Here is a 72,089-nt window from a genome sequence, read left to right as displayed (position 1 = left end):
GTAGACATCAAGAGCATTTTTCACCACCTACCACGGTAATTTATTAGCCCCATCATGAACCATGCAAGGATAAATATCTACATCATGCATGGCAGCATGTGTCATGATGATAGATCTATGATTGTAGGTCTACTATCAAATTTAACGAGTAACAACATGATCTGCTATGGCTATATTTAGGCTATATTTAAGATCAATCGAGATTTGAGATGCCAAAACATGGTAATGACCTGGTTTATTATTGATTATTGTGTTATCTCGAACTTCGCCGAGTGCAAAAGAAACGAAGCTGCATCGCATCAGTCGAGAGAAAGAAGAAGAAAGCTAACGTAGGACAGATGCATATGTGGTGGGTTTGGCACAGAAGACAACTAAATTCTAATGATGAAAGGAACTCGTAAGACGATTCCTAACTGTTTATTATACATTTAAGACCTGCCAAAGGCAAACATAAAACATAATAACAATAATGAGCATTAACTAAAAATAATTAATAAGCAGTAAATGGTTAGAACAAGTTGTAGACACAACATCAAAGTCTAAATACTAAATCTTAACAAAAAACGAAAAGAAAATCATATAGTGTAAACCAACCATCTCGTCTTATACAAACACAAGAGAGATATGGGACACCCGAAACATTACAAAAAATAAAAGACATTAACAATTAAATAGAACAACTGGTTCATAAAAGCCAGTATCTACACACTGGTTGTAGAATTAGATTAACAAGATGGACATTTAACTCTTTGACTGCTGTGTTTTTTTTTTTCATAAAAATGCTACTTTTTTAAAAAAAATAAGAAAATGTTCCAAACATGGCTAAAACAAAAATTTATTGTTTATAATAATAATAATAATAATAATCTTTATTATCCGTAAGGAAATTTGTCTTACAATTTGTGCATTACACCAAACAAAAAACATTATAACTATAAGAAACCAAAGTGTACATTCACACCAGACTCACTCATAATTTACATGTGACAAAGTTTATACCAGATTGTTCTTATTTAATGATTTGATTGCCAGGGGAACAAAAGAGTGTTTGTGTCTGTTTGTCTTTGCTATTGGTGTCTTGTATCTCTTTTGTGATGGTAAAATCACAAAGTCCTGACACAAAGGGTGATTCTTTATTTCGAGGATCTTGTTAGCTTTTTTATAGATGTTTGTCTCAAACAACTGCCCAAATGGGGTTTGTTTTTTGCCAATGATTTTACCAGCAGCATTTAGGATTCTATTAAGTTTATTTTTATTTTTAATGCTCAGATTGCCATACCAGGCAGTGATATTGAAACTTAAAATATTGCAGATGTGAGCGTGATAAAACAATGTACCAATAATGCTATAGTAACATATTTGGTATCAAAGTAAAGGTAAATGAATGGAGAATGTGAAAATGTAAACATCTTTCTATTTAAATATAAGATACAAATTATAATCTAAATAATATGACACTCAGAAAAAAAAATGGATGCCAACTTTAGAACTTTTGAGACCTAAATTTAGATTTTGTTCTTTGTATTACTGTTGAAACAGCATATTTAGACTATTTACAGCATTTTCAAAAAGAAATCTGATAAAACAGTCAATAAAAGATGATGAATCATTGATTATATTATTATTTTTACCTGTTTTTTTTAGTCTGAAAAAAAGTGAAAATTATTGCGCTTTTCATTACTACCAATAACAATAGATACCAGTACTAAATCTATCAACCAAATGCACTCAAATATTATGTACATTTGAATCAATGGGATATAGATCTAGATTTGTCTTCTTTTTATTTGCCTAGAACATCTTTTATTCTAATACTAGACCAGTGCAAGACATAGGCTAGCGAGAGATCAAAGCCTAAATCTCTAACTAGATGAAGGACAATAAAAATCCTAATTCATTTTACCTAAGATATAGACATCTAATAGATCATTATTACTGTTCCTTTGTGATAAATTATGGATTTAGAATAGTTTTATACTTTACTTTTATTTAGTAGTAAACCTTTTGGAGTGCAACTTGAACCAGTATTGTGATGGTGATGATTTTTACCAAAAAGCAATACTAAAAAAAATTGCTAGAAAATATACCAAGAAAAGGCCTAGCATGGTGGATGAATATTGGATTTAGATCTGCCATTTCTGTTGTTTTCATTTATCTTAGGCTTAGTTCTATAGGAATCTACAAAGGTGTAAAGATAAAAGCATAGATCTAGTCAACCTTGATCTACATTCAGGACCTAGCCCTATAGTCTAAGGCTAAGGCCTAAGCAAGGCAATACTAGATCTAAGTCTAAATGCTAATAATGTCCAAGTCTGCTTCATCCTATGCTAAATCTTGATCAAGATCTTCATTATTACAATTCATAGAAGTATAAATAAAACAATAAAGCTTCTTCAGTAGTAAACATTGTGGGTGTGTCTTGGACAAGCATAGCCATGATGTTGTAGATTTTTACAGATAAAGAATACTATAAAAAAAAAAAAAAGAAAATGGGGAAAAAATGCCCACAGTGGATGATTATTTGATGTAGATCTACCATTTCCTTTCTTTTTATTTACCATAAGCTTAGATTGGCTTAGATCTAGAGATATATCTAGATTGACTAGATCTAGAGTCCAAGTCTATAGATAAAAGTATCATAAAAGCTTAGATCTAGTCAATCTCGATCTACAGACTACACCTGACCTACTGACAATAATAGATTTAGATCTAGTATCTAGATCTAAATACTAATAATATAGATATAAAAATATAAATACGCTAAATTTAGACCTACCTGGATCTAATCTATATATTTAATATAATTATATATCTATATCAAATTCTTCATTATTACTATTTATTTGTGATAAATTTTAGAATAATTATAAAGTTTCTTCAGTAGTCAACATTGTGGGTGTGTCTTGGAATAGCGTAGTCATGGCGACGTTTTTTTACATTGTAAAAAAAGTAATAAATAAATGTCTAAAGCTTCTCATTTCTATGTAAACAAAGGATGAAGAACTCTTTTATAAAGTAAAAATAGTTCCACTGTTGTTAGTTAAAAATTTTAATTTAAAAATGCAACGAAACAAAGGTAGGGTAAGAACGTCTATTATGGGATAGACGTTCCGTGCGTTTAGGGCGGACAGACCGTCTATCTATGGGATAGACGCTCCGCACTCATTGAGTTAACATTCTATATGGGATCTAATTCGTATGGTATACTTAAGTCTAAAGGTACCCTAACCCTAACAAATGGAAACATTTACATGCTGGTTTTCTAAAAATAACGATAGTCCAACAACATGGACGAAATCCGGGGGTAGCGATATTCTATGTAGACTACTAAATAAAATTACAATATAACATAAAAAAGTAAAATGTAATTACCTGCAGCCATACATAAACACATGGTGTAGAACCAGACACAAGCAGGGAGTGGAGACGACGTAGGTCCAGTAACATACGGGAGATGCCGGTCGAATCAACAGTGACCATGTTGGTCTGCCTTGTCATGCGCGGACACAAGGTGCCATTTAGGGGGAAGGGTCACGTGGATATCGGGGTGGCCGGTGTTTCCTGATAAGATATCCACTCCACTACACATATATAGATCTATACATGCACGAACTGTGTCAAACTCTGCCACTCCAGAATATAAGGCTTAATCAGTCACACAAAATTCTGCCCCATCTCAAAACGAAATCAAAGCCAGTGACTCACCTGTCCTCCCGACTCATTGTCTTCCGAGACATGAGGAGCCATATTTAGATTCTAGATCTAGAATCTAATTATAACTTAAAATGCACGTGATTTGTTGGAGACACGGGGAAAAAGTTTGACCTAGATCTACTTTTAGTGAAAGCAAACGTGTACCTAGATCTAAATCTAGATCTAGATACCTTATATAGAGCGGCTCATTTTGCTGTTTCAATCAATTTATTTTGTGTGTGTAGGCCTATAAATTAGCGTGCTTCTAAAAAAAAATAAAAAAATAGATTACCCGACAAAATGATACATGATAATCTGATGATGATACTGATAGTACTTTAATTTAGTAACATAATAAATGATAGATGAATAGATCTAAGATTCTAAGAGATGTACCATTAGTTTAGTATTACTAGTATTAGTAATATGAGTATGGCAATGAATGTCAGTGTACACTGACTACGTTGATATGTTCCCATTCCATGTTATCATGATCAGAATACCCCTTCTTTTCTGTGTTTTTTTAAATTATAATAAACGTACCTCATTTTAACGAACAATCTAACACTTTTTTTTTAAAGCCCGTCAGCCTCTCTTAGATTGAAAGTGCATGACCCTCTCTCTCTCTGTTTTGCTCAATGGAACAATTTTTTTTTTTACCTGCGCATTGTAATTTCTCCCACTCATTAAACTTTTGACTTGATTTGGAAAGATCAGTTTCATATATAATGGGCCTCCGACACATACACGCTCTCATATTTTGGGCCTGTTAATTTTAGTAGCACTTATTTAGGCCTACTTATCTGCTGCTCACCCCCACCACCAACAAAATGTTGGTCCTTCGTACACATTCCCTTTCCCATTTCTTTATTTCACTTGATATTTTGTTTTCTAAATAAAATGTTTGTTTGTAAAATGTTTTACATGTTTCGGATGTTCCTTCAGAGTTGAAGATAGTTTACTTCCTAGTCCAAACCTCCCTCAGGACGACGGAGATTGGGAGCGGATTTGAACCCTCGACCATCGATAAATCCGAACGACAGTCCAGCGCGCAAACCGCACGACCAGGCAGCCATTCAAAAAGCAATATCAATTCGGTTTTATTCATTGTAATCGTTTATTTGACCCCATTTGAATGTAGCGAAATGACAATAGATCTAGATTATTACTCAGCACTGGCTGCCTAAACATCGTTTCCATCCTTACGTAGTGTAACGCAGGATGGTTGGGAATGGAGACAGGCTGGGCTTGAACCGTGACCTCCGTGCCGCTTGAACCCGGAACCAATAAAACCAACAAAAATCTATTCTTTATCCGATAACGTTTATTACTCACAGAGTCGCCTCTTCTGTCTAGAGCAGGCATGTCAAACTCGGCGTTCGGAGGCCGCATACCACTTTGCGTGCGGCCCGCTTAGCCACCTAAAAATTATCGAAATAATGTTAAACTGTTACGCTGGAAAATAAGAGATGACAAGCTACTTGAATTGAAAAATAGTATTTGTTAAACTGAACAACGAGAGTGAGTTGCAGTGAAAGCAATTTAAGCTACAATTTGTCAAATTTAATTGCAAGCCATAGTACAACATTTAGTGAATGTGATTGTATGAAGGAGTGTCGTTAAAGCCGAAGTAATTTGTCCAGAAAAGGTGAAAGCATTCACAGAAATAGCGTTAACTAGCAACACTGTGGCAGATAGAATAAATGACATGTCAGTCAGATTGGGTAAACAATTAAAGATTTTGAATTATTTTTATTGGCTCTCCATGAGTCAACTGATGTAACGGGTGTAGCACAGTTGGTTATATTCATAAGGCCTGTGACAGCGTAAGACGCAATCATCTTCTTTTTTGAAGTAACGTCTGTATTATATAAGATAAGACAGGAATTTTGAGATACATGAGGTGCTACTTTAGCTCTGTTCTATGCATAACACCACAACAAGCGCGGATGTTTTGAGAAATAACAGGGATTGATATGACAGTACAATTTACTTGCTAGCTAGTCTAACAACGAATGGGGCACCAAACATGAAATGAAATGGTTTCGATGCAAAGTTACTTGCAAAAAAAAAAAAAAGAGAGACTGGTGCTAAGTTTAAATGTCCTCATTTTTAGTGCATCATTCACCAAAAAACATTCAGCGCAAAGAAATTAAAGTTCCAACATGTCATAAGACCGGTTTCAGTCACTCTTAATTTTATTCATGCCCGTAGTTTAAATCATCGCCGATTTTCAATGTTTCTGGATGGCATGGGACACGAATTGGATTGTGTTCTCTACTACACAGAAGTCCACTGGCTCTCATGTCATAAAGTATTGAAGAGATTTTTTTTGCACTGCGTGAGGAAATTGTATAGTTTCTGAACATGAAAGGTGAACCTGTTGAACATTTTCAAACTGACTAATGGGTCACAACTGCGTGTAATCATGTGAAGTGCTTACTAGCAAAATTACGACTGTGGATAAACCAAATATGAAGAGGAAATCTTGTTCACTTCTCAACGTGTCAGGAACTAAACAGATTAAATACGGCTACAACATTTGGTAAATATGTCTTACACCTGGAATCGTTAGTAGATGCTTTCAATGACCGTTTTCGTGACTTCGTTCCGTACGAGCAAGAATTTTCGTTGTTTGTATCTCCATTTTCATTTGATTCTGAAATTGCTGCTGGTAATGTGCAACTAGAGCTGATAGAATAGCAGATTCTTTGTTGAAATCGAAGTATATAGAATTGGCTGTGCCAAACTTTTACACTTATTTACCCTGAACGGTATGTTGAATTGCGGAAATTTGCAGCCAGAATTCTTGCTGTTTGCAAGCACTTATCTCTGTGAGCAGTTCTTTGCCATAATGAAAGCTACAAAAGCACCTCACCGTTTGAGATTATCTCATCAATATTTGTCATCAGTGATGAAATTATCAGTAAAAAAAAAATAATTCAACATGACATTAATAAGCTTGTATCCTATAAAAGATGTCAAGCATCAGAACATAGATAATAATGCGTAATCATATTTTTAATTACCAAATAGTACTACACATTTAGCTGTCTAAGGGACAGGTATGCCATTAATTATTGTATTCCATTGTATTGTTTCTAATTTACATAAAACTAGTAGGCTGTTTTGCTGTTTTGTTTTTGGCTGTGGCCCCTCAGGTCATAGTAAGTTTTTATGCGGCCAATACACCTTAACGAGTTTGACATGCTTGGTCTAGAGTCTAGAGGATCTAATCTATTCAAGTGCTATTTGAGATGTTAACTTTAGTTAGAGTATTCGGTTAAATGTGTACATAAAAGAGCGGGGGTAGATATATAGCCTAATAGAGGAAGACCACAAAGAGGTTTAGTAGCGTTGCAAGGTAGCCTACGAGTGGGCCCAGGTATAAGAATATCTTGGTTGTCACCGCCTCCCCCAATAAGACGAATGTAGTGTGTGACAAAAAAATTGAATGTATTGGTGCATTTACCAAAAGACATTTTAATGCAGTAGCAGTGTAGCCCCTTTTTTAAGATAAGGTAAGATAATTTTATTGATCCAATCAAATGTAAATGTAAATTCAGTTTGACTACAATTGACAACCTCAGCGTAACTACTTTACAAAAACAAAATGGATGAAAAATTCGAACAACATTCACTCATGAAACACATACACATTCACAACCAGCGCTTTATGAGTTTGACTTCTATGTACTTTAAAATAAGTAGGGCTAATTATATCAATTACGTTTGTTTCAATTAGGATTCCAGCAAGTAATAGTGTCTTTAAAGTCATGTTTGTACAATTTCTTAACAGAATTAAACGACTTAAAAAATGTTTCAAATGAATAAAGAAATGTTTTATGACTTCTATGTCCCAGTATACACATTTACATTCCTAAAACACTTCTAGGTGTAAAACTGTTAAACATTGCTACAAACTAGTATCTGATTCGACGTTCATTATTTTAACAGTAATTAAATCTAACATTAATCTAATAACATTTTTCTGGCCTTCTTAGAAGAAATGTCAGTAGCTAGTGCTTTTGTCTGTTTCTCACCAAGTGAAGCCAACCTGCTCTTTGTCATACAAATTTGTAAATAACTTTTGTTCAATCGAAATGAAACTGGGCTTTTAAAGACGAAAACGTTTTGACATTTTTGATGCCCATGAAATCTGTCGCGTAATTCAGAAACAATGACATCAATAGTTTGTTTGGATACGTTGATGTTGAGAGTCTTCTCTCGAATCTTGAATTTTTTCTTCTTGTAATTAGTGGTAGGCTCATCAAATTGTCTTTTAACCTTCTGCAATTGTGTAGAGCAAAAAAAAAATTATTAACAGCCCATCTACTTCAGCAGCCTCTTTTTTTTTACACTCTGAAATTCATTTTTTAATAATTTACTTCAGTCAAGAGCCTCTTGAGTTGACTATCTGATGTACGTATTTCTCGCTGCTCGCTATCCAGCATTTTGACACAACATTGATTGCTCTTACAATATTGTACTAGACAATAGGCAGAACAATATTATAGAATGTTTCTTGTTGTCCTCAAAGTGCTGCAGCTCGTTAAGTAGCCTACAATTCTTTATTTATCAAACACAGCTGAAAGTCAGTTAAGATCTTTCAACTATTTGATGTGTAAGTGCTTTTTTAAATTTTATTTTAAATACAGGGGGAAAAAAAGAAAAAAATTGAGCTTAAAGAAAATTGAATAATAAGCAAAGAGGGGGCGCGACGGCTAAGTGGTTAAGCGTCACGTGTGTCCATTAACGTACGACGTGTCCAAATAATGTCAACATTGGCAAGAGTGCAATGGGTCAGAAATAAGGGGAAATAATTATAAAGAAATTTCTTAAGGCGCCACGACAAAAGGGGCGCCGACAACTGGTTCGATGACATCGAGGTAACTCCAGCTTCCCATGGCCTCAATGTTGCATGCCGGTGAAAATGTCTGTTTTGGTAGCATTTGTGCGAACAACGGGTAGTGAACCTCGCCTCTCTGTTGTAATAGGCCTACTTATCCATACGTGCCCTTTCTCTTCATTTGTTGGGGGGGGGGGAGGGAGGAGGAGGAAGCGGGACAACAATCCAAGGTCCCTGAAATTTCGAGTGTGTATCTGAATCTCATGGAGCTCACGGTTAGCAAAACTCGTTTATTAAAAATAAACTTGGTTGGGAAGACTGCGCATTCTTTTTAAGTAAATTACCATACAAAGAGAAACTTAAGGCCTTTATTTGTTACAGTGATTGATATTAATGTATGTATAGTGAATATATTCGGATGAATTAATAAAGAGACCAACAACAGCGTTCTAAGACCAGTAGATGACATGTCCAATCACATACGAATTAACATTGGTTTGGTGGAGGTGTCGCATGATCTCGAGTTGGCCCCGCTACGAAGTCCTTCATAAATCACAGACTTTATTATCTTGAACAGTGTAGCGATGCGTTGATTGGAATCAAAATGAAAAAAAAAAAAAAGTAGCAGAAAATAAGTAAGATAAATAGCAACCATTGCTGGAGATGTGTGCAAAAAAAATGTAGTAAAATTATATTTTGAAATATTGCCAATAAGAATAATCTTCGTTTAATTTGAACTTTTTAGAATGACATGTAGAGACAATGTTTTATTAGCCTCTTCCTCATAATTTATAAGAATCAGAACTTTCTAAAATGCATATAGATATGTAGAATTATTTATTTTAAAATATATTTACATTTATAGGTGGCCCTCCTGATTTCTTTAGGTGTCCGCGGACCGCTTAAAAGACTCCTCGGGCCGCTTGTGGCCGGGGATTGTAATTTGCCCACCCCTGAGCTAGTTTAATCAGACCAGATATTTGAATAATAATCAACTGGTCCCTCACTACTGTTTAATATGTCTATTACGAATTATTCTATGACAATTGTTGACGCAGCGTGGCAAAACAATAATGATTAATAACAGTCCTGTGGTAGAATTATATTTTGCGCATGAGTATTAGATTATTTTACAAACGAATCAATCGTTCTATCAGCATCTCTGCTTTACATCGCCATTCAAAGAAGTAGACTCCACAACACACAGATATCAGTCTTGTTATTAATCGCTCACATGTTATGAGTAATTATTACGTTTAACAGTAGCATTTCGTGTTTGTTACATTGTTTTTCGCACGCCCATCTAACCGTTAGATTATGGATAAATATTTGAAGCGTAAGCTGACATTTGAAGAAGAGCAAGAGTGTAATGGAAATAGTGACAGTCAGCTGAGTCACGATGACGTAAGAGAGGCCATACAGCCTAGGGCAAAATGACCTAAATATGCATCTGAATATTTTCACGTTGGATTTCTACCGTACAAAGGCAACAGCCGCAATGTGTCATGTGTCTCGGTGCGTTATCGAACGAAAGTTTGATATATCAGCAGCTTTAGAAATATACTGTTTGGCCATTCTAAGTATAATCAGGTCGCCTGCTGTGCAGTGCCCCGGAAGTGGTCGGGGTCTTCTAACACCGTAAGGTTTGTAAGAGTTGCTGAACTGACAAGACTTCAGGCTTAGCGTGTTCAATCCATGACCTCCGTGTCGAAGGCGCCGTTCAATCCGGCTTAACCTAGATCAGTGGTTCCCAAACTTTTTTGTCTCGTAGACCCCTTGCCATGTTTTCTGGTTTTCGGTAGACCCCCTGCTTAACTTATACTGCAATTTTGCAATTCACCAACAACATTTTTTATAAGCAATTTATAACAGTTGTAAGTCGAAGGGTAAATACGTAATTTAAAGCTAGTTAGTATATCTTTTATATTGATAAAATTCAAATTAAAATAAATCAAAATAACAATTGATATTTATTACTGGAACAACCAAGCATGTTGGAAACGTGTGTTGTTGTTTGTCGCAGGTTCATCATCCGTTGCCACGGGTATTATGTTTCATAAAGGAATTTGTTGTACTATGAAGTAGTCCTTCAAACATTAAATATTAATTAATTTATTTATTTATTGGTCCTTAAGTACCACAGTAAAAGTTTTCGTAAGGAGCAGTTTCTCGTGTATTTCATCTTTCAAGTCTGGCTCAAATATTGGGTTCGCGGAACTATTTTCGCAATCAGTAGAAGGGGCGAAGGTGAGAAACAGTCGCCTAAATCAGTAAGCGTTGGGCGGGAGGGTCTCATTAGCCTGGGCTTGCAACCCACCTAGCAGAACGAAAACTGAATTCAAACTTCTGGTGCCTTGCAGATATAGGCCTACCCAAACATGGGAAATGTTTCGTCAAGCCGGTGACCTTTTGGCAGTTTGCTGCACACAGCGCTACATCCTGCCAGTGCCTGCGAGGCCGCTAATCCCAAACTGTTTATCTCGTTTGCAAAGAATTACATTATAGGCTTTTAATGTTATAACTCACACCACTAATGTGCCCTTAAACTGTATTGTTGCTTAAATAAATTCATTTAATACTATCAAATTTAGGTTTGTGTTAAAACAAGTTTTTAAAACTACTTTAACAGTAGGTAAAATCAGTGTTTTATCTTTAATGTTTTCGCTATTAGGCTATAAGTAAACAAATCTTGTAAGACGCTCACAAACCGTCATCTTCTCTCCCTGTCTCATGTTGAAGAGATATGTTGTGGGTCTATTTTGAACTTTTTCTTTGAGAATCTTTTTTTTTTTTTTTTCAAACCTTTATTTTTTTTATCAGGGTGACATCATCTCAAATGATCCTCCAACGTAATTGGTTTCATATCGTCATAAAAAGCCACTTAGGCAACCTCTTGTTTGATAAAGAAGGAATGAATCCCAATTTAAAATACATTCGGGCGTGTCAATCTTCGTGGTTTTGATTCCGTAGACTGTGGTAATTACGTTTCCAATAAGTTAAACAATCAGTTGTCAACTATTTTAAGTTTCGGAAATTTTCGCTCCAGCCTTGTGTCCTTGACATCAAATGTGACAGTCAACTTTCATCGCCTTTGTGGGCAGTCTTCTTAACCACTCAAGTGGAACCCTGCTCTTAGCATGTGTGTGTTGACCCGACGTTTTAGATTTGCAAAGAAAGTGTGTCTCTAAGGTGCAAAACATTTAACGACAATATGAAACAAAACTTAAAAAAAAAGACAGGTGTCTAGGTTTTTCTTGGTTCAGGCCGCAAGGAAAAGATTTCTAGGTTCATAAATCGGAGATTTGGGGAATTTTTATAGCAACAAGAAAATACGAGCGGCGATATTATGTGCTACCGAGCTATTCACGATAAGAGCCATTTTCCGGCGAATGGGTTAAAGTGTTTGCTGGCAGTTGTGGGAGAAATGTGGCTTGAAGTAAGAATGCAGTTAAAACAATGACAAGGCGAGTTTGAAAAAAAAAGGGAGGGGGGGTATCGCTTTAAAATTGACGAATATAGCATAGCAACTCCGCTCTTGGTATTTGTTCGCGGTATATGTCAGGATTCCGTGTAAATATTTTGGCTCACAATGACCACCTGCTAACAGCTAAACAAGAGACCTTGGAGAGGGCGTAATTTTACTGAGGCCATATGTTCCATGAGGAAGACAAAAGGATAATGTTGAATTAGTTATGAATGAATGAATGAGGGGCAGAAAGATTCCACTGAACATTTAATACGACGACTGTTCGAAGTGAAGAATGATCTGTAAATAATGTGACAAGAGATTGCAACACACATTCATATCATTTATAGTACACGTGCGGGTCGTGCGTATCTCAGTAATACTATCCCTTAATTAACATGAACCCGTATTACGTCGCCTGTCGGCCAAGCCCCAACATTGCTAGCCGAGCGATATTTCCACTCTGGCTCTCTGAACCAGCACCTAGCAGTACTTACAAACGGAATGAATTATTTACACAGCGACGAGCCGAGGCGAGCAGTTAAACAACGAAGTTCAGCACCAAGCCCCAAAGACGGGAAAAAGAAGGACGTCATCAAACACACATCAACCAAGAGGGCTACCAAATTGCGTGCACACACACACACATACACAAGAATTCGTGCTCACAGAATACAGCTTTCGCATCAGCGACAAATTGTAGAACTTAGCCGACATGAGGAGCCATCACTGGCGAAGACCTGCACCAGTAAGTTCAGTCATAATAAAGATTTATATGGCTCCCAAGCTGAAAAAAGAAGATTGGGCATCAGAAATAGACCTTTTTATCTCTTGCACTTGAAATGAGATTGTAACATTTTAACTTTGAGTGTGTCCATGAAATCTGTCATTAATTAATAATTTACATGCATTTATCACATCAAATCATCATTAGATTTAATTCCATTTTAATTCTGTGTGGCTCTTACTTTAACAAGCTATGCACAAGTTATGTCGTCGTGTTGAAATTGTGTAACTTAAGGTCACTATGATCCCGCGATGGTATGTGTTGTTCACATCTGACAAAGAGAATTGCCTACTCGATATCGGACTTTTTGTTTTCACTTGCAATAACGTTTTGGTCTTAGCTTAGGTTACTACAATCGAGTTGTTCCATTGCAAGTCAAGTCTAGGTCAGTGATCAATGCTGGGGGTGAAAATAAAAGTGGGTTCCAGAGAGAGAGAGAGAAGAAAGGAAAGAGAATGATAGCGATCCGTTCCGGTTCAGTGTAACACAGTGATGCCCAAAATACGGCCCGCGGGCCAGATTCGGCCCGCGACCTGGTTCCATCCGGCCCGCCGAAAAGTCGACATAAAGTGCAGAAATGTATCTTTACCTACACTATGGCCCTCACTTTTTATCTGATTGGTTGCTATCATGTCAATTGTTCTTTTATGAAATGGGACTCTGTATGTAAAATCTACCAGAAAAGGTGAACTTCCCTTTTTTTTTTTTTTCGGAACATGATAATACGCTTACATATTTGTTTTATACAAAAAGTTTAGCTATTTAAACTAACACCATAAAGTCGGCATTATGAAACAAATATTCCGGCATTCTTGTTAAAAAAAAAAGGGATAAACTTCAAATGTGCTATAGATGAATGTAAGTACTAGATACACTGGTTTCTAATCAAATAGTTTCAGGTCAATTTCATTTCTTTTTTTACTTTTCTTTGTGGCCCGCGACGCGAGTGTCGGAAATAAAATGGCCCGCAGGTCGAATTAGGTTGGGCATCACTGGTGTAACAGATACTGGTATTGACTGCCAAAAATAGGTGGATGGTTGAAATGCGTCCAGTTTATTAGAAGTTTAAAAGGAGAGAATGTTCCGGCATAACTAGACAGTCACAGGTCGGTGTGTAATACTAGTTAAAAGATATTTACACTAATTAATTATTGCATAGGCTAACCAGCTATAAGCCTGCCCCCTGTAGAATGAAAGTTTTCAGTGATATGTTTTTGGAAAGTAATATTGTCTCCTAAATTACGTGGCATTGTTGTGTCCTAGTTGAGTTAGAGAGTATGTTAGCTTTGGTAGATTATATTGTGTATTGTTTTTAGCGACGGTTAAAGGAGTGACAGTGACGTAGTCAGACAGACGAATAACGCAGGAGAATAGGCGAACAAGGAAGAACGATGTGGCGATAGCTTAGAACATGGTTGATTAGAATTAGAGATATTTAAATAACGACGGATAAGTAGACAAGACAGGCATCCCAAGTGTTAATGAATGCATCATTTATAGTAGTTGAAAGTCTTGAGTACGTTCATCTTATTAATTGTAATGTTCTTTGGCTAATGTACAATAGTTGATGAAATAGTAGTGGATTTGCATAACACCCAAGATACTAGCCAGAACAGCATGTGTGGATTCGGAGGAGTCTCTATCTAAACTGGGAAAACACTATGTAGAATTGATTTACCTTGCGTTTAATGTTTTCAATTCAATACTTAAATGATCCAGCGATAAACAAAATAATAAATGACTTGTACGAATAGAATAGCGACTTACATTTAAGTATTATCCTTGAATAAATAAAACACAATGATGATAATAATCCACCATTGCTGGGCCTGTCTTAGATAAGTAGAGTCCCTAGGCGATGTGATTTGGTGGCCCCAAATAAAATAGAGGCTAGTCTCAAACTAAACTTTCCAAAGACAGAGAGATATTACTTTCTTTAGTCTAGTCTTGTAATCGTTCTCATCTCTTAAATGATTTCCACTACCGGTAGCCTACTTCCACCACACCTTGGCCTTTGATGATAAGTTATCAGCGGCATGGTCATAATTATTCTAATCGTTCTCCTCTCTCAAAAGATTTCCACTACTTCCATCACACTTTTGCCTTTGATCATTACGTCATGTATATCCCTTACAACCACAAGAAGCCCTGTAGCTAAGTACACATCCAGATGTACAACTCATCAAGAATGTGAAGTGGAAGAGGAAACACTATAAATGCATTTATAACATGTCAAAAAATATTTAAAAGCATTTAAAATAATCATATTTATATATTAGATGAAATGAGGGCTTAAAGCCAAAGCCTTAACTGCACATTTAAACAATGAATAACAAAAAAATATTTAATTAGGGATGAAATTATTGGTCACCATTTTTTGTACCGGTATGTTATTCATTATTTATTATTTCTTTATGTTGCAGATTCCTTAAATAAGCCAACATGTGAGATAAATGGTTGAAGCAATGAAAAGAGGGAAAGGATGGACCCCTGATGGGTATGACTTTGTGGACAGCACACATTTTATTGATGCAAACTTTGATGATATAATGAAAAATCTGAAACCCTCAGCTATTCCTACAATATTTCAGGTGATACTTAATGTAGAAAATGTTAATTTTAGACTTCTATGTGAGTTTGAATTGGTTTTACATTTAACTATTTTAAAAAAATGACTGCTCATGTATCCCAGTATAGTATTTGAAGCAAAGTAGAAATAACAGCAAGTATTTTCAGCATTGTCTAAATAAATGTTTGACTAGTATAATGAAATAACAACTGACATGAACTGATCTAGACTGACTTTAACTTACAACTGAGTTACTTTTACCTATCCCTTAGTTTGTAAGACTGTTGCAGCACCATGCAAGATTTGTCAATCATCTTTCTCCATTCCTCTCTGTCTTTTGCCTTAGTTAGAACCTCTTTCAATGGAAGTACCGTCCATTCTTTTATGTTGTCCTCCCATCGCTTTCTCTGTCTGCCTCTTCTTCTTTTTCCTGGTACTGTTCCCTGGTCTTTGCAAACCCCTAAGAGGCATTCAATATGGTAAATCAAAATGCACTGTTAGATTTAATATATTATTGTACTTATGTATATTTTATACATTTAGTGATATTGATATTCATATCTTGGACTTCAACTAAACAACAAAATGAATTCCAATTGTATATGTGATATTTTATTTTTTGTCATATTTTCATTATTAATTAAATCACTATCTGTATTTTTTCTGTCAATGCTATAGAATTAGAGATATACTTATGGTATCTGAATGAAAGCTTGCTTATCTAATTTTAATATATACTCCAGAATTTACTGTTATGCCTGAAAGGATTTTGTATTGCTAACAATTATTATTTTTCAGTGTCATAACGATGCAGCTTCCTGGCCAGTTAAAAAGAAGGAAAAATAAAGTCTTAAGGTGAAAGAAGAAATTGTACAATTCAAAGAGACTTCTGATATATTATAAAGAGAAAGTTCAATGTTTACGAGAGGAGTTATAGAAAAGCCAACCTCACCTAAAAAGGTTATAATGGTAAATGTATTACTCTATAGTTTAGTGATAAGAATATATAATAATTTGCATAACAATCATTGATAAATTATTCATGTCCATGTGGCACTCTTTTTATTTGTTTGGCAATAGTTATAGATAACATTTAGATCAACTGGTCTAAGATGGATTCCAATTTAACATTTAATATATGATTTTTAAAAATATATTTATGCTTTTCAGATTTTTCTTTACATCTGTTTGAAGAGCCTACAGGAAATGCAAATTATACAGATGAAAAAAATATCCTTCACAATAACATTGCACTTTTAGTGTCCTAATGTGTATGAGTTCCTTTCTACCACATTTAACCTGCCTTCAACCAGAACACTAAGAAGATGTATGTGTTGCTCATTAGTATTTTTCTTTTATAATTCTATGATATAATTGGGTGATCACCAGGGATGAACAAATGCATGCTGTGATGGATCACCAGGGATGAACAAATGCATGCTGTAATGAATCACCAGGGATAAGCAAATGCATGCTGTAATGGATCACCAGGGATGAGCAAATGCATGCTGTGATGGATCACCAGTGATGAACATATGCATGCTGTAATGGATCACCTGGGATGAACAAATGCATGCTGTAATGGATCACCTGGGATGAACAAATGCATGCTGTAATGGATCACCATTAATGGATGCTGACAGCTGCCATGGTATGATTATGAGCTCATTTTTTATAATAATATTTTTTTTATTATCCTGAAGGAAATTTGTTATAAAAAATAGTGCCTTACATATAAATTATTACAATGCCAAAAATGAAATATAAATTCGTGTTCCTCTATTTTCTAGTACATCTAAAAATGTCCGAGTAAAGTTGAGGACATCCTCATACTTGTCTAGAATCTCTTGAAACTTAAGGCTCTAGGAAATTGTAATAATTATAAGAAGAATTACAATATTAGAGCAAAGGTTTATTTTAGCTCATATAATTAAAAAAGTAAGTTCCCCTTTCAGACCATGATGTCTATAGTGCAAATGATGTAAAGGTCATCTATTTCTGTGGCCTATGGTTAGCTAAAGTCATGTGACCAGCACAATACTCGTCATTACTTTTCCCTAACTAATGTCAGGTACCCATTAGATCTGGGTTGGCTTAGAGGGACCTTAAAGATCCTGAAAGTAAAAATTTCAGTCTTCTAGGATTCGAACCTGGGACCTGTGTTCATAAGCCAAGTGCTTTACCACTCCCCACTGTGCCTCTCATATTATTAGTTAGGCTTTAAAAATTTCTTAATTGGAACTGAAAACTTGGTGATTCAAAGATATAACTATAGTTGTTTAATTAGTTAATTAAAGTGTTTCAATTTCACTTTGTTTATTATCTTCTGTAGATTATTCATTATTGAGTAGGTCTATTTAGGAAAAAAATCCACTAGATTTAACCAATTCAGTGAAGCATTTCATGACACTTTTAGCTATTAAACAAATCCACTTACTTGCACCTGGTTAGAAACAGAAGTAGGCCACCAATTTCCTTCCTATTGCATGAAGGGCTAAGGATTCTTGGCCAAGGCATAATATTTTAATCATGATGATATGAAGGATTTGAACACAGGTTATTATAATAACAACATTAGTGTAAGTCAAGTTTACTTTAGCCAACTTAATGAAATTATGCGAAAAGTATCTTAATCTAGTTATTATTCCATAGGATGTTGGCAAGTTTACCTTCATCTATTTCAGTCATGATTGCCTTTATATGTGGACAAATAAGCCTATACAGTATTTCCAAGAATGAGAACTTTGCAGGGTAAAGTCATTTGACTTACAAGGTGAAGGTTTTTTATATTTAATTTATGGATGTTTGTTTTGCAAAGCAAAATAACTTCAAGTTGTATAGACATACTCAAAAGAAAGAATTTTTTTTCTGCAAGTGACCTTAAAACTTAAAATAAATAAATTATGGCTTTTATTGGTAGTGTTTAAAGTTAAATACTTTGAAAGCTGATCACTAGTTAAGATGTTTAAGTTTACAAGATAATATATTATATTAGCTAGATGATATTAAATTTACTAGATTTTACAGGAATTAATTTATTCCCAAATGTACTTAAAAATATTTTATTTGCTGACCAAAGACTTTATTTTCAGCCTCTTAGAGACCACTGGGACATTGTTCTGGGCTGCCTTTGGTATGGGGAACTCTCAGGCACCAGCTATTAAAGAAGAAACAAATAGCAGTCAGGTTAATGGTGGCTCAGAGATAAGAGACAGTGTGCTGCTGAAAGTCATTGAGGTGGTTGGCTACGTTTTGTATGGAGTTTACATTCTTGATGCTGTCGTGGTCCTGATCAACTTGTTCATTGCTATGATGAATTTGAAGACATTTAGGTTTGTTTCATGTTATGTTAATCATTAAGTTAAAACTATTTATATATCCCATTTCATTCAAATACTCTTTACCTATCAATTCATCGGAGAGGACCTTTTTGTAGTTTGTTTTACATGTTAATTCAGGTTTGATGATTATTACATCCTAGTCCAAACCTCCTGCAGGAGGCAGGGTTTGAACATATCAGTAGGACAGTATAGAGTGTATGCTTCATTAATAGAAAATCATCCAATGTTGTGGGGTGAAAGTCTCTGATGATTAAATATAACATCTATCTATTTCCTTTAGAAGTGTTCAGTGCATTTATGAAAAAAAAAAAGATTCCTCTGAACCTTTGCACTGTTATCAGCAGTAGAAATCTTGGCTAGCTTGGACATGTTCATGGAATGCCACAAGGTTGACTTCCTCAAGACATTTTGTATGGTGATCTATTAGAAGTCAGGAGAGCCTTGGGTCACCCACTACTTCTAACTATCTCAACATTTCAGCACTACTTCTAACTATCTCAACATGCCAATTTTGGATGAAGGAATGATTCCTTGCCAAGGCTGATTTGTTACAAAGCAATATATAAAAATCCAAACCTATCAAAGTGGTAATCAAAACTATGGCTTATGAAGCAAATAATAATAATGGCAATGTCATTGCTATATCAGCATAGAAATTCAACACAGGCAAAACAAAGAATGTGATTCCAGAATTGATATGTCGTTCTTAGTTTTGTTCTAAGGCTGTTAGCCACTTGATAAACAAAAATAATATTGTGTACATGGACAGATTTTATAACAGTCCCACTGTTTGACACTTTAGCCAATGATTATGGAATATTTGCTGATGGAACTGCAATGGCTTTAAAAAACTGACAAAGTTGAAGAAAAAGCAGAGAATTCAATCTGAATTGATCTATCATGGCAATAGAGTAAGTCTTATTCTGGATGGAGAAATGACCCATTCATCTGTTCACACCACAATCCAGGCAATATTCTTATTCCATATGCTAGGCCAAATTCCTACAAGTGCTCTTTCTTCCCTAGTTTGAATATAGAATGGGCTGCCTGAATCAGCCAGGAAAACCAGTGACTTAGCAGAGTTTAATTCACTAATTAACATGCATGACTAGATTGACACATGAAATGCATAGAACATAATTATATTCATTTTTGAAGCAACATCAGCAATCTATAAGATATGAGGCCTTGTTAGGATGGACCAAAAAGCCATTCATTTTAGTTTTTCATCCAACACAAATGGGGACCCTAAAAAAGAAGAACTAAAGATGGAATATCTGTGGATGTGCTAAAACCATTGCTCTTTATTGACTTCACCAAATACATGGTTTTGATGTCAACAACTAGGTTTGCAAAAATGGCTCTTTCATCCTTTTCAAAAGAAAAGATAAACTGGGTACTTTATATTTATAAACAACTCTTGACAAAAAATTGAAACATATTTGGAAAATTGGTAGGCCAGTGATTCCACTTTCACATGGATAAGCAATTGTGGAAAAATGATTTTCTATTAAGAACTAGAGAATTGCAACTTGGCAGAGAAAACACTGGACTCGGAGAATCGTCATAGACAGCTTTTGAGGATTCTCAAAACTTAGTGACTTTGTTATTAGACCAAAAAGTTTTATTCTGCTGGAAATGTTCATGGAAGATGTACTCTGTATTTGATGATCCGAGAAAGAAATGTGAATAAGACCAAAGGGGAGTAAAGAGAACCAACAGTAGAGATGATGCAGTGATGCAACTGAACAATAGATAATGAGTCCTCTATTTGGGAACCCTCAACTCAAAAAAAACATTATTAAGAAACTAGAATACACAAGATAGTGCAGTGAGATTCTGAACTAACAAATATTCACATTTGATTATAGTTAGACCTCTAGTAAAATTATTAAATTTAGAGATCCTTCAGGACAGAAGACTTCAAAAGTAAAGTAGCAATTATACAAAAAACATTAAACTATAAACTTCAAATACAAAAACAAAACTTTAAAAAATACTTAGAAAGACACAAAGATAAAGGAACATTCCTCATCCCATATGCTAGAAGAAATTTATACTCCTTCTTCCCTAGTGCTATTAGAGCATGTAATGGGTTGCCTGAGTCAGCTAGAAAAAACATGTGAATTGGCAGAGTTTAAGTCATTGATTAACTTGCATGACTAGATTGACCCTTGAGACACCAGAAGAATGTAATAATCTTGGATAAGAAGATGAGATACTGCAAAAAGATGGCAATAGACTGGGGGCTGTGAAAGCTCTTAGTTTATCTCATTTGCCAATGAACAGTCTAAGAAAGAGTGAAGGAAAGAGAGTCCAAATCAGTGGAAAGACAGTCTGAATTCAAAAAACATGGGTTTAATTGTTTAGATTGGTTTATATTTGTATCAAACTGGTTGTTATTATTTTGATTTTGTTGAATTTTCTGTTTTAACTTGATGATTTCTCACTTTGATATTGTCTGTAATATTCTTCACCTATCTCTTAGTATGTTGGGGCATCTTACAAGATTTGTTTTGGGGTGTTATTCAGGAAGTCTAACTTGCATCTGGTCACAGCTAGGTCCAAGGTTTGAGTCCTCCTTAAGACTTATCTTTGTATTACTACAGTTTCTTCACCTTCTTCTCCCTGGGTGCTGCTATTATGTTTGATGTCATGTTTATTTCATCAATAGTCAAAGTAAGAAGTATTTGGGCCTGATATTGATTAGTTCTATACCTACTATTACTTAGTCATAGTAAAAAGTATTTGGACTTAATAGTGTTTAGTTTTGTTTCACTTTCAAATAGAATAGTTACTTATTCAAATTCATTTGTTAAGGTATGAAAGAGTTGAAAAAAACATGTAAATCTTTTTTTTTAATGCTTTTGATATAGTGCATAGTTCATGCTTAGAGCATACTTATTTTGCTATGGCCCAATCTCCTTTTGTTGACTATTGGAGGAAGGGAACACATGGGAGGTTTACATGCTGTCTTTGGGCTTTCAGAAAACAACTCTGCTCGAGTCAGGATTCAAAATCGAGCCCCCATGGTAAGTGGCTAAGCTGTAGCCAAGCAGTGTAGGCCCGCCTCTCAGCCACACATGCCACAAATTTTGTGAATGAAAATGGGAAAATGGAACCTGCATCTGACAATGTTATTATAGAAACTCTTTTAGAAAATACTTTTTACTATGACTATGGGTGGCTGCCTGGATGTGCAGAAAATGCACGCTGGACTGTTGTTTGGAGTTGTTGATGGTCCTGAATTCATACCTTGCCCTTCCCTATCGTCCTCTGAGATGTTTGGATGAGGAAATAAATTATCTTCAACTTTGAAGGAACATTTGAAACATGTAAAACATTTTACAAACTATCATCTCTATTTTAAAAATGGCCTCGTATTTAAATAGGGCACTTGCTAACATTGGATACTGAAGAAGTTACAGTGCTACTACTGCAGCCTTGAGGTCAAATCACAGTATAGAATGCAATTTTTAATTAGGGCTTCAGGATGTTTCCAACCATGAGTTATGGATACATGGATGGCTGCCTGGTCGTGCGGTTTGCGCACTGAACTGTCGTTCAGATTTGTCAAGGGTTCAAACCCTGCCCACTCCCATCCCCCGTCGTCCTGCGGGAGGTTTGGACTAGGAAGTAAACTATCTTCAACTCTGAAGGAACATCCGAAACAATGTAAAACATTTTACAAAAACATTAACATCATTTTGGGATATTATCTTTCCTGAACAAAAAATCCTTATTCTATTAATTTTTTACTGTTTGGCTTAAAAGTTTTTAGGATAAGAAGAGCTGAGTCTGAATCTGGGACTATCAAGTTGACCACCATTTCTGAAAGTTAATTTAATTTTTTATTTAACTTACATTGTGATACCATGCAGTGTTAACTTGATGTGAATAGAACTGATGTAGGTCAGTGAGTTCAGCAATACAAACTTAACCAGCAGAAATAACTGGAATATAATGGCAAAGTTCCCCTTTCAGACCTTGCAATCTACAGTGTCAAGGCTCTTTTTCTTCCCTAATATATGTATGTGTACTTCAATGCTGATTACTAAATGTACCCAATTCCTGGCAATACCTTAACGACACATATAACGACAGAATAAAGTGTTGAGGAGATGGAGTGTTGAGGAGATAGAGCATTGAGGAGATGGAGTGTTGAGGAGATGGAGCGTTGAGGAGATGGAGCATTGAGGAGATGGAGTGTTGAGGAGATGGAGTGTTGAGGAGATGGAGTGTTGAGGAGATGGAGCATTGAGGAGATGGAGTGTTGAGGAGATGGAGTATTGAGATGGAGTGTTGAGGAGATGGAGTATTGAGATGGAGTGTTGAGGAGATGGAGTATTGAGATGGAGTGTTGAGGAGCTGGAGTATTGAGATGAAGTGTTGAGGAGATGGAGTATAGAGATGGAGCATTGAGGAGATGGAGTATTGAGATGGAGTGTTGAGGAGATGGAGTATTGAGATGGAGTGTTGAGGAGCTGGAGTATTGAGATGAAGTGTTGAGGAGATAGAGTGTGGAGATGGAGTGTTGAGGAGATGGAGTATTGAGATGGAGTGTTAATATGGAGTGTTAAGACAGGGTGTTGAGGAGATGGAGTGTTGAGATGGAGTGTTGAGGAGATGGAGTATTGAGATGGAGTGTTGAGGAGATGAAGTATTGAGATGAAGTGTTAATATGGAGTGTTAAGACAGGGTGTTGAGGAGATGGAGTGTTGAGGAGATGGAGTGTTGAGGAGATGGAGTGTTGAGGAGATGGAGTGTTGAGGAGATGGAGTGTTGAGGAGATGGAGTGTTGAGGAGATGGAGTGTTGAGGAGATGGAGTGTTGAGATGGAGTGTTGAGGAGATGGAGTGTTGAGGAGATGGAGTGTTGAGGAGATGGAGTGTTGAGGAGATGGAGTGTTGAGGAGATGGAGTATTGAGGAGATGGAGTGTTGAGATGGAGCATTGAGGAGATGGAGTGTTGAGATGGAGTGTTGAGATGGAGCATTGAGGAGATGGAGTGTTGAGGAGATGGAGTGTTGAGAGATGGGCTGTTGAGATGGAGCATTGAGGAGATGGAGTGTTGAGAGATGGGCTGTTGAGATGGAGCATTGAGGAGATGGAGTGTTGAGGAGATGGAGTATTTAAGGAAACAGGAAACTTGTTCTATTCTAAAGTCACTAAAAGAAAGCCTTTACATTTATTTTGTTTAGTTTTGTAATTATTTTTTCTTTTTTTGTTAAAAAAATTTTAACAGAATTTTTTAAATACTCATTTGGGAATCAACTGTGAAATTTATTAACCGGCATATAGGCTAATTGATTCATACTATTTGATATCTATCTTGTAATTTTGCTTTCCTCTGCTATGCTGTTTTTTTTATTTACACATTTTATCTTATATTGTTTGAGATCTATCTGTGATCTATATTATCTTGTTTAAGATCTATCTGATCTAATTTGTGATCTATCTTGTTTGAGATCTAAATGATCTAATTTGTGATCTATATTATCTTTTTATGAGATCATTATTTTCATATTTGAGATCTCTCTTAGCTTTTGCAAATAGAATTTCAAGAGATGATGATATTTATATTAAGCCCTTCTTGCATTTATTTCTTCCAGAATGTCCAAAAGATAAGTCAGCTAAGGAGCCTAAAATGTTAGCCTGTTTACAAATATGAGATCTTCCTTGACTACACAAGTACCTTACAAAAGAAGGCTACTCACTTGTGTTTGGATATGTCAGCTGTTTTGGTAATAAATCAAGTGTTGTTTTTTCTACTATCTCTAATGTTTGTAGGTTCTAAAGTTAGAAAGTGTTGTTGTTTTTTAATGCCACATTGCCTGTCAATTCTGTTTAGTTTTTATTTATTCTTTTTTTTTTATACAGTCCCTGTGGCCCTTTTCAAGCATGACAGATACTATTCTAAGCAGCTTTTTTCTCTGGAAATTTTTCAACCACGGAAGCTGTGAGGGATATCTGAAATCCATTGCTTACTTGTCTAGAAAGACTTCCATCGATTGAGTGATAAAAGATTAAGTGTACACAACTTTTAGTAGTCACCACATAACACTTAACATTTTGCTGCTCAAGACAATACTGTTCATGAATGGTTTATTTTTCTTTATGCTGAGAGTGTCCAAGAAAGATAAGGTCAAAGGTTAATTGGACAAACAATAAACTTTGTCTTTGAATCTGAAATTGTAGAACTTGTAGAGAAAAAAAACAACTTAGTGTTGTTGTTAATTTACCAGGTACCAGGTACCTACTATTCATTTACTTTGACTGTTGACTTTAAGTTAGAAATTAAGGAAAGATTTCTTTGAGCTATATTTGTCAATGACCATAGGCATTAAGAGAGTTGACACCTCATTTTACTTTTCAACAAGATGATGTCTTAAAAAAATTAAGAGCTTTTGATGGAATTCTGTGGTTGAATAACATAAGGAATAATCACAGGATTCCATCAAAATCATTGCAATTTGAACATTGTTGGTAGTGTCGATGTTATTAAGTTTTTTAGTTCTTGGTGTTACTACATTATTCATTTTCTAGTGACCAGGCAGTGTTTTATACCATGAATGAATATGTTGTAAGAGGTTTAAGGTATACCACTCAATCAATAATATCTTTGACAATAAAATATTTTGATCAAGTTTATATTTTTGGAACAGAATATGCTAATGTGTTAAATGTACATTTTTCTTTTTTTTATGGAATAACAACTATTTAGTTTTATCCCTTTGTATCTTTCTACAGTAGATGCACTGTCATACTACATAGAAATTTAAAAAAATTATAATAACTTCTAATCAAATTGTCTCATTTTTAAAATCAAATATCTAAATGAATCATGCTACTTTGATTCTACACAATCTACAGGACTACCAATGTACATTAGTTTTGAACAAAAAGTTGCTAACTTTAAATAATTGATTAACTCATTTTGATATTTATGTATACCTTGTAATAAAAGTGGCATTCATTTTACAATTTCATTTGTTTTTATTGTAACTGGTCTGTGTTAATTTCTTTTTTTTTTCAAATTACTTTGTATTGCCTATATGGGGAAATGGTATTTCTGGTGTTTCTTTGCTCAGCAAAAACAAATCAGGATTTGAACTCAAGCCCCCTTGACAGTGGTTTATGTCAGATATCCAGCATTTCATGCAGTTTGTAGGCCAAATTTGATACTCACAGTGCCCCAGTGCAGGTAGAAAGAGGAAACCTTGCCTCATTAATGTTTGCTGCTCCAGACTTGCTTCTATCTCAACTGATCTAGGAAGCACTACAGCTGGGTTTCAGTCCACTGCATTGGCTAGAGAGGATTTCAGTCTCTCAGGCTGCAACTTAAATGAAGTCTGATGTGATTTTATTTATAAAAAGTTGTATGGATGTCTTTAAGCTACATAACTTATCCTAGTCCAATGTGTTGATTGACATAGTTACCAGGTACTGGTACTAAAAAAATTGCCGCTTTTATCCTCCCCTTCCAGCAACCCTTAGATCTAGTTTTTCTAAATTTCTAGTAGTTTAATAGTGCTTTTCCATATGTCATTAAAAAGTTATGTTAAAAGTTAACAGGTTTCTTTAGCTAATTGCTTTGTAACAATATTTGTTTTTGAGCAAATTTTTAGCAAATCTCAAACTTTGATCTGATTCTATGGCCTCCTTCAGTCACAAAGCTGCTATGGATCATCTCATTTTACAAATATTAGCTATTAATCATTTTCCTGACATTAGTTGTGGTTGCAATGATGTCACCCACACAGCTATATATTTGAAGGAATGGAATATGCCAATACAGTTTGGGATCAATGGCATCGTAGGCTCTGCCTGGGAGTAGCACTGTTTGCTGCTAACTGAATGGTTGACTCCTGATTTTTCCTCAAAAGGCTTTCCCATGTTGGTTTTAGCTGCAGACTTTGCAATCTGTAGGGCAGATGATATAAAGGTCATCTGTTTTTGCGTCCCATGGTCGGCACTATGACCAACTGTCTTTACCTTTCCCTAACAAATGCCAGGAACCCATTAGAACCAGGTGTACTCAAAGGTGCCTAATAGTCCTAAAATTAAAAATCCCAGTCTTCAAACCCTGGACACATGTTTGGAAGCTAAGTATTTCACCGCTCAGTCACCTCACCTCCAAGTGAATTATATAGAAGCTTTTCACTGTTTGCTCAACTTTCATTCTACAACTAAAGCAAGGTAATTATGTATTGTTAGGGACAGGGGTGGTCTCAATGCTGTCTGGAATGATTCAAGAGAATATTAGTATTATGTTAGCATGGCAGGGCCCAAGGTCATGTCTAGCCTGCACTAACAAGAAGTTACAGTTGCCAGAAGGTAGACTGGGTGGGTTGTATCTGTGCACCTCAGTCTGTGACCAAAGAAATCAAGAAAGAGAAGAAATAACAAAATGATACTTTAATTTAAATGAGCAAAGCAGCAGTTACAAAACACTGCAGATAAAAAAACAAAAAAATTAGGAAAAGATCTAGTACATAAACATTAGAAGTGGCCATCATTTTAAAACAAACTTTAAAAAAACAAACTGCCAATTATTTTGACAGTTGTTTCAATTAGAAAAATAATGTACCATAATATAAAACTATATATATAAAGTAGCTTTACATATAGAAAAAAAAAATAATTCTGAAACTTAAAGGCAGTTCCAAGTACAGAATAATTAAAACTGACACACTCTGGTCAACAGTACAGGAAACAGCATCGCCCTAACCCATATAATAATAGGCGGAAGTATAAGCATACAGCTTAGCACTAGTCTACAAAAGTAGCAAAAATAGAAATACATAAAAATAGCTCTGAGAACATCAGTTCACAATTATAAAAAAATGCTTGCATGACCTGTTAATAAAGTCTAGGTCTACTGTTTGTTTTCTTGGTTTTACATGTGTTCCATCAGAAATAGAGATTACATCCTCAGAGACTATGGATAACGGATACCCCCATGATCACCACTAGATAAGACAAAGTGAATTAGTATTTGAAAGTTTTAAATAGACTATGGGGATGAACTCAATGCTATAGTGAAGTCTGACAATATTAAATATTAATATAATCTTTGTTTATGAAACAATTTCTTATTTTTATGATTTCAGACTAAAACTTAAAATGCATTCATAGCAACACACAAACACATTCATATTAATAACATCATAGAAAATGCTAACAGTTTTAGTTTAAATATAATATAACATATAATTGATCTAAATAATGTCAAGTCACTATTTACACTATAAAAAGCATAGAACAAATTGTGCATGGATGTGACACTAATGAACATTAATATGATATCACACAAAAGAAGGGGAGATGATAAATTGAATTAAAAGCATAATGTAGCGACTTCAATAATAATAATAATAATATACCACAGCCCCTCCCTCCTCCAAAAACAAAAAAGATAAAAACATTAACTGAAACAACAAGATGATTAAGGGAACAAAAGGAATATTAAAAAAGAATGAACAATGACTGGACTGATTGTCAAGATATACCTATATATAGAACAAGATAGAAATCAATTATGGTGATTCCACCTAATTAGTTCTTACAAAGTACATCACTTGAGTACTTGTACCTGTATCAGAAATGATTGTTCTACTCATTGTCATCTGTTAGGTTTTCTGACTTTGCGACCACTTCTTGTAATGTAACCTCTTTTTTTTCTTCTTCTAGCCAGCTTTATTGCTGCTGAGCTGTAAGCTCTTTTGCAGACTGTGCCAATGAAAAAAAGTGTGCTGTTTTCTTCAGTTGTTCAGCACTGCCGTACAGGGTGTTGGTTATGTTGGGCTGTAGTGGAAGTAGGGTCTGCCTAAGGTGGATTAGGGAGGAGCATTCAAAGAGGATATGGTTTACGGTTTCAAAGGGGTGGGCGCAGTGTCTGCAAAGGAGGAGTTGTGTGGAGTTTATTTTGTTCAGGTGGTAATTTAATAGTGGAGTGTGTCCTGTTCTTAGTTGGAAAATTGTAGATTGTTCTTTGCAGGGGAGGAAGTTAATACTGTCCAGTTTGTTAGGTGTAGTCATTTCTTTGTACATGGCTCTGCCTGTGTTTCCTGATGCCCATTGGTTGAGCCACTCCTCTTTATGATTGTTGACTAACATTGACCTTAGGGTGAGGTAGTTAACAGGTCTATCTGGTTGTTCCATAGATGAACCTGCCTTTGATAGCTTATCTGTCTTTTCATTTCCCATGATGACAATGTGTCCAGGGATCCACTGTAGTGTGATATTAATATTTAATTTTGATATCATCTGATGGATTATCACAATGAGTGTTGTCAACTCTCTTGAGCTGTGAGGTGCTGCTGTTAAGTTCTTGAAGAGTAGATTGGGAGTCTGTAAAGACAACAATATCTGATGGTGGTTGCATTCCTTCATATAATTTGTTTTCCACTGTCTGTAGTGCTATGGTAATGTAACAAAGTAGGTGACCACGGGTACTCAGCCTGAGGTTGGGAGGAGATCTGAATTTGAAGTAGCATTAGGGAAATGTTCAGTTCTTTCAGATGCAGGTTCCCTCACAAAAAAGGCTCTAAATGATGGTAGAAAAGGAAACAATCTCTTATGTATCTACTGTGTCTGTGTCTTTGCCTCTAGGAATTGTTTTCCCTCTCAAGATGTTCACTGTAAAGAGAACAAAAATCAATCAAAACATTTTCATAGTCAGTGAAACACAAAACTTGGCAAAGCTTTACTTAGGGGTTTAGTATAAAAAAAATATTAATTGATATACATAGCTTTTCTTACCTTTTTATTCCATACATCTCTTGATCAATATTTTGGTTTACATTTCATCTTCATGCCAGTCTACATCTTCATCATGTCAGTCTACATCTTCATGCCAGTCTACATCTTCATCATGTCAGTCTACATCTTCATCATGTCGGCCTACATCTTCATCATGTCGGTCTACATCTTCATCATGTTGGTCTACATCTTCATCATGTTGGTCTAAATAAGAATAAGAAAAACTTTTGCCTTGAAAAGGGAAAAAAATTAATTCTATTGCTTTTCTTTTCATGTTCAATAAAACTATTTTGATGATGCAGCTTTGACTTTATGTTTTAACTTAGTATTTTATGAATAAACTTTAAAGAAAAAAAATACACTCAAGACACCTACTACAGCAGCAAAGAATAACTACCCAAATTAAGTGAAAAAAAAATTTAAGTTTTATTAAGCCCTTAAATTCTAAGGAATTTATTGAAGATTTTCAATTATGCCAAAAAACTATAAATAACTAGCTATTTAGTGTATCTAATGTACAGAATACAGAAAGCTTTAATATTTAGAGTGAAAATTCTGCTATAAAGTTTGTGCTTTTCTAGAAAATAAAATCACAACTTTTTAAGTTCTTTTGCTTGTAGTCCAAACTAATTTGTTTTGTTTAGTTGGCAATAGCAATCTTTCCAAATAGCTACAGAGACTGTCTAGATTGTTTCAAATTCTCTAGGTTTATTCTTTTTATATATTCTTTTATTTGATCTCACTTTCTTTATATTGCTTCAGCCAATCTCTATATTGTTTGCTCTCCTTTTTCTATCCTTATGTATTGTATTTCTTTTATAATGTACTTAACAATCAAAATGTAAGCAAAGAGCAAATTATCAAGTTTAAAATTCCCACGAGATAAGATCCAAACAAATGAAAATTCAGTTTGATTACAATTATCCTTAGGGTTACCACTATAACAATGACAATATAGATGCAAACAGGAACAACATTCACACACAAAAAATATAAACACTCAGTCTTATACAGCCAGTGCTTAATGATCTAAGTTTCTCAGTGATGTGACAAATGACTATGAAACACACTGACAGAAAGTAGAGTAAAAGAATAATAAAATCTTTCTGTTCTAGCCTTAATGAAGAGGAGGCGACCACTTTATCCAGATCTGATGTAACTGGTTTAGTGGCTGCAGATCGTCCTCAAGAATGCATAAATGAGATCAGATAATGTTTCAACATTACTTACATGTACACTGCACTTGTTTGATATTCTTGTCAAATGTTTGACATGTTTTGAATGTTTCTTGAGAACTGAAGAGAATCTACTTCCTTGACCAAATGTCCAGCAGAATAAATGTCATCAGGCAAGATATGAGCATCAAGATGACCACACACAGTCCAGCACACATATCACATGACCAGGCAGCCATCCATTCTTATGAGAAGACAAAGTCTTAGTGTAGTGACCTCTTTTGCTTGAATTTTTTCTTGTAACTTAGTGCACAAAATAATTGAGAACTGAAATGACTTCAACAAAATATGAAAATCTAGGAGACAAAAAAATGTTAAGTAGAGGAAAAATGACAATTATAATACACATTTTGTTAATGTTTTATTTCATGTCAGTTCTCTGCAATTCTATAGAATTTGAAGAGTTAGAGCATGAATAAGATGATAATTCCCCTCTCGCTTTTCAAGTTAGTTGTTAGTAACACCAGGTTAGTAGCAACAAAATCATGTAGAAATAGACATGGCTTTATTTAATTTAGTCTGACTGTTGTTGACTTGTAGCACCAAACTGCTGGTAGGCAACTAAACTGTTGAAGGCATAATATATCTTAGCAAATAAGAACTTGAACAACTTCCTAGTGAACGAAACTAAATATAACATTTATAATACTTGTGATCACATGAAATAAATGTAGTAGAGACTTAAGTAATAAAATTTCTTACAATCTAACTCACTACAATAACACAACCTTTCAGTCTTACATTCTGGAGTCGTCTCCCCTAAGACCAAGTGACGACAATGCCACTTTTGCATCATTCACATCCAATCTCTAACCTCTTTCCACAGTCACCATAAAAACACACACACACCCACTCCATAACACTTCTGCTAGTCCAACATTCTTTCACTGAATCAAGCCACAAGCATCCTACTTGTCCATATGTTAGACTTTGCAAAGACCATGTTTTTAATCATACTAGTTACATTTAGCAGACACTCTGGCACATATTGGAAATAATAGTGCAAATATTATGACTAATCAAGCTTTAAAAAACTCTAAATTAGATTCTTATTTCTGTACCTTGATATCTGTCAACAAAAACAACTGATACATTTGAACCTAAGGAAGAACAAAAAGAATCTGAAATATAAAGTTGTGTAACAAAAACTTGAGGAGTTCAAGGTAACAAAACTTAATACATAGATATAAATTCCAGATATAGGCGAGAACCTAAAAAATTGGAATTTAATTTTGTAGCTTGATATCTGTTAACAAAAAATTAAACTTCAGTAAAAAGAAGTGTGATTAAACATTTCAAATATATAAATTCATATGTTGCTAATGACACTGAAAAAAAAAGTGTTTCTGGGAGTAATAAACAGGACTACACATTTGTAAAAACACTGCAGATTATGTATAATATATAATAACCATAATCATATATATTTATTTATAACGGTAATCAAAACTAACATAATATAATATAGTATAATATAAAGAGAGAGAGAGAGAGTTGAATGAATACTTGATGTGCCCCAACAGTTAATAGGACACTTGAGGTGCCACATAAGTTAAAAAGACAAGCAGTAGTTAGGACACTTGTGGTGCCCCAACAACTGATAGGACACACATGAGGTGAACAACAGTTGGTATGATGGATGAGGTGCCCAACAATTGATAGGACAGAGTGCCCCAACAATAAGACCATTGAGTTGTTAGGATGAATGAGATGCCCCATGATAGGATACTTTAGGTACCCCAACAGTTAATAGGAGACTTGTGGTGACCTAACAGTTGGTAGGAAAGAAGAGGTGCCTTACCAACTGATAGGATATTGAGGTGCCCCAACAGTTATAAGGACATTTGAGGTGCCTAAAAAGGTGCCCTACCAAACAATAGGACAAGAGGTGCCCTACAAATTGATAGGACACTAGAGGTGCTCTACCAATTGATAGGATGCTTGAGGTGCCCTACCAATTGATAGGATATTGAGGTGCCCCAACAGTTATAAGGACATTTGAGGTGCCTAAAAAGGTGTTGAAAAACTTGTGGTGCCCCAACAGCTGATTGGACAGACTTGAGGTGGACAACAGTTGGTATGATCGATGAGGTGCCTAACAATTGATAGGAAATTTGGAATGCCCAAACAATTGATAGAACACTTGGAGTGCCCAAAAATAAGAATATTGAAGTGCCCAACAGTTGTTAGGATAAATGAGATGCCCCAACAAATGATAGGACATTTGAAGTGCTTCAACAATAGATACAATACCTAAGGTGCCTCTAGAGTTAAAAGGATATTTGAGGTGCCCAAACAGTCGTTAGGACACTTGTGGTGCCCCAATAACTGACAGGACACACTTGAGGTGCCCAACAGTTGGTATGAGGGATGAAGTATTCCAACAATTGATGACCATATAGGTGCCCAACAGTTGGAAGGTATTGATATTTTGTTTTTTTGGCACATCAGCACAATTAAGGCTATGTCATGCCCATAATCCCTCAAGGGTTATTCCCCCTTCATAGCTCAAGAGCTAAGTTTTATACGGTTGGGTCATTAAAAACAAGATTCATTCACACCTCAGATGGTGAAAATAGTAAAAATTTACATAAATTAATAAAAATCTATTTTAAATATTACATATTTACAATTGCTTTACCCTATCACAAATCAAACACTGGTAGACAGTTGAAGGATGAAAAAGGTGCCGTAAAAATTGACCAGACACTTCAGTTGCACCAACAATTAATTAGTAGATAGTATATTGAAGTTGGACAGTGATTGTAAATTTTAACACAGGCAGACAATATTTTTATGCCAATGTATATAATATATCTCATCAAGTAATAGTCAGTAATTTTGTGCAGTACAAGTATATATATTGCATTGAAGTTGAACTGTAATTGTAAAATTTAACCCAGGCAGACACTACATTTGTGTATATTATATATCTCATTAGTAAATAGTATGTAAACACTCATAGACAGATGAAGTCAATATTTTTATGCCAATGTATATAATATATCTCATCAAGTAATAGTCAGTAATTTTGTGCAGTACAAGTATATATATTGCATTGAAGTTGAACTGTAATTGTAAAATTTAACCCAGGCAGACAGTACATTTGTGTATATTATATATCTCATTAGTAAATAGTATGTAAACACTCGTAGACAGATGAAGTCAATAATTTTATGCCAATGTATATTATATATCTCATCAAGTAACAGTCAGTAATTTTGTGCAGTACAAGTATATATATTGCATTGAAGTTGAAGTGTAATTGTAAATTTTGACACAGGCAGACAGTACATTTGTGTATATTATATATCTCATTAGTAAATAGTATGTAAACACTCGTAGACAGTTGAAGGATGAAAAAGTGCACAAAAAAATCAACCAGACACTTCAGGTGCACCAACAATTAATTAGTAAATAGTATATTGAAGTTGGACAGTGATTGTAAATTTTGACATAGGCAGACAATATTTTTATGCCAATGTATATTATATATCTCATCAAGTAATAGTCAGTAATTTTGTGCAGTACAAGTATATATATTGCATTGAAGTTGAACTGTAATTGTAAATTTTGACACAGGCAAACAGTACATTTGTGTATATTATATATCTCATTAGTAAATAGTATGTAAACACTCATAGACAGATGAAGTCAATATTTTTATGCCAATGTATATAATATATCTCATCAAGTAATAGTCAGTAATTTTGTGCAGTACAAGTATATATATTGCATTGAAGTTGAACTGTAATTGTAAAATTTAACCCAGGCAGACACTACATTTGTGTATATTATATATCTCATTAGTAAATAGTATGTAAACACTCATAGACAAATGAAGTCAATATTTTTATGCCAATGTATATAATATATCTCATCAAGTAATAGTCAGTAATTTTGTGCAGTACAAGTATATATATTGCATTGAAGTTGAACTGTAATTGTAAAATTTAACCCAGGCAGACAGTACATTTGTGTATATTATATATCTCATTAGTAAATAGTATGTAAACACTCGTAGACAGATGAAGTCAATAATTTTATGCCAATGTATATTATATATCTCATCAAGTAACAGTCAGTAATTTTGTGCAGTACAAGTATATATATTGCATTGAAGTTGAACTGTAATTGTAAATTTTGACACAGGTAGACAGTACATTTGTGTATATTATATATCTCATTAGTAAATAGTATGTAAACACTCGTAGACAGTTGAAGGATGAAAAAGTGCCCAAAAAAATCAACCAGACACTTCAGGTGCACCAACAATTAATTAGTAAATAGTATATTGAAGTTGGACAGTGATTGTAAATTTTGACATAGGCAGACAATATTTTTATGCCAATGTATATTATATATCTCATCAAGTAATAGTCAGTAATTTTGTGCAGTACAAGTATATATATTGCATTGAAGTTGAACTGTAATTGTAAAATTTAACCCAGGCAGACAGTACATTTGTGTATATTATATATTTCATTAGTAAATAGTATGTAAACACTCCTAGACAGATGAAGTCAATAATTTTATGCCAATGTATATTATATATCTCATCAAGTAACAGTCAGTAATTTTGTGCAGTACAAGTATATATATTGCATTGAAGTTGAACTGTTATTGTAAATTTTGACACAGGCAAACAGTACATTTGTGTATATTATATATCTCATTAGTAAATAGTATGTAAACACTCGTAGACAGTTGAAGGATGAAAAAGTGCCCCAAAAAATCAACCAGACACTTCAGGTGCACCAACAATTAATTAGTAAATAGTATATTGAAGTTGGACAGTGATTGTAAATTTTGACACAGGCAGACAATATTTTTATGCCAATGTATATTATATATCTCATCAAGTAATAGTCAGTAATTTTGTGCAGTACAAGTATATATATTGCATTGAAGTTGAACTGTAATTGTAAAATTTAACCCAGGCAGACACTACATTTGTGTATATTATATATCTCATTAGTAAATAGTATGTAAACACTCCTAGACAGTTGAAGGATGAAAAAGGTGCCCCAAAAATCGACCAGACACTTCAGGTGCACCAACAATTAATTAGTAAATAGTATATTGAAGTTGGACAGTGTAAATTTTGACACAGGCAGACAATATTTTATGCCAATGTATATTATATATCTCATCAAGTAATAGTCAGTAATTTTGTGCAGTACAAGTATATATATTGCATTGAAGTTGATTTGTAATTGTAAATTTTGACACAGGCAGACAGTAAATTTGTGTATATTATATATCTCATTAGTAAATAGTATGTAAACACTCGTAGACAGTTGAAGGATGAAAAAGGTGCCCCAAAAATCGACCAGACACTTCAGGTGCTTGTAAATTTTGACACAGGCAGACAATATTTTTATGCCAATGTATATTATATATCTCATCAAGTAATACTCAGTAATTTTGTGCAGTACAAATATATATATTGCATTGAAGTTGAACTGTAATTGTAAATTTTGACACAGGCAGACATTATATTTGTGTATATTATATATCTCATCAAATAATAGTAATTTTGTGCAGTACAAGTATATAAAATTGTATTGAAGTTGGACAGTAATTGTAAATTTGGACACAGGCAGTAATTTTGTGCCGATGTATATTATACATCTCAAGTAATAGTCAGTAATTTTGTGCAGTAAAAGTATATATATTTATATATACATTCTATTGAAGTTGGACAGTGAAAAGATTAAGAAGCACTCTTCAAAGTGATGAGCTATATCAGTGCTAGTATTCAATGACATTACAGGAAGATAGTCAGTATTGAAATATATTACTGATAATTTTGATTTTCATTTTTAATTTTTATGTTCTATATTTAGAAAGCTGTTGACAGTATTGTTCTTGTCAAAATTTGGTATCACTGATATTGTGTCCTTGTTAAATTTTGTCTTTTTTCAATGTGTAAAAAAAATATATATATATGATCAGAACATAAGGTTTTAGAGGTTGCAGATTTAACACTAGTAGATTTTTGTGTTTAGACTATTGTTTATTTTAATGTTTACATTGTATTAATATTGTGCACAATTTCTTGGGGTCTTTAAGTCATTTTTATTTATATTTGTAAGTATATGTAGTATTTCTTGAAAATTTTCTGTCTTTTTTTCCTGCTGTGCTTGTTTGTTTTTATATATTGACCAAATCTTGCTTTTGGAACAGGATGTGCTTTAGGGTAAGAGAGTGAGGTCAATGTGTTGCTCGAATCCTCCTCAATTTAATCAAAGTTTTCAGTGCACTGAGTCATCATCATATCATCATTTATATAATTGTAACATTTTGGTATAAACTTTGTTACATTTTTTTTTTACATTATAATATTTTATTAATTTTGTTTTCTCTTTCTATATGACCAAATAATATATTGTAAAAACATAATAATTGATTATGACATTGATTATTAGATTGTTGACAATTTAGTGTGTTATGTTAATCACAATAGTATTGGCTTGATAATATTGTAAGTGATTGTAAACTATAAAAGATATTAGATATCATTATTATCTATAAAAAAGTATAGAATGCCATTGTACTTTTGATAAGTATTAATAGATACATGGATGGATATACTAAACTAAAGAAAGTTGCTGAATCGTTTGGTCTTAAAGATGAAGAAAAGAAAGATGTTTTGACATAAATGGAAAGGAAAGAAAATCAAGTTGATATTGAAATAGTTGGCGAGAGCACAAAGAGAAGAGAGAAATGCAACTAGATGCTGAAATAAATTAAAAGGATGCAAAACCAGACAAAGAATCAGAAATTAAAAAAAAAACAACTGAAAAATAAAAGCTGCAATTCAAAACAAGGGAGACAAAACAGAAACTACCAAGCGTGAACATATAGAGAATATTTACAAAGCACAAAGAGAAGAGAGAAATGCAACTAGATGCTGAAAGAAATTAAAAGGATGCAAACCAGACAAAGAATCAGAAATTAAAAAAAAAAACAACTGAAAAATAAAAGCTGCAATTCAAAACAAGGGAGACAAAACAGAAACTACCAAGCATGAACATAAAGAGAATATTTATAGGCAAAAAATGAGGGACCTTATGAAACTGATGAAATAAATAGTTATTTTCAGACTATCTGTAAAACTTGCAATTACAATGAAGATACTTGTTCTAATATATTCATCTGTAAACTAAGTGGCAAGACTGTGAGTGTTATTAACTCATTAATAGAAGAACAAAGAAAGAAATGCATCCTGTTAAAAGCAATATTATTGGAATCTAGATCACCAAAGAGAAATTTATTATCAACATCAAAGACAAGAATCTAATTCTCCAAACTATAATGTACCAAGAAATAAATAGATAAGGAATCGAAAATCAGAATAGGTAACAAAGTAATAATGTTAATATAAATGAAGTTCAAGCAACAGTGTATAATATTGAACTAGAACTATAATTTCTTCCAACATATGTTAATGGTGTACTAGTGAAATATACCACAGTCATTACAAATGATAAACGTGTTACACAAGATACTATGACAGGTATAACTAAGAACATATGACAGGCTTAACTAAGATAATATGACATGTAAAACTAAGAAAAAATGACAGGTAATACTATGAAAATATGACAGGTAAAACTAGAACTTATGACAGGTAAAACTAAGAAAAAAATGACAGGAAAAACTAAGAAAATTGGACAAGTAAAACTAAGAAAATATGAAAGGCATAACAAAGAAAATATGACATGTTAAACTAAGAAAATATGACAGGTAAAACTAAGAAAATATGACAGGTAAATATAAGATGAATTTCTTTATTAAGCACTCAAAGAATGATTTCACTGGGAATTGCAAATATATTTTGATCACCACATTAAATGCAGAGGTCAAAGACAAGCTAATTATCACACATTTGTTGTTATATTTATTGTTACAAACGTTCAATGGAATATAGATGAAGACATCTAACACAGTTATACATCCGTATGAATTTCTTTTTTAAGCACTCAAAGAATGATTTCACTGGGAATTGCAAACACATTTTGATAACCACATTAAGTGCAGAGGTCAAAGACCTGCTAATTAATACACATTTGTTGTTATATTTATTGTTACAAACGTTCAGTCGGAATATAAATGAAGACGTCTAACACAGTTATACATCCGTATGAATTTCTTTTTAGGCACTCAAAGAATGATTTCACTGGGAATTGCAAACACATTTTAATCACCACATTAAGTGCAGAGGTCAAAGACCTGCTAATTATCACACATTTGTTGTTATATTTATTGTTACAAACGTTCAATTGGAATATAAATGAAGACGTCTAACACAGTTATACATCCGTATGAATTTCCTTTTCTAAGCACTCAAAGAATGATTTCACTGGGAATTGCAAATACATTTTGATCACCACATTAAGTGCAGAGGTCAAAGACCTGCTAATTAGCACATATTTGTACACAAATGTTTGTAGATATCCTCATTACAATTCAATAAAGTTGTTACAAAACCTCACTGGTTACATCACTTCACAGTGTCTCAATGGATAGGGTAGAGATGAGCGTGATACAAACGACAATCCCAACTGTTCCTGCACAATCATCATATATCTGATGGCTTATATTTTCATCCTTTTTTTTTTAACTCTTGTTTTGCAAACGTGCATCAGTTGAATAGTTGGAGCCCAATAAAAAGTTTCAGGCTTGCTTTTTTCACTGACTCCTGTTTTGAGCTTGTTGACCTACAGCTTCATTTTGATGAACTGACTGTAACAATATTTTTGATGACGTCGTGTTCAAGCTATTGAAGGTGGTCTACAAGCATCCGGTTTGAGGGCTGAATCAGCCTCACAAACTTCGCACTCAACTAATGTCGAGTGAGTTGAATCAGCGTCAAAGCTTGCACTCAACTAATTATGTCCCAACTATTATTTAACTGAGCCAAAATAACCGGTTATTTTACAAACTCATTCTTCTTTGTTGTTTTTTTGAATGCCTTTTAACATTCCAAGTTATGATGATGCTTTGTCCAAGGCATTGTAGCACGTGAAAAAATGCAAAACAAGAAAAAGGATGTGCACTGTTGGGTTGTCTACAAATGCACAGACATAACCAACAATTTCGTCTTGGATCAACAATTCAATTGATGACAATATTACTACATCTAGTCCTCAGCTAAAAATCCTCAATTTTTCAAAAATGAATACAATTTCCTTTCCTATAAGTACGAAGATGGTCATGGAGACCGATCTTCTTTGAAAAAAAATCCTCAACTACATCCTTTAAACATGAAGATGGCTAAAGAGCCCAGTCTTCACTTTTAAAATTCCTCCATTAATCATTCCTATGAACACAAAGATGGCTAAGGAGTCCAGTCTTCGCTTTTAAAATTCCTCCATTAATCATTCCTATGAACACGAAGATGGCTAAGGAGTCCAGTCTTCGCTTTTAAAAGTCCTCCATTAATCATTCCTATAAACACGAAGATGGCTAAAGAGTCCAGTCTTCGCTTTTGAAAAGTCCTAAGCTAAACATAGTAATGTCATCAATTAAATGTGTTTTCTCCGCAACTATTTAGTTGGTCTGCAAGTGCAAATGTTGATTAGTGTGCGCTGCATCACGAGCGGCGATATTTCCTTTGATGGACACGTTCATATGTTCCTTGAGTGTGACTTAATTATTGATTTTTACAAACGTTCAATCTGAATATAAATGAAGACGTCTAACACAGTTATACATCCGTATGAATTTCTTTTTTAAGCACTCAAAGAATGATTTCACTGGGAATTGCAAACACATTTTGATCACCACATTAAGTGCAGAGGTCAAAGACCTGCTAATTAGCACACATTTGTACACAAATGTTTGTAGATATCCTCATTACAATTCAATAAAGTTGTTACAAAACCTCACTGGTTACATCACTTCACAGTGTCTCAATGGATAGGGTAGAGATGAGCGTGATACAAACGACAATCCCAACTGTTCCTGCACAATCATCATATATCTGATGGCTTATATTTTCATCCTTTTTTTTTTAACTCTTGTTTTGCAAACGTGCATCAGTTGAATAGTTGGAGCCCAATAAAAAGTTTCAGGCTTGCTTTTTTCACTGACTCCTGTTTTGAGCTTGTTGACCTACAGCTTCATTTTGATGAACTGACTGTAACAATATTTTTGATGACGTCGTGTTCAAGCTATTGAAGGTGGTCTACAAGCATCCGGTTTGAGGGCTGAATCAGCCTCACAAACTTCGCACTCAACTAATGTCGAGTGAGTTGAATCAGCGTCAAAGCTTGCACTCAACTAATTATGTCCCAACTATTATTCAACTGAGCCGAAATAACCGGTTATTTTACAAACTCATTCTTCTTTGTTGTTTTTTTGAATGCCTTTTAACATTCCAAGTTATGATGATGCTTTGTCCAAGGCATTGTAGCACGTGAAAAAATGCAAAACAAGAAAAAGGATGTGCACTGTTGGGTTGTCTACAAATGCACAGACATAACCAACAATTTCGTCTTGGATCAACAATTCAATTGATGACAATATTACTACATCTAGTCCTCAGCTAAAAATCCTCAATTTTTCAAAAATGAATACAATTTCCTTTCCTATAAGTACGAAGATGGTCATGGAGACCGATCTTCTTTGAAAAAAAATCCTCAACTACATCCTTTAAACATGAAGATGGCTAAAGAGCCCAGTCTTCACTTTTAAAATTCCTCCATTAATCATTCCTATGAACACAAAGATGGCTAAGGAGTCCAGTCTTCGCTTTTAAAATTCCTCCATTAATCATTCCTATGAACACGAAGATGGCTAAGGAGTCCAGTCTTCGCTTTTAAAAGTCCTCCATTAATCATTCCTATAAACACGAAGATGGCTAAAGAGTCCAGTCTTCGCTTTTGAAAAGTCCTAAGCTAAACATAGTAATGTCATCAATTAAATGTGTTTTCTCCGCAACTATTTAGTTGGTCTGCAAGTGCAAATGTTGATTAGTGTGCGCTGCATCACGAGCGGCGATATTTCCTTTGATGGACACGTTCATATGTTCCTTGAGTGTGACTTAATTATTGATTTTTACAAACGTTCAATCAGAATATAAATGAAGACGTCTAACACAGTTATACATCCGTATGAATTTCCTTTTCTAAGCACTCAAAGAATGATTTCACTGGGAATTGCAAATACATTTTGATCACCACATTAAGTGCAGAGGTCAAAGACCTGCTAATTAGCACATATTTGTACACAAATGTTTGTAGATATCCTCATTACAATTCAATAAAGTTGTTACAAAACCTCACTGGTTACATCACTTCACAGTGTCTCAATGGATAGGGTAGAGATGAGCGTGATACAAACGACAATCCCAACTGTTCCTGCACAATCATCATATATCTGATGGCTTATATTTTCATCCTTTTTTTTTTAACTTTTGTTTTGCAAACGTGCATCAGTTGAATAGTTGGAGCCCAATAAAAAGTTTCAGGCTTGCTTTTTTCACTGACTCCTGTTTTGAGCTTGTTGACCTACAGCTTCATTTTGATGAACTGACTGTAACAATATTTTTGATGACGTCGTGTTCAAGCTATTGAAGGTGGTCTACAAGCATCCGGTTTGAGGGCTGAATCAGCCTCACAAACTTCGCACTCAACTAATGTCGAGTGAGTTGAATCAGCGTCAAAGCTTGCACTCAACTAATTATGTCCCAACTATTATTCAACTGAGCCGAAATAACCGGTTATTTTACAAACTCATTCTTCTTTGTTGTTTTTTTGAATGCCTTTTAACATTCCAAGTTATGATGATGCTTTGTCCAAGGCATTGTAGCACGTGAAAAAATGCAAAACAAGAAAAAGGATGTGCACTGTTGGGTTGTCTACAAATGCACAGACATAACCAACAATTTCGTCTTGGATCAACAATTCAATTGATGACAATATTACTACATCTAGTCCTCAGCTAAAAATCCTCAATTTTTCAAAAATGAATACAATATCCTTTCCTATAAGTACGAAGATGGTCATGGAGACCGATCTTCTTTGAAAAAAAATCCTCAACTACATCCTTTAAACATGAAGATGGCTAAAGAGCCCAGTCTTCACTTTTAAAATTCCTCCATTAATCATTCCTATGAACACAAAGATGGCTAAGGAGTCCAGTCTTCGCTTTTAAAATTCCTCCATTAATCATTCCTATGAACACGAAGATGGCTAAGGAGTCCAGTCTTCGCTTTTAAAAGTCCTCCATTAATCATTCCTATAAACACGAAGATGGCTAAAGAGTCCAGTCTTCGCTTTTGAAAAGTCCTAAGCTAAACATAGTAATGTCATCAATTAAATGTGTTTTCTCCGCAACTATTTAGTTGGTCTGCAAGTGCAAATGTTGATTAGTGTGCGCTGCATCACGAGCGGCGATATTTCCTTTGATGGACACGTTCATATGTTCCTTGAGTGTGACTTAATTATTGATTTTTACAAACGTTCAATCGGAATATAAATGAAGACGTCTAACACAGTTATACATACGTATGAATTTCTTTTTTAAGCACTCAAAGAATGATTTCACTGGGAATTGCAAACACATTTTGATCACCACATTAAGTGCAGAGGTCAAAGACCTGCTAATTAGCACACATTTGTACACAAATGTTTGTAGATATCCTCATTACAATTCAATAAAGTTGTTACAAAACCTCACTGGTTACATCACTTCACAGTGTCTCAATGGATAGGGTAGAGATGAGCGTGATACAAACGACAATCCCAACTGTTCCTGCACAATCATCATATATCTGATGGCTTATATTTTCATCCTTTTTTTTTTAACTCTTGTTTTGCAAACGTGCATCAGTTGAATAGTTGGAGCCCAATAAAAAGTTTCAGGCTTGCTTTTTTCACTGACTCCTGTTTTGAGCTTGTTGACCTACAGCTTCATTTTGATGAACTGACTGTAACAATATTTTTGATGACGTCGTGTTCAAGCTATTGAAGGTGGTCTACAAGCATCCGGTTTGAGGGCTGAATCAGCCTCACAAACTTCGCACTCAACTAATGTCGAGTGAGTTGAATCAGCGTCAAAGCTTGCACTCAACTAATTATGTCCCAACTATTATTCAACTGAGCCGAAATAACCGGTTATTTTACAAACTCATTCTTCTTTGTTGTTTTTTTGAATGCCTTTTAACATTCCAAGTTATGATGATGCTTTGTCCAAGGCATTGTAGCACGTGAAAAAATGCAAAACAAGAAAAAGGATGTGCACTGTTGGGTTGTCTACAAATGCACAGACATAACCAACAATTTCGTCTTGGATCAACAATTCAATTGATGACAATATTACTACATCTAGTCCTCAGCTAAAAATCCTCAATTTTTCAAAAATGAATACAATATCCTTTCCTATAAGTACGAAGATGGTCATGGAGACCGATCTTCTTTGAAAAAAAATCCTCAACTACATCCTTTAAACATGAAGATGGCTAAAGAGCCCAGTCTTCACTTTTAAAATTCCTCCATTAATCATTCCTATGAACACAAAGATGGCTAAGGAGTCCAGTCTTCGCTTTTAAAATTCCTCCATTAATCATTCCTATGAACACGAAGATGGCTAAGGAGTCCAGTCTTCGCTTTTAAAAGTCCTCCATTAATCATTCCTATAAACACGAAGATGGCTAAAGAGTCCAGTCTTCGCTTTTGAAAAGTCCTAAGCTAAACATAGTAATGTCATCAATTAAATGTGTTTTCTCCGCAACTATTTAGTTGGTCTGCAAGTGCAAATGTTGATTAGTGTGCGCTGCATCACGAGCGGCGATATTTCCTTTGATGGACACGTTAATATGTTCCTTGAGTGTGACTTAATTATTGATTTTTACAAACGTTCAATCGGAATATAAATGAAGACGTCTAACACAGTTATACATCCGTATGAATTTCTTTTTTAAGCACTCAAAGAATGATTTCACTGGGAATTGCAAACACATTTTGATCACCACATTAAGTGCAGAGGTCAAAGACCTGCTAATTAGCACACATTTGTACACAAATGTATGTAGATATCCTCATTACAATTCAATAAAGTTGTTACAAAACCTCACTGGTTACATCACTTCAGTGTCTCAATGGATAGGGTAGAGATGAGCGTGATACAAACGACAATCCCAACTGTTCCTGCACAATCATCATATATCTGATGGCTTATATTTTCATCCTTTTTTTTTTAACTCTTGTTTTGCAAACGTGCATCAGTTGAATAGTTGGAGCCCAATAAAAAGTTTCAGGCTTGCTTTTTTCACTGACTCCTGTTTTGAGCTTGTTGACCTACAGCTTCATTTTGATGAACTGACTGTAACAATATTTTTGATGACGTCGTGTTCAAGCTATTGAAGGTGGTCTACAAGCATCCGGTTTGAGGGCTGAATCAGCCTCACAAACTTCGCACTCAACTAATGTCGAGTGAGTTGAATCAGCGTCAAAGCTTGCACTCAACTAATTATGTCCCAACTATTATTCAACTGAGCCGAAATAACCGGTTATTTTACAAACTCATTCTTCTTTGTTGTTTTTTTGAATGCCTTTTAACATTCCAAGTTATGATGATGCTTTGTCCAAGGCATTGTAGCACATGAAAAAATGCAAAACAAGAAAAAGGATGTGCACTGTTGGGTTGTCTACAAATGCACAGACATAACCAACAATTTCGTCTTGGATCAACAATTCAATTGATGACAATATTACTACATCTAGTCCTCAGCTAAAAATCCTCAATTTTTCAAAAATGAATACAATTTCCTTTCCTATAAGTACGAAGATGGTCATGGAGACCGATCTTCTTTGAAAAAAAATCCTCAACTACATCCTTTAAACATGAAGATGGCTAAAGAGCCCAGTCTTCACTTTTAAAATTCCTCCATTAATCATTCCTATGAACACAAAGATGGCTAAGGAGTCCAGTCTTCGCTTTTAAAATTCCTCCATTAATCATTCCTATGAACATGAAGATGGCTAAGGAGTCCAGTCTTCGCTTTTAAAAGTCCTCCATTAATCATTCCTATAAACACGAAGATGGCTAAAGAGTCCAGTCTTCGCTTTTGAAAAGTCCTAAGCTAAACATAGTAATGTCATCAATTAAATGTGTTTTCTCCGCAACTATTTAGTTGGTCTGCAAGTGCAAATGTTGATTAGTGTGCGCTGCATCACGAGCGGCGATATTTCCTTTGATGGACACGTTAATATGTTCCTTGAGTGTGACTTAATTATTGATTTTTACAAACGTTCAATCGGAATATAAATGAAGACGTCTAACACAGTTATACATCCGTATGAATTTCTTTTTTAAGCACTCAAAGAATGATTTCACTGGGAATTGCAAACACATTTTGATCACCACATTAAGTGCAGAGGTCAAAGACCTGCTAATTAGCACACATTTGTACACAAATGTATGTAGATATCCTCATTACAATTCAATAAAGTTGTTACAAAACCTCACTGGTTACATCACTTCAGTGTCTCAATGGATAGGGTAGAGATGAGCGTGATACAAACGACAATCCCAACTGTTCCTGCACAATCATCATATATCTGATGGCTTATATTTTCATCCTTTTTTTTTTAACTCTTGTTTTGCAAACGTGCATCAGTTGAATAGTTGGAGCCCAATAAAAAGTTTCAGGCTTGCTTTTTTCACTGACTCCTGTTTTGAGCTTGTTGACCTACAGCTTCATTTTGATGAACTGACTGTAACAATATTTTTGATGACGTCGTGTTCAAGCTATTGAAGGTGGTCTACAAGCATCCGGTTTGAGGGCTGAATCAGCCTCACAAACTTCGCACTCAACTAATGTCGAGTGAGTTGAATCAGCGTCAAAGCTTGCACTCAACTAATTATGTCCCAACTATTATTCAACTGAGCCGAAATAACCGGTTATTTTACAAACTCATTCTTCTTTGTTGTTTTTTTGAATGCCTTTTAACATTCCAAGTTATGATGATGCTTTGTCCAAGGCATTGTAGCACATGAAAAAATGCAAAACAAGAAAAAGGATGTGCACTGTTGGGTTGTCTACAAATGCACAGACATAACCAACAATTTCGTCTTGGATCAACAATTCAATTGATGACAATATTACTACATCTAGTCCTCAGCTAAAAATCCTCAATTTTTCAAAAATGAATACAATTTCCTTTCCTATAAGTACGAAGATGGTCATGGAGACCGATCTTCTTTGAAAAACAATCCTCAACTACATCCTTTAAACATGAAGATGGCTAAAGAGCCCAGTCTTCACTTTTAAAATTCCTCCATTAATCATTCCTATGAACACAAAGATGGCTAAGGAGTCCAGTCTTCGCTTTTAAAATTCCTCCATTAATCATTCCTATGAACATGAAGATGGCTAAGGAGTCCAGTCTTCGCTTTTAAAAGTCCTCCATTAATCATTCCTATAAACACGAAGATGGCTAAAGAGTCCAGTCTTCGCTTTTGAAAAGTCCTAAGCTAAACATAGTAATGTCATCAATTAAATGTGTTTTCTCCGCAACTATTTAGTTGGTCTGCAAGTGCAAATGTTGATTAGTGTGCGCTGCATCACGAGCGGCGATATTTCCTTTGATGGACACGTTAATATGTTCCTTGAGTGTGACTTAATTATTGATTTTTACAAACGTTCAATCGGAATATAAATGAAGACGTCTAACACAGTTATACATCCGTATGAATTTCTTTTTTAAGCACTCAAAGAATGATTTCACTGGGAATTGCAAACACATTTTGATCACCACATTAAGTGCAGAGGTCAAAGACCTGCTAATTAGCACACATTTGTACACAAATGTATGTAGATATCCTCATTACAATTCAATAAAGTTGTTACAAAACCTCACTGGTTACATCACTTCAGTGTCTCAATGGATAGGGTAGAGATGAGCGTGATACAAACGACAATCCCAACTGTTCCTGCACAATCATCATATATCTGATGGCTTATATTTTCATCCTTTTTTTTTTAACTCTTGTTTTGCAAACGTGCATCAGTTGAATAGTTGGAGCCCAATAAAAAGTTTCAGGCTTGCTTTTTTCACTGACTCCTGTTTTGAGCTTGTTGACCTACAGCTTCATTTTGATGAACTGACTGTAACAATATTTTTGATGACGTCGTGTTCAAGCTATTGAAGGTGGTCTACAAGCATCCGGTTTGAGGGCTGAATCAGCCTCACAAACTTCGCACTCAACTAATGTCGAGTGAGTTGAATCAGCGTCAAAGCTTGCACTCAACTAATTATGTCCCAACTATTATTCAACTGAGCCGAAATAACCGGTTATTTTACAAACTCATTCTTCTTTGTTGTTTTTTTGAATGCCTTTTAACATTCCAAGTTATGATGATGCTTTGTCCAAGGCATTGTAGCACATGAAAAAATGCAAAACAAGAAAAAGGATGTGCACTGTTGGGTTGTCTACAAATGCACAGACATAACCAACAATTTCGTCTTGGATCAACAATTCAATTGATGACAATATTACTACATCTAGTCCTCAGCTAAAAATCCTCAATTTTTCAAAAATGAATACAATTTCCTTTCCTATAAGTACGAAGATGGTCATGGAGACCGATCTTCTTTGAAAAAAAATCCTCAACTACATCCTTTAAACATGAAGATGGCTAAAGAGCCCAGTCTTCACTTTTAAAATTCCTCCATTAATCATTCCTATGAACACAAAGATGGCTAAGGAGTCCAGTCTTCGCTTTTAAAATTCCTCCATTAATCATTCCTATGAACATGAAGATGGCTAAGGAGTCCAGTCTTCGCTTTTAAAAGTCCTCCATTAATCATTCCTATAAACACGAAGATGGCTAAAGAGTCCAGTCTTCGCTTTTGAAAAGTCCTAAGCTAAACATAGTAATGTCATCAATTAAATGTGTTTTCTCCGCAACTATTTAGTTGGTCTGCAAGTGCAAATGTTGATTAGTGTGCGCTGCATCACGAGCGGCGATATTTCCTTTGATGGACACGTTCATATGTTCCTTGAGTGTGACTTAATTTTTGATTTTTACAAACGTTCAATCAGAATATAAATGAAGACGTCTAACACAGTTATACATCCGTATGAATTTCCTTTTCTAAGCACTCGAATGATTTCACTGGGAATTGCAAACACATTTTGATCACCACATTAAGTGCAGAGGTCAAAGACCTGCTAATTAGCACACATTTGTACACAAATGTTTGTAGATATCCTCATTACAATTCAATAAAGTTGTTACAAAACCTCACTGGTTACATCACTTCACAGTGTCTCAATGGATAGGGTAGAGATGAGCGTGATACAAACGACAATCCCAACTGTTCCTGCACAATCATCATATATCTGATGGCTTATATTTTCATCCTTTTTTTTTTAACTCTTGTTTTGCAAACGTGCATCAGTTGAATAGTTGGAGCCCAATAAAAAGTTTCAGGCTTGCTTTTTTCACTGACTCCTGTTTTGAGCTTGTTGACCTACAGCTTCATTTTGATGAACTGACTGTAACAATATTTTTGATGACGTCGTGTTCAAGCTATTGAAGGTGGTCTACAAGCATCCGGTTTGAGGGCTGAATCAGCCTCACAAACTTCGCACTCAACTAATGTCGAGTGAGTTGAATCAGCGTCAAAGCTTGCACTCAACTAATTATGTCCCAACTATTATTCAACTGAGCCGAAATAACCGGTTATTTTACAAACTCATTCTTCTTTGTTGTTTTTTTGAATGCCTTTTAACATTCCAAGTTATGATGATGCTTTGTCCAAGGCACTGTAGCACGTGAAAAAAATGCAAAACAAGAAAAAGGATGTGCACTGTTGGGTTGTCTACAAATGCACAGACATAACCAACAATTTCGTCTTGGATCAACAATTCAATTGATGACAATATTACTACATCTAGTCCTCAGCTAAAAATCCTCAATTTTTCAAAAATGAATACAATATCCTTTCCTATAAGTACGAAGATGGTCATGGAGACCGATCTTCTTTGAAAAAAAATCCTCAACTACATCCTTTAAACATGAAGATGGCTAAAGAGCCCAGTCTTCACTTTTAAAATTCCTCCATTAATCATTCCTATGAACACAAAGATGGCTAAGGAGTCCAGTCTTCGCTTTTAAAATTCCTCCATTAATCATTCCTATGAACACGAAGATGGCTAAGGAGTCCAGTCTTCGCTTTTAAAAGTCCTCCATTAATCATTCCTATAAACACGAAGATGGCTAAAGAGTCCAGTCTTCGCTTTTGAAAAGTCCTAAGCTAAACATAGTAATGTCATCAATTAAATGTGTTTTCTCCGCAACTATTTAGTTGGTCTGCAAGTGCAAATGTTGATTAGTGTGCGCTGCATCACGAGCGGCGATATTTCCTTTGATGGACACGTTCATATGTTCCTTGAGTGTGACTTAATTATTGATTTTTACAAACGTTCAATCTGAATATAAATGAAGACGTCTAACACAGTTATACATCCGTATGAATTTCTTTTTTAAGCACTCAAAGAATGATTTCACTGGGAATTGCAAACACATTTTGATCACCACATTAAGTGCAGAGGTCAAAGACCTGCTAATTATCACACATTTTTTGTTATATTTATTGTTACAAACGTTCAATTGGAATATAAATGAAGACGTCTAACACAGTTATACATCCGTATGAATTTCTTTTTTAAGCACTCAAAGAATGATTTCACTGTGAATTGCAAATACATCTAGATCACCAGATTAAGTGTAGAGTCTCAATGAATGAGAGATGAGTGTGATACAAATGACAATCCCAAATGTTCCTGCACAATTATATACATGTAATGGATTAAATCTTTTTTTTTTTACATTTGTTTTGCGAATGTGCATCAGTTGAATATCTGGAGCCAAATAAATAGATGCATCATGAGCGGCAACATTTCCTTTGGTGGAAACGTTCATACTGATTGTTCATTGAATGGGTTAGGGTTAGGATTTTTTGCATGCAATTGTATCACATGGAATAGTAGATTTTTGTTTTCACATTAACTCCCAACATGAAAATATAATGCACATTTTTCCACACCTTAGAAATGAAACATTTTAAGAGTATTCAAGTCAACTTAATATGTCATTATATTGCACATAATCACAAGAAACCATAAATGTTTTTTTTCACACTATCACACACTGAAGAATTGAAACAGTTTATTTAGTTAAAGATCTACATGAAGTCAAGTCAACTTGTTTATGCAATAGTACATATCACTGTGAATTGGAGATCCTTTTTTTTTGTCCAATTAAGTACTGGGGTGTTAAGACCATGCACATTAACACATAGTTGCTACAATAGTAACTTTAATCATCCCAATCTCCAGTAACTTGAATCATCCCAATCTCCAAGTGGCAAAGTGAAAGTTGATGGTGATTCACAACTTTTCATTTTTGTGTTTGAATTCCATATTTAGAATACATTACTATTGAATTAATCCAAATGACAAAGAATCCAATTCCATTATTTGTTGAAATATATTTACATTTATACAGTTGGAATTATTTCAGAGCAATGCAGTTTTTCTGAAAAATTTAATAGGAACATCCACATATTTTAACTGAAATTAAAATGGTATATCACTAAGTTTAACAAATGAAAATTCAGTTTACTTTCATAACTAGACACTACTAAAACAAATACAATACAGATTTCTTTAACTAGACAGGTGAACTTACAAGTTGTGTGTGAAGTGTTTGTGAAGTAATTACTGACATCATAATATACAAAACAAATACAGGAACCATGCATACATATACAACTAATGCAGGATATTTAAAGTATCATGCACATACAACATACAACTAATGCAGGATATTTAAATTATCATGCACATACAACATAAAACTAATGCAGGATATTTAAAGTAACATACACAAACAACATACAACTAATGCAGGATCATCACTTTACAAAAAAATAAATGCTCTGAAGTATAAGAATATTTCTTACCTTATTCTTAATATGGCTCCATTTGAAGAAATGGCAGACGAACTTAAGATAAAACATGTTGATCATTTGTAGATCGGTAGAATCTTTTCACAGTGAGAGAGACGTTTAATGTTCCTTCAGTAGCCTTGAAATGTTCATCCTTTTTCCTTGACCTCATGTTTAATTGACCATTTAGTCTATAAGTGAGATAAGAAAAATGCACTGTTTAACAAATACATCACATTTAAATGCATAACCTTTAAATGCAATATTGATAAAATTTCTTTTCATTCAAGAAGAGCTTTTCCTGTCTCAGACCTAATGTTTAAAAAGAATGTTTTTTAGTGATGGTCATTTTGTTTTCAAATAATAGTCATACTATCTCACTGTGTGATGGAAAAATAGAAAAGGTTTATGAGACTTCATGGTATTTTAATGTCAATTTTTTTATGTATCTCTCTTTGATAGGAGGTATAGTGGCTGAGCGGTAACACACTTAGCTTATAAAGTTGATGTCCCAGGTTTGAATCCTGATATTTTAAATTTTGGGACCTTTGGGTACGTCAAGATTCTACCCAACTCTAATGGGTACCTGACATTAGTTGGGGAAAGTTAAGGCGGTTGGTTGTTGAGCTGGCCACATGACACCCTGGTTAACTGTGGGCCACAAAACATGACCTTTACATCATCCTTCCTATAGATCGCAAGGTCTGAAAGGGGAACATTTTTTTAAATAAGAAAATCACATTCAACTTTTCATTTGGCTATATACATAAATGTGCCACGAAGAATGAAGCAAATTGCTTATTTTAAATTTTTAGGAAGTAATGCAGTCTAATGTGAGTTCATTAATTTGTGTTTTTAACCCAACAGCTCCATCTTTTAGGTTTTGAAATGCTATCCAATTAAACAAAAGGAGATAACTAATTTTTTTTAAAAATAATAATTAAATAAATAAATAAATAAGTAAATAATACAAACAAAATAAATAAATTACATAAATAGAAAAATATAGCTAGTTTTAAAATACTTCAAATATCAAAAGTATAAGTACACATTTAAAAAATATCTAATTTCACAAGTAGGCCTTATAAGCTACCCTATCTAGACTTTTATTTAAAATATTTTTAGAAAACAAAAGACTATACAGATCTGGCTTAAGTTTTGTGTTTTGGTTCTAAACTAGCTCTTATTGTCTGAAAGTTTAAGAAACTATTGCTAGGGTCCTAAAAAAATACATCAGAATTAGGCTCCTATTGTAAAAACAATGCATCTTAAAGCAAAAGCTCTTGGGTTATAGTGTAAACAAATATTTATTACCTTGATATGTAGATCACTAGATAAACTTTATGACAATAAAGTTGACAGTGGAGAATCAAGGCATCAGTGAAGAATCAGTGCACAATGATTGAGCCACTAACCTCCAGATCAGTAGCATGTAGAGTCTGTCTTTAAAAAAAAAAAAACTTGAATGTTGAAGCAAATTTACAAATTGAAAGAAAAATGTCAATCTTAAAAAAAAAAAAAAAAAAAGGAAACAGTAACAGCCCTTGCCCAAGTGTATTAATATATATATATATATACTAGATATATTTTACCAGCGACCCGCGGGTCTTTATTTGCTTATTACTGTCGATATAGTGTTTTTAAAACATTTAAACGAAATAATAATGTAATAAATAAAGCGAATGTGTAAATGTAAAAATAGTATGAATGAAGCCATCAAATCAAAATAGCTAATCTACTTAAATCCATTTTTTCAAATTAAAACATTTGCTTGTAGGCCTACATATATTTGATTAAAATTTGAAATGAATAGACTTAATTTTGTATGTTCATGTGTTAAAGTATAAAGTAGATCTTGAGGTAGACAAAGATCTAGATCTAGACTAATCTAGAGTTAAAAATTGGCTTTTATAGAGTTCATTCTGTGCTGCGCATGCGTGAACTTTTTTCATGAATGAATATAGGCCTATCTCAACACGGCTACGCAGCTTTAGCGAACAGCAAACGAATGTATTAAAAAAATTTAAATGTTACTTTGATTAAAATATGAAATGAATGGACTATAATTAGTATGTTCATGTGTTAAAGCATAAAACTATCTTTGCAAAAAAAAGTTTTATCATCTTAGAGTTCAATAAGAGTTTTAGACCTAGGCATAGACTATAACGAACTAATGTAAAAATGATTTTGTAACACAAATTTGAAGGTTAATTTTATTAAATAATGAAATAAATAAACTATATTTTGTATTTTCATGTGTCAAAAAAAAAAAAATAAGTGCAAAGTTTAGTTCTAAAAATTAGATCTAGATCTAAATCCTTTCGATCTTTTCTCATGTCAACATTGTAAACATCGCCTAGATCCATAAAATACTATAGCTGTAATAGAGCTGGTCTTTTTTTTTTTTTTTGATGGTCTTAAGTTTGTTTTAGGGCCACAATACATACACTACGGTCTAAGTTGGTACCCAAGGAACATTTCTGCCAAGTTTTATCAAGTTTTTATTTCTATACTGGAACATACATACATACATACGCCAAACATTCTGCTTTATATAATATATATATATATATATTAATAAAATATCAAATCAGAAGGTAAGTTATTATAAAAATGTATGCACCATTCAAACAGTAAATGTGAAGCAGCTCTTGTGTGGTTGCAACTACACCACCTTATTAAAAGTTCACATTTTGGTCCTAATTTGTTAACTTTAGAAGAAAACATGTAGCTTATAAACCTAAAACTAGAGCAATGTTTGAAAATTTGCTGGCCAAACAACCCATGGTTAACCAATGGCCATAGAAACAGTTGAGCTTGACACTATCTGACCCATGATCACTTGGTCTGAAACGAGTACTCTAAAACTAGTACTCTAAAACTAACATTTTATGTTTTTATAACAGATTTTTATATGCTTTTAAAATTATTATTTTTTTTTACTTTGCTTTAAGATATTTGACTGGTACACTAGAATTCAACTCACCTATTGTTCTTAGAGAATTAACTAAGTAACCTTGGACACAAACTTGATCTCCTTGGCCTGACATATCCAGACTCATGACAGTAAAGTGGGTCACTACCAATGCAAGAAAGGTGTACACACTGTTTGGCAGAGTGACTTGGCAATGAAGACTTGTGTATCATAGGGGTGCACTGCTGATAGCTGATACCCTGAAAACAGTTTGTGATTACATAATCTTATTTGATTGACCTAAATGTGGTAAATTAATAAATGCCTTTTAATATTATATTAGTTATGATGATGCATGGTCCAAGGCTAAGTAATGCATCAAATAACAAAGATAGTTATCTAACAAAATAAATACCTATAGCTTTTAATATTTTCTTCTTTTGTAAAATTTGTTTGGTGAATGAAAATAAAACTTTGTACTCACTGTGTAGCCATCTTCATAGTCTTGAGAAATGAACCAGACAGACCATTAGACATTTGTTGATATGCAGTTCAGGGTTATGCTAACCAAATCTAAGGCTTGACCAAAACACAGAAAATAGTTCAGAATAATGTTTAAAAAATTTGAATAAATTGTTTCAGAATTAACTGTTGAAGAAAAAAAATGTCTTACTTTGGCTTTGAATGCTTTAATTCATACAAATGCCAAAGAGAAAACTGTAATCATCTGATAGCAGATTACCAAGGAATAGTAGTTGCTTGGATAGGATGACAAATTGGTACTGTTGGCAACAGAATGTTTGCTTGTTAAGATTCTGAAATATGGAAACATCATATACTGAATTAGAATCTCTCTTAAAATACACTATCTCATGATATTAAAATAACATTGTTATATAATAATAGTAAATTAATTTAATTTCCATTATCTTTTTTTGTAAAATGTGATTTGAATGAAATTAAAACTTTGTACTCACAGTGTAGCCATCTTCATAGTGTTAAGAGATGAACCAGACAAACCATCAAACATTTGTTGATATGTAGTACAGGAATATGCTAAGCAAATCTGAAGCTTGACCAAAAACACAGAAAAATGTATAACAAGTTATTTTTAACATGCAATGATAAATTATTTTAGAATTAGCAGTTAAAGAAAAGAAAAAATTAAGTCTTACTTTGGCTTTGAAAGCTTTAATTCATAAAAATGCCAAAGAGATAACTGTCATCTGATAGCAGATTACCAAGGAATATTTGTTGCTTGGATGACAAATTGGTACTGTTGGCAGCAGAGAATGTGCACTTGTTAAGCTGATTAAATATGGAAACTTGAACTACAATATCTCTTAAATACACTATCTCATGATATTTAAAATAACATTGTTTCTATGAAAACAATAGTTAAGCCTATAAGTATTGCATGGTTTGACTATGTTAAATAAGATATGAAGGAAAAATACTTGCCCTATAATTAGACTTCCCATGATGTTTACTTCTAGTTTCAATTTCTTCATTCATATATTTACCTGACCTGTCTGTTTACAGCTTTGGCTTTTATCTTCCAGGCTAGTAGTTGATTAGTAATCAATACTCAACATCTTGAACTGATTAAAAAAACAACTACAAGGTAAATAAATAATTGTATAATTACACATTAAGATGCAATTATTATCATTTGAATTCAACTAGATATCAAGTAGCTGAGCATTTAAACAAATAAATGGCATCTAATAAAAAATTGCTATTCAAAAGTCTTAGTGAAGATACTGGGATTTTGACTAAGCTTCATAATGAGATAATCCCCAATTGGATCTAGCTCTTTAAATGTTAAAGTGAAGAAAATTTATTAAAGTTGTTATGTATACATTTGAAACTAATTACCATAAGGCTAAGAGATAACAGAAAACAAATATTCTTAAATTGTTAGGAAAATATATAAACATTTTCAATTAGCATGCAATAAAAAAAAAAAAAAAAAAAAGAAAAATGCAATTAAAATATACAAATACATAGAAAAAAAATATACTTGCTTTGATAGGTCTGTAGTAAGAAACTGGTTCTTATTTAACATACATGAAAAGAAATGAATTAAATTAAAGTAGTTAAATGTAACATTGGAAAGAACCACTTGCCTTAAAAAGAGAAATATGGTACAAGCTTGCTACAATTCTGATTATAGGTGCTTTTTATTTCTCAGATGTCTCTTAGTCATAGTTCTCATAATCTAGATCCCATTTCTAGATCACTTGGCTGTAAACTGCATTTGGAACTGAAAATGTTATAAAATATGAGAATATGGATGTTATGACTGCAAAGAGAAAGAGTTTATTTTGAAGATATTGACTTTATTACCAAATTAGTAAGGCTAAACATGAGTTTACCTATCTCATAAATAATACATCAATCATAATCAGGCTTTTCTAATATGCATATATTTAAAACTAGTTTCCAAAAACTAAGATAACAGAAAAATATACAAAGTGTTATGTTAATATTAAAAACAAGTTTAATTAGCATGCAGTACAAAGTCAAAAAAACTATACTATTACTTACTGTGCTGCTCAATATCTATATATACCAATTGCCTGCCTATTCTTTATTAAGCAAGCATCAAAAGAAACTTAAGTCTAAATTACATAAATTATAGCATTTGAAACAATGTCTTTGGAAAAAAAAACTTGATCATCTTATCTTCACTACTTTCCATCACAACACCCTCACCTGTTCCTTTGTTGAACTGCTGGGGCACCACACACAATCTGTCAACTGTCCTTCACTTCGCTCACAAGGCTGTACACCTTAATATCTCGATCTGAACATTTTTAATGTGATATCAAGCTTGTGTTGAAACTTTGGCTGCTAACAAAAAAAAAAGTTTGAATTCATTATTTCGAGATGCACATCAAGCATTATGAAATTCAACCATTGTTATGCATATATTTTTAATTACAAAATGTTCTATAAAATCCGAAAATTATTCTTTAAATGTTATATAAACATTGAAAAAATATTCTCAAATTGCATGCAAAAAAAAAACAACAACAGAATATAACTGAAACATTAAAAAAAACAAAAAAAAACTTGCTAGATCAGTAGTTCCACAGCTTTCCTGTTCCTAATTAGCATACTTCAAATGTAAGAATGAAATTAAATGAAAAATGCCTAAATCACAATGAATGGATTACTTGCCTTAAATAACACTTTGTAGCATAACACTTTACACATGTTTTAACTTCTGCAGTTCCTCACAAGTGATGGTTCTAATCATCTGTTAACTAGACATTGATCTGAAAATGTTCCAAAATTTAATTATGATAATGAATATATAAAACATTGGACTATGAAATCAGAGTTGTTGGAAGTTTTTTTGAAGATAAAATTTCAACTTAACTATTAAAAATAGATCTATAAAAACTATATGAAGCTAAATGAGTTATTAATTAACATAATTAAATAATTTCAATTAAAAACATGCTCAATTTGCATGCAATAACACAAAAGATAAAGCAACACAAAAAAAAAAAAAGAATGAAACTTACAGATATTTGCTTTGCTAAATCAGTGGTTTAATAGCTTGCCCTTGCTTATTAAGAAAATTTTATGACACGATGACATTAAATTCAAAATTGTTAAATTCTACCTTTGTCAATGACTTCTTGCCTTAAAGAATGCCAGCGTCCTTGATACACCAATTTTTTTAGCCTTTTTATTTACTGTCTGCTTCTCAGAGGTAATAATTTCTGGCAATCTGTATGATGTTCCCTTTTTATATTACAAAGAAGAGATCTGTGTTTTGATCTGAAAAAAAAAGTTAAAAACTATTTATTACAACACTCCTGTTTAAAATATAATTGGTTGCTAAATTTTTTAAACACTATTATTATAGCTTTTATATAGCGCTACTTTCATGCCTATAGCATGCTCAGAGCGCTTTGGTCCAATCTTATTTGTGGACCAGTGGGGGGGAGGGGGTATCCAGGAATTGGTTTTCCGTGCTGCCTTTAGGCGCTCAGTAAACGCAACTCTGCCCGAGTCGGGTGTCGAACCTCGAGCCCCCTTCTAGGTAGCCAAGACAAGCCAAGTTCAAGAGCACTTAGCCTCTCGACCACGCTTCCCACTAGATCTAAGTTATATTTCTAGAATAATAAGGCACCATCTTTAATACAAAGGACTGTGAAGGTTATGGATAAGCAAACAGTCTTTAATACAAAGATTATGGATGAGTGAAACCATCTTTAATACAAAGATTATGGATGAGTGACACCATCTTTAATACAAAGATTATGGATGAGTGACACCATCTTTAATACAAAGATTATGGATGAGTGACACCATCTTTAATACAAAGATTATGGATGAGTAGGCCTGCAGTTTTTCACATGGCTATGCAGACCAAGTTGTCAATGCATATTTTGACACAAATGAACAACTTAAGACCTAAAATTTAAACTAAGTAACTAGTTATGTTATTAAGGCAGCATTTTCTTTTCGCAAATATGATAAGTACAAAGTAAGACCAGGCCTAGGATACATTTGATACAGGTAACAATAACACAACAGTAGTTAGATGTTTACTAGATCTAGAATTCTCTCTCTCTCTCTACTTTACATATTAAAGTAAAGTTCCCCTTTCAGACCTTGTGGTCTATAGGGCAGATGATGTAAAGGTCATCTGATTCTGTGGCCTACGGTTAACGAGGGTGTCATGTGGCCAGCACAACGAACAACTGCCTTTACTTTTCCCCAACTAATGTCAGGTACCCATTAGAGCTGGGTGGACTCAGAGGCGCCCAAGGATCCTGATAGAAAAATCCCAGCCTTCACCGGGATTTGAACCCGGGACCCCAGGTTCAGAAGCCAAGCGCTTTACTGCTCAGCCTCCGTGCCTCCATATATATATTATAGCTTTTATATAGCGCTACTTTCATGCCTATAGCATGCTCAGATTATATATATATATATATATATATATATATATATATATATATATAATATACTATATATAGAGATCTTTAGCCTAGAAATATATAGTAATAAATATGTAGATCTAGGCTTATAGACCACTAGAATGTCAATCTAGATTAGATCTAGATCTATCTAGACTTCCTAGATTCTAAGAGTCTCTAGATCTAGATACAGATGAGCCGGTTATCGTGACGTAAGCAAATTTACTTTATCTAAAAGACCAATATTCCCTATAAGAGTGAATAGTCTATATCTATAATCTATATTAAAGTCTATAGCCTATACATCTCTAGAATCTAGACATAAATTAATCATGTTATAAAATCTTTGACAGAATTACCATTCATAAAGTTGATTAAGAGTTAGTTGCCAAAGCAAGTAAATATTGACTAGATAATAAGATGGCATTACTAAATTTAAATTAGATCTAGAAGACAAACAAACCTGGAACCGAAGATAAGATACAAGGGACATAACGAGATAGGCAATAGATAGGATTAGCCTCAAAGGAGCGTCCCATTTCATTTGAATGCTGGCAACACACTGAGCTCTATTCACTTCGACCGCACGTGACCAATAGGCTTCTGTGTCAAAACTTGACCGAGATTAGGTCTAATAGATTGGGATTGGCCAGTTTATCCGAGACATGTGCATTATTTACATCCGGAACTAGATAGACCCACACTTCGACGTTTAGTTGCTATGACACAATAGATCGCTTAAATTACTCTGACCCGTGACCCCTCAATACACATACACACAATATACTAACCAGTGGTCGGCAAACTCGTCATCCAAAAGAGAGCAATATAAACAATACAAAATTGAAGTTTGATCAGAGTTAGTAGCCCTGGAGACACTTTTATTTGAAATAATTAGGATTTAAAGTACAATCTCGCGACTACCGTTACCTTTGTCTTAGGTTGGGGGGCCTACATCAAATTAAACTTAGTATTATACCAGGGCCGGATTTACCTATAGGCAACACATGTTAGAACTATAACTTCCTCACAAGCTACGGTCTGCGGGCAATTTCTGTGCACGGACCAAAGGTTTGGAACTCACTCCCCATTGATCTCAGACAGACATGCTACACTAAATTCAAGAAGAACATTAATAAGACATATCTGTTTGAAACTTTTTATTTAGATTAGTTTGTGTCATTTTAGCTCTCCTGTTAATGTTTGTAATGGCCTTGAGCCTACATTTTTTGTTTGTTAACTGCTCGAGTCGGGTGTCGAACCTCGAGCCCCTTTTATAGGTAGCCAAGCAAAGTTAAGTTCAAGCGTTCTTAGTCTCTCGACCACGCTTCCCAGATGTGCCGACAAATTCGATGGTTAGATTACACAAAGGATTGCGTAATAACAGGTCCTTTTTTTTCACTAAATTATTATGTTTGTTTGTAAAATGTTTTACATGTTTCGGATGTTCATTCAGAGTTGAAGATAATTTACTTCCTAGTCCAAACCGTCCTCAGGACGACGGGAGAGGGGAGCGAGCTGGGTTTGAACCCGGGACCATCGCGAACGACAGTCCAGCGCGCATACCGCACTACCATCCTCGTAAATAATCCCCCATCGTAAATAATTAATAACCATTCCATCAAATATTGACTATGTTTATGACGTTGTTGATCTTTTTAAAATTAGCATTACATGTTCGTAATAAAAATAAAAGAGCTGTCATCTACAGATCGTTCGTTATCTCTGCACAGTGAATAGTGAATAATAAGATGATTTTTTTTTAATCGGTAAAAATTGAAGCTTAAAATGTTTCTGTCTATAACAAACGAACTTTGTCATAGGGCAGAATATCTGCATCATAGATACACACACACTCTCTCTCTCGCTCTACTTCAATTAAAAATTCTTAAAATGTGCGAAGATAAAGATCACTAGATAAAATTCAAGTAGGCCTACTTTGCGAATTTCGGGAATTGTTTGCGCACTTAGTGATTCCTAATAAAAAATCTCGTGATATATTTTTTTCTTTCAAAATTGAGACAAATCACAGACCTATAGGCCTTTATATTAACACCAATTTCTTCCACCTTTCTACTGTTGAGATCTAAACTCTTATTTTCCTAATGGAATTAATTTTTTTAAGCACTTAGTTATAAAATTTGCTAAATCTACCTCACGTATTTGTCATTCAATTGGAAATTAATCCCATAATTATTCTATTATATATGAGTATTGTGTATTGGAATGATTGCATGCCAAATGCGATCTTTAAACCAAGCGTAATGAAGGATGGCGTAACAGAGACCCTCCTCCCCCATGCGCTATAAAGATCAAATGAGGCGGGATTTTGATCGAGGTGACAGAGAAAAACAACTGCCAGAAAAGAATACATTTGATTAGAGTAGCACAATGATCAAAATCACTCAGAAGGTTAAAAAGTAAAGTAGCAATACTACATAACACTAGCTGTACCATAATTTACAAACACGAAAGGTCATCTGTCTCCATCGAGAAGTCCATACAAGTCTAACTTTTAAAACGCTGGTTGTGAAGTCAATAGAAGTCTAATTTATAAAACGCTGGCTGTGATGTCTATAGAAGTCTAACTTCTAAAGCGCTGGTTGTTAGGGTGTATGTGTTCCGTGTGTGAATGGTGTTCGCATTTGCATCTATATTGTTATTGTTACAGTAGTTACTTGAGGTGGTCAAAGACAAAGACAGTTCTAGACAAACAATTTCCATTTGATTGGATCAATAAAAATTATCTTGTCTGAAAGTTTTCTGAAAACAAAATAAAATACTCAGAAAGACAGCAGAAAGACAAGCACATTACTTGTTCCACGTGCTAGGACAAATGTGTACAAGTGCTCCTTCTTCAATGGTGCTATTAGAGCATGGAATGGCTTGTCTGAATCAGCCAGGAAAAGCAATGACTTGGAAAATACTAAATCACTAATTAACTAGATAACTGGATTCTCAAAGGCCGTAATTTTCCTTTGAAGTAACGTCTGTAATTCATCAGATAAGACAGGCGCAGTCGACGAAAAAAAAAAGAACGTAGACCTCAGAGAACCTGCTTTTTAAGCATAAGTTGTGGCAAAATATGCAGGTCGCAACTGGGTCTGCTTTGCCACGTTAAATGGGGCATTCATCTTTAGTCACACAATCAAAGGCAAATAAATGAAGCAAGCAGCTGGTGATCTCGTATGATGTAACCTTTTCTCACTGCTCGCTGCCACAACCGTGACCTCCGTGACCCCACAACACACCTGACCAGAGATTGATGTGCTGTTAATGAACAGATGCCCACTGTTGCAATAGGCCTTCTTATCCATTCTCGCCCCATCTCTTCATTTGTGTGTGTGGGGAAAAAAAAAGAGGGTGCGAGTCAACACCTACACCTACACCTAGAGACGGAGGTCGGTCAGCACGACTGGTTTAAAGTCCCCGAGATTGTGGGCGCCTAGCTGGATCTCAGAATTCAGGGTCAGGTCTAAACTTGTATCAACTACATGTTATAATAATGGGGAAATGAACAAAAGTAAAACATGTAGAAAATCGTTAGAAAGCATAATTAGACCTTTTTTTAAACTGAATTTGTGGAACTACTCAATGAAAGCAAACATGCTTTCTCTCCCTTGTTTTTAGTACCGGTATTATAAAAAGTATCCTTTCAGACCTCACCATTTGTAGGTCAGATGATGTAAAGGCCATTGTTTTTAGGGCCGGATTTAAGTGAGATCATGCCGGGCTACAGCCTCTATAAACATTCTATTTGTATTTTAGCCACCACAATCTTACGTCGGTTGGCAACATTGTCGTGATTAACAAGTGCCCGCTTGTTGCATGCTCATGAGTCTTTAATAATAAAAATAATAATAATAATATGTAAATGTAGCTCCGGATTTAAGTACCGGTATTGTTATTCATAATAATCATATAAGTCTTTTTAAAGCTTTTCGAAAAAGTGTATGGGACAAAATCCTGCCCCGGGGCCTGGACGCATTTTAATCCGGCCCTGTCTGTTTAAAAAGCCAACGCTTAACGATAGTGCCATGTGGCCAGCACAACGACCAACCTCCTTTACCCCGCCCCATTAATGCCAGGTACCCATTAGAGTTGTGTAGACACAGGCGTCATAATTATCACGAAATTAAAAATAACAGTCTTCAGAAATTCTAGCTGAGAACCATAGGAAGCCAAGTGCTTCACCACACAGGTACTTATCCCCCCCCCCCCTTGGAGTTTTTAGAGCGGATAAAACAAAATGGAGCTGGGGTTGTAGCTCATAGTGCACCAACCCACGTTCACCTGTGTCGACCAACTGACATTTATACTGTTACGAAGTGTCCAGTTCGGTTGACCCATCGAACAGTTCCGTCTTAGTGTTACAGGTCTTCCCGCGCTACAGACGTCTGCCAGTCTACCATCACAACCGTCTATGAAGTAATCTTCTATGCTTGAGATAGGTCACGGAGAGTTCATAAGGCTGTCTTTCCCGAGCGGGTCCTTCGCGATCAGTGCAGAAGTTGGCTCAGTGCAAAACATCGTGATTTAATACTGACCACGGCGACTCATGCCAATAAGTTAATGGTCTTACCCAGTGCTTTTTATTTTTGTAAAAAGAAAATAGATGCCGGCACTCAGTGATGGATTGCCTTACTTTTAACTATTTATAAATTAATAATAAACGTTAAAATACAAGAAAAGCAATTTTTTGCCCACATTGAAAAAGGTGCCGGTACGCCGTAGCGGTGCGTACCGTCAAAAGAAAAGTAATGGCTTAAATGGTCATACCATATCGCCCCCTTTCCCAAAATAAACTATTCCAAATCAAATCAAAATAAACTATTCCAAATCAAATAATCTTTTACCTACAATCACTGACTGGAATATTGTTAATTACCAACACTGATTCATTGCTACACTACTGATTACCTACAATTGTGTAATCATCCTCTTTTTTGAAGCAACGTCTGTATTAGATAAGATAAGAAAGATACGAATTATTGATTGGTACATTACCTAGTAGGCTATTTACAATCATTGATTGGTACAGAGCCATAAATTATGAGCCGATTTTTTTTTTAATTTATGTTTTTAAAGACATTTATTATAAACTTGTTATGTTGTCTCTGATTGGATATTCTAACTCCCCCACCCCTAGCGGCGAGACTAAAACTTGACACTCAGACATGACAGGTAGCAAGAGTTGTCTGCGTGGATGTGCAGACGTCTGGTGGCCTAATTCTTTTCCCTACGTGTACTAGCACAAGGTCAAGGTTATTAATGGTTGGAGATGTCGTTGCATACTTGGTGTTGCTTTGAAAGAGACATGGAATCTTTCCAACCCAATAATATTACGATACCGCTACTACAATAAATTGTAAAAATTTCATATTTTAAATAGATCTATATTTGCCGGTGTTGAAAAAACGAAAACTAAATTTCTAATATGTAGCTTATTGTTATAACAATTAGATCTATAATATCCCCACACATCTATCAATGTCTATCTATGATAGATGAGAGGAAAGAGGCCAAACGTAGACGAGATCAGAAAAATGAAACACGGGATCGCAGCCTAGCGGAAGAAGCCTATAGGGAAGCAGATCTGAAAGTAAAGAGAAGCTGTCGGCAAGATAAACGGGACTGGATTGAGCAGAAGGGACAAGAGGCACAAGCAGCTGCAAGCAGAAATGACACAAAAACCCTCCATCGTATTGTCCGAGATCTCACTGGAGCAAAGAGTGGACATGGGGCACCAATAAAAGACAAGCAAGGCAAAACTTTGTTAACGAAAGAAGAACAGGATGCAAGATGGGTAGAGCACTTTAAAGAGACCCTTAACCAACTGTCGCCAGACATAACTTACATATTCAAGGACCCCTCTCCAGACAATGATCTCAAGGTCAAGACAGACCCAATAACTGCTGAGGAGGTTACCATGGCCATTGCAGTGCTAAAGAATAACAAAGCACCAGGACTAGACATGATATCAGCAGAAATGCTAAAATATGGGGGACAGTGCATTGTTAACAGAATGACTGATCTCTTAAATCTCTGTTGGCGAACTTCAAAAGTCCCAGAGGACTGGCAAAAGGGAGTGATTGTAAAGCTTCCAAAAAAGGGCAACTTGGCAGACTGTAACAACTGGAGGGGCATTACTCTCCTCTCTGTCCCAGGCAAAGTTTTCAGCACTGTTTTGTTGAGACGGCTTCAACAGTCTGTAGATGAAAGGCTCAGAGAAGAACAAGCAGGTTTCCGAAGAGGCAGATCATGTACAGAGCAGATTTTCGTTTTACGAAATATCATAGAACAAAGTTTTGAGTACCAACAACGGCTAACGATCAGTTTCGTGGACTTCAAAAAAGCGTTTGATAGTGTCCACCGAGAATCACTATGGAAAATAGTTAGAGAATACGGTATACCAGAAAAATTCGTCCAGATCCTACGACACCTTTACAGTCAGTCTAGTTGCTGCATTAAAACAGAAGAGGGAACAACAGAGTTTTTTACAATCGAGACAGGTGTGAGACAGGGGTGCATCTTATCTCCCTTCCTTTTCCTCCTAGCCATCGACTACATAATGAGGAGAGCAATGAACCAGACTGCCTTTGGTATTCCATGGCATGAACAACTCCGATTGACGGACTTGGACTTTGCTGATGATGTTGCACTACTCGGGGCTACAAATAAATGCATTCAAGAAATGACGGAGAGCCTAGACAGAGAGGCACCCAAAATTGGCCTCCGCATAAACTTGGATAAGACTAAAATTATGCGAGTGGGATATAAGGCAAAGGGTGTCCCCGTCAGACTTGGCGAGTCAAAGCTTGAAGAGCTGGACAAGTTCACGTACCTTGGCAGCATCATAACAAATGATGGAGATGCTTACCATGATGTAGCGTGCCGAATAGGAAAGGCAGGGAGCATTTTCCAAAGGCTGCAGCCTATTTGGACTAGCCAAGCCATTGGACTCGAGACAAAAATACACCTTCTCAACACAATCGTCATTCCAACTGCTACATATGCATGTGAGACGTGGAAGTCATCTGTCAAAATTGAGAAAAGACTAAATGTGGCTCAACAGAGATGGCTGAGACGGATTTTGGGAGTCAGTTACACAGACCGGATCTCAAACAAGGAAATCCTTTGCCGAACTGGGAGTCGAACACTTAGTGAGGTTGTGACTGAGCGTCGCATGAGGTTTGCGGGACATGTTCTACGTCAAAATGAATTACGCACACCAAGAGTTGCGATAACATGGAAGCCAAAACGAGGAAAGCGCAAACAGGGACGTACTCGTATTACCTGGCGACACACCTTCATGGAGGACCTCAGAACAGTGGACACCAGATGGGAAGAGGCTTCAGACATTGCCAGTGACAGATCATTATGGAGACAGCTTGCCGCCCAATGCGCCGAACGGCGCGGGAGGACCTAAGTCTAAGTATCCCCACACCTTTTTTCAAGTCTAGATTCTAGACTAAATCTAGGTAATTTCCCGGGTACGCTGTTCTGCCTCATCGTGGCACCTGGGTGGAAACGGCTATTTGAGGGGGTAGCTAGGCTAAATGAATGGCGAAACATAACTCCTGTGGGGATGCCCACGGGTAGACGAGAGTCCACCTCTTGAACGGGCGGGGTTTTAAAAAAGTCCCCACAAACCTGTCACACATCCATGCGCTGTTCCTCAAAGGGACCCTTACATAAATGGCGAGTCCCCCACGGTTAGCTTGGTATAACGAAGGAAAATGGCGGAGGCTCCCGGTGTCATCGGCCTTCGGCCATGTGCAGCCAAGCATGTGTCGGGGGCCAAAGGCATTGGAAACAGCAATGCTTTACATAGGCATTGACTCGGGTCTCTCTCAAACAGAACTGTGTTCTCACAGGTTTTTTTTTTTTTTACTGTTTGGCGTCCAAACATGTTTTTTTTTCAAACTTAGAGCTCGAAGAGCCTTCGGCTCAGCCCTTGGACATCAACAAGGTCAATAACTTAACACATAAATCAATCTTCCTAGTTTGCCATTATAAGATTCTAAATAAAGTGGATCTTGTTGCGCAACCTTATATTATTTTATATCTCAATATCTCAATCAAAACTAAAGTGTGCACGACCGATATTGAACTACTATGTAACAATCTCAGGCTATACTACCTGCCGAGAGAGTTTACACAATTTTACGTCATACTTGAGTATATAAAACCCACAGCCAACACAGAGAAAGCAGCAAAACATATACCCGGTACTAAACATTGTACATATAATTGGGACAAAAAGTTCTGATGCTGTCAGACTAGTTATGGGAGATTTCAATCATCTTTCGTTAGCTCAACACTTGCCAACACATAGTCAATATGTTAATTGTCCCACAATGCACGATAAAACCTTGGACATGTGTTATAGCAACATAGAAGTGGCCTACACATCTCGATCGTTATTTCCCCTCGGAGAGTCGGACCACACTTACACCCGTGTACAAATCGGTTTTAAAAACAACAAAACTCGAAGTACAGTCCATCCAGTCATGGTCTGACGACGCTGTTTTACAGCCACAAAGTTGTCTGGAGCAAACAGATTGGGACATGTTTGTAAACAACTGCCCAGACAGATGAACTTACCACAACTGTTAATTCGTACATCCAGTTCTGTGGAAACTATAATTATATCAAAGAAAATTAAAACATTCAGTAATAATAGACCCTGGATGACTAACATAAAAAAATAACATTCTGTCATCGAGAATTCATAGAAGTCTATTTATAAAGCGCTGGTTATGAGTGTGTATGTGTTTTTCGTGTGTGAATGTTGTTCGTATGTGCATCTATATCGTGCATCTATATTGTTATTGTACAGTAGTTACGCTGAGGGTGTCAATTGTAGTCAAACTGAATTTCCATTTGATTGGATCAATAAAGTTATCTTACATATTACAAACGTTACTTCAAAAAGGAAAATAATTACGTCATATCACGTGTCAATCTAGTACCAAGCGTCTGCAGTCAACCCCGCAACGTGTCATACAGCATAAAAGTATCTCCGTGCTTCAACACAGCCATCGCGTGTGTCCATTAGCGCACGAGTTTCTTGTCAAAATAATGCCAACATTGGCAAGACTGCACTGGGTCGGAAATAAGGGAAGTAATTCAAGACATTATAATAGGTTAATGAAGGCCTGCTACCACTGTAAAAAAAAAAAAATATTATGGCAGACAGAGAAAGCGATTAGAAAACAACAAAAAGAATGGACGTGCCTGTCTTTGGAAGAGATTTTATACAAAGCAAAGGACAGAGAGGGAAGGAGGAAGACGGTTGACCGATCATTAGTGGTGCCCCAACGGGCTAACAAACCAAGGGATAGGTCGAGGTCAATAAAGGCGCCACGACAAATGGTGCAGAGACAGCTGGTTCAATGACACCGAGTTAATTCCAGATTCCCCCTGACCTTTAGGTGGCGCCTCGGTAGAAATGTTAGTGGAAGCAGATAGGCGAACATCGGGTAGTGAGCCTCGCTTCTGTCCGTTTTTTGTTTTGTTTTTGTTATGTGTTTTGTTTATGTTTTTTTTTACTCTCCATGTTGAGAATGAAAGGTACACCTGACACACACACACACACATCCCAGTCCCAGTCCAAAAAGTCCGACACGCCGTTCCACAAATGGGGCCGTCATCAGAGACCCGTGGCTGGAGTGAACGTGTGCAACTGGAGCTCCCACGCCTGTCCGTCAAATATAAAACGTATGTTAACTCTGAAGAAGATTCAATGACAATTCTTTGAAAACAATAATTAGTTCACTGGACAAAGAGTTTATCGACAAATGGCTCACGTGATAAATGGCGCGAAAAGCATACCAGGTCAAGACTACAACGAGAGAAAGAGGGAGAGAGAGAGTGGGTCAAAGAGAGGAAAAAGGAGAGAAATAGTTAGAGAGAGAAAAGAGATAGAGCGAAGGAATGAGATAGAAAGGGGGGAAGAGATAGAGAATTAGAGAGAGATTAAGGCTTAGAGGGAAAAAGAAGAGAGAGAGATTGGAGCCCCACCACAAAATATTCGTGTCCCATTTGGTACTCGCCCAGGGTCCCGTGCAATGCTGAGACGCCATTGATTAATTGCTCTTGTAGCTATCTTCGTTTTTTTTTTTTAAATAAAGTTTTGTAGAAACAAAGAGGATAGTAGAATCAAAGCATACCAAACGACGAGAGAGAGAGAGAGGGAGAAACACACAAAGAGAGAGAATAAGAGAAAGAAAAATATAAAGATGTTGACATTGTGTTGATGTGTTTTTATATAGAGCTATTCCCCTCGGTAAGCAAGCTCCTATTGTGTGTTATGTGTTATTAAAGAGTTTGATGCACCCAGCATCGAGTGTTAGCGTCGCATATAGAAAATCTAATCGACCACCGGCGAACAATTGTTATGCTTTCCCTGAAGTGGCAAAATATGTAGGTCACAGCTGGGACTGTGTATCCACGAGAAATGTTGCATTCCTCGTTAATATTCGGACTCGAAGACAAGCCTTATTATTTTTATTATTATTTAAGCTAACATGGATGTCTGGAAATTTAGGCACCGGATATTTAGGCTACCGGATAATTAGGCACCCGATAATTAGACACTTTTTGACAAGGCGGAAAATTAGGCACTCTTTATTTAGCGACCTTAATGTTGAACATAATTAAACAATTTTAACGGATATTTTATCATTAGGCTATGGGCTATCGTTGACCTAAAAATAAATATAACGATTCTTATTACTTTTCATGATACAAAAGAAAAGCTGAAACAAAACGGGGAAAAAATATAATCATGAGTATGTGTTGCAAAAAAATTCACATCATTGCTTCACCTCCATCACCAACCCCTATGGTTGTCGGATGAGTTTTTGAAATTGATAATTACGCGATTTGTGTACATGTTTAGTTACCAATGTAAATACGTTAGATAAAATAATATTATAAAATACAATATTATGTCGGAGAGTGTTGGTGATAAATATAATCGCCCTCTCCTCATCTACTTTAACCCTTAAGAAGTGCTCCTGAAAAGGGAAGGGGGGATCGTACTTTTGAAACGGGGAGGGGGCGGTAAAATGTTGATATTGATGATCGGCACATAAACCTTTATTTCTTGTGAGATAGTCGCCTGTGTAAGGGAGCCTGATTCATTTTGGTTATTTTTTTTTGAAGAACTCAAGGTAATACTCATAGTAAGAACTCTACCGCTGAATAAGCGCTGAATAAGTATTCACAAGAGACCAATTTTCTCAAAACATTGATAAAGAAATTTTTAACACACTTATACTCACAAAATTAGATCTTCCAAGTAGAATTGTTCATTTTTAATTAATATAAAAAGAGAGAACTATAGATATTTGGATTACTATTGTATTGATTATAAACTAAATACTTGTATTAGTTTATTAACATAAAAACCGAGACACATTGCCTATCAGGGTTCATAGCCAATGAGGTAGTTCCGAATTCCCCCCAAGTCACGTGGTTGTGTGTATACAACGCGCACCGTGCTTAGTTTTAGTTAGTTTGTAGTGGGAATCTGAAGCGTTTCAAGTCAATATTTAGTGGTTTCAATTTCAGACCTGCCTACCAAAAAAAGTCCAAATGCTTAACACTTACGGTCAAAATGCGTATTTTGGCGCCAGAATGCGTAACACTTACGTGATCCTCTATTTTGTCATGCTCTCATATATATATATAGGCCTATATATATATATATATATATATATATATATATATATATATATATATATAATATTAGATGTCATGATTAGATCTACAATCTAAATCTAGATCAATAGAGATGATATCTAGACTAGATCTGGATCTATGTCTTTATAATGAATATAATCTACTCTAGATCTGGGCTCAAAAGTGTTACCGATGCCGTGGATCCGCTAGATCCAAACTTTCGTAGGCCTACCTTCATACTTGATCTATTCTATACTAAGACTAAGAATCTAGTCTAGATCTAGACTAGATGGTAGTAGATGTTATCGATCTAGATCTAGTCAATCTAAATTCTAAATCATACTATTATTACTATAAATAGTTTGTAGGGTAATGTAGAGAATCATAACGTAATGACTAGCTAGACTCGAGCTAGATCTATTCCTGTATAACAAGTTATCTAGATTCTAGATCTAGAATCCAGATCTAGATCTAGACTAGATATCTACAATGTCACTCAATGTGTTTTTAATCGATAGCTCTTCGATTTTTTTTCTATACAAATGAATACGAGAATCAGGAATGCACCAACATAATTAATTTCTACTCGTGAACTTACACAAAAACAAAAGTCACGTTGGTGAATCAGCTAACTGACGGTACCAACCCGCCACTCCCTCACTCTCGCGTTCTTCATTTCTAGACATCTAATTGCTATTAAGTACCAATCAACGTATAGATCTGGGCACATCGTGTTCACCCCACCTTTTCTGTTTCGCCCCTCTCCCCACAGGTGGGCTTAGCGTGACCTCCGTGACCGCTTGTAAGCTAGTCTAGAGAGGAGAAAAAAAAAAGCATACGAAATGCGTAACGCGACGGGTTAAATG

General features: G+C 35.0%; 2 protein-coding genes and 2 long non-coding RNA genes across 25 annotated transcripts in view; 1 reads left to right on the top strand and 3 right to left on the bottom strand.

Annotated features, from left to right (window-relative positions):
* Nucleotides 1–3,845, bottom strand: part of LOC129927698 (probable phosphorylase b kinase regulatory subunit beta) — a 9,141-nt gene extending 5,296 nt beyond the window's left edge. The window contains exon 1 of the mRNA XM_056037968.1: nucleotides 3,373–3,845. The gene's annotated coding sequence lies outside the window, so the exon portion shown is untranslated. The remainder of the gene's footprint in view (nucleotides 1–3,372) is intronic.
* Nucleotides 3,846–13,749: 9,904 nt separating this feature from the next.
* Nucleotides 13,750–25,416, top strand: LOC129927738 (short transient receptor potential channel 6-like). 6 transcript variants are annotated; one of them, XR_008779344.1, is made up of 8 exons: nucleotides 13,750–13,901; nucleotides 15,219–15,386; nucleotides 16,163–16,333; nucleotides 16,754–17,015; nucleotides 18,049–18,137; nucleotides 18,457–18,696; nucleotides 24,317–24,448; nucleotides 24,585–25,416. XR_008779344.1 is itself a non-coding variant. In XM_056038174.1 (5 exons), exons 1-4 carry the CDS (start codon nucleotides 16,994–16,996, stop codon nucleotides 24,330–24,332), a joined length of 345 nt encoding a protein of 114 aa, XP_055894149.1. In that variant the 5' UTR covers nucleotides 16,713–16,993; the 3' UTR covers nucleotides 24,333–24,448; nucleotides 24,585–25,416. The 6 variants fall into 6 exon arrangements, 2 of the variants coding, with proteins under 2 accessions (XP_055894149.1, XP_055894148.1); XR_008779343.1 differs by lacking the exon at nucleotides 13,750–13,901 and having other exon boundaries at nucleotides 15,159–15,386; XR_008779345.1 differs by lacking the exons at nucleotides 13,750–13,901; nucleotides 15,219–15,386; nucleotides 16,163–16,333; nucleotides 16,754–17,015 and adding an exon at nucleotides 16,613–16,691.
* Nucleotides 25,417–27,109: 1,693 nt separating this feature from the next.
* LOC129927739 (uncharacterized) lies at nucleotides 27,110–56,190 on the bottom strand. Of its 16 annotated transcripts, XR_008779362.1 has the most exons (12): nucleotides 56,113–56,190; nucleotides 55,765–55,865; nucleotides 55,567–55,661; nucleotides 55,263–55,404; nucleotides 55,074–55,168; nucleotides 54,662–54,849; nucleotides 52,990–53,118; nucleotides 51,691–51,866; nucleotides 31,765–31,824; nucleotides 30,699–30,979; nucleotides 29,469–29,672; nucleotides 27,112–29,345 (listed from the first exon to the last, which is right to left on the bottom strand). It is a non-coding gene; the product is annotated as an uncharacterized LOC129927739 (long non-coding RNA). The 16 variants fall into 16 exon arrangements; XR_008779359.1 differs by having other exon boundaries at nucleotides 27,111–29,345; nucleotides 55,567–55,897; XR_008779348.1 differs by having other exon boundaries at nucleotides 55,765–56,190.
* Nucleotides 56,191–57,771: 1,581 nt separating this feature from the next.
* LOC129927740 (uncharacterized) lies at nucleotides 57,772–64,584 on the bottom strand. Of its 2 annotated transcripts, none has more exons than XR_008779364.1 (3): nucleotides 64,540–64,584; nucleotides 58,227–58,384; nucleotides 57,772–57,873 (listed from the first exon to the last, which is right to left on the bottom strand). It is a non-coding gene; the product is annotated as an uncharacterized LOC129927740 (long non-coding RNA). The 2 variants fall into 2 exon arrangements; XR_008779363.1 differs by lacking the exon at nucleotides 64,540–64,584 and adding an exon at nucleotides 59,996–60,656.
* Between the last annotated feature and the right edge of the window lie 7,505 nt (nucleotides 64,585–72,089).

The sequence above is a fragment of the Biomphalaria glabrata genome, chromosome 8, assembly GCF_947242115.1.
Source record: "Biomphalaria glabrata chromosome 8, xgBioGlab47.1, whole genome shotgun sequence".
In the NCBI taxonomy this organism is placed as follows: domain Eukaryota; kingdom Metazoa; phylum Mollusca; class Gastropoda; family Planorbidae; genus Biomphalaria; species Biomphalaria glabrata.
Note: the sequence above shows the minus strand (reverse complement) of the source record. Positions and strands in the feature narration are given on the sequence as shown.

What these genes read in the sequence shown, in the direction of transcription:
- LOC129927738 (XM_056038173.1), top strand. Translation starts at nt 18,018, where the DNA reads ATGTTGGCAAGTTTACCTTCATCTATTTCAGTCATGATTGCCTTTATA. An exon ending in AAGAATGAGAACTTTGCAGG is followed by an intron (nt 18,116 to 18,456) that starts GTAAAGTCATTT and finishes CTTTATTTTCAG; the next exon opens with CCTCTTAGAGACCACTGGGA.